Here is a 71,508-nt window from a genome sequence, read left to right as displayed (position 1 = left end):
TCCAACTCTATGGTCCTTAGGTCACATCACTGCCCTATCCCCATGTGTCTAGTATAAGTCATGCCACCTCCTGGCCAGGTGTAGGGGGGGAGAGAAGCAGGAGATGGGCTGAATCCCAAAGTACAGACCTCCTTTTTCCAGCTGGGACATTGGTCATGGAATTATTACAAACACTGGATTTTGCATTGCAATATTGCAGGATTTTAACAGCCACCCTACAACGGGTGCAGCTTTCAAATTGTAAGCTTGAATTATTCTTTTGAAAGTATTTACAACAGAACAAGCCCATTGAGATAAATCTGGATTTAAAATGAGGTCTTTTGAAAGTTTCCATTTAAATCTGAGGCATCCCATTAGCACTGCATGTCAAGATGACAGCACTGTGGCCGACTGCTGGGGGACAGGATTGTGCAACACAATCACAGGCTGTTTCTTTTCCATTTTGACTATGGAGCCACTTGCCTGTCAGCAGCCAATATATGGCTGTACATATGCTTCATTCACGACAGCTCAGAACGACTGGAAAACATCTGTAAAACTTATGTAAACCTCTCAACAGGTTTTAAATTCTAGCATTTAATACATTGTGAGCCCTATGTTGTTAATAAAACACTGCAACTCGTTTGCCGGTCTAAAGAACCAATGTGATTTAGAACTGATTTGTCCCATGTGAGTAATAAAATGAAAGCTGTTAAAATCCCATTGTTAATATTTAAGTGACTTCAGAGCAGGGGAATCATGTCAGACTGATGGAACCCTGGAAATCATTTAGCCACAGCTTTAGACTCAACTTTCCTGTTGATGTGCCCCAATGTGCTAGTTCAAGGATCAATTATTTTTCAGTGATGTTATATCAAACATTTCCTTTGGCAAACAAAGACTAACCTTGATCTGCATTTAGGCAGGAATAGCCAGATGCACAAATATAAGATGGGGCACATCTGGCTTGCCAGAAGTACATGTGAAAAGGATCTATGGGTCTTAGTAGACCACAAACTTAACATGAGTTGCAGCAGCAAAAAAGCTAATGCTATTCTAGGTTGCATCAACAGAAGGACTGCATAATGTCCAGATCAAGGACAGTAATAGTACTGATATATTTTGCCTTGGTCAGTCCACACCTAGAGTACTATGTTCAGTTCTGGGCACCACAATTTAAGAAGGACAAGCTGGAACGTGTGCGGAGGAGTGTGACCAAGATGATCAAGGGTCTGGAAATCAAGCCTTATGAGGAACAGTTGAGGAAGCTGGGTATGTTTAGCATGAAAAAGAGGAGACTGAAAGGAGATACAGTATGTTAGCCAATCCAGTATATAAACAGCTGCCATGGAAAATGGAGCAAGCTTGTTTTCTCCTGCTTCGGAGGGTAGGATCTGAACCAATGGCTTCAAGTTACAAGAAATGAGATTCTAACAAAACTTCAGGAAGAACTTTATGACAGTAAGAGCTGTTCAATAGTGGAGCACACTCCCTCAAAGGTGGTGGACTCTGCTTCCTTGGAGGCTGGACAAACATCCCTCTTCATGTCTAAACATGTCCACTCTAGGAATGTTGTATTTGACTGCTCTGTGTTTCACACCCCACAAGAAGATCCTTGAGAGCTCAGGGATCCATGACAAGTATTAGTCCTAGAAAACAAAAACCAACAGAACCCACTTGGCCAGCTTTCAAAATGCTTCATCAGACTGCATCCTTAGTTACAGGGTGTTGTTGTTGTTTAGTCTTTTAGTCGTGTCCGACTCTTCGTGACCCCATGGACCATAGCACGCCAGACACTCCTGTCTTCAACTGCCTCCCGCAGTTTGGTCAGACTCGTGTTCGTAGCTTCGAGAACACTGTCCAACCATCTCATCCTCTGTCGTCCCCTTCTCCTTGTGCCCTCCATCTTTCCCAACATCAGGGTCTTTTCCAGGGGGTCTTCTCATCTCATGAGGTGGCCAAAGTACCTCAGGGTACCTTCCCACAAAGAGTACCACTTCAATAGGAAGGCCAGCCTGACCCTAGCCATTGGCTTAGCTGCCAAGTATCCCGTTTTTTGCAGGAAACCCCCGGATTTTAATCCATTTCCAGCTGTTCTCCCAAATGGAGAAAAATCCCGGAAATCCCCCAGATTTCCTACCTGCCAGGGAGCTCCATTTTGGGTGCCGCTCTGCCCATGTGTGGGCACCGGAAATTGGGCAGAGCGGCACCAGAAGTCACTTCTATGCATGCCCAGTGGCCATCTTGGTGGTGGCTGCATGGTGGCGGGCATGCGTAGAAGCGACTTCCGGTGCCGCTCTGCCCGATTTCCGGTGCCCACACATGTGTGGAGCGGCCCCAGAAGTTGCTTCTACGCAACTTCCAGTGCCGCGCCGCTGCTGATCCCACATTTTTCAGTGGGAGATTGGCAGGTATGGCCATTTGCAAAGAAAGAGCAGCTCAAGATAGATTTCTTTCTTTCTTTCGAGATCAGAGAAGCAAGGCGTTTCCATTGTCAGTTGTCTTGTTACTGCAGAAGCAAGAAAAAGGTCCCCCTGGCCCCTAAAACCATTCAGAAGACCCAAACCAATTGGGAAATGCAATCCTAACAAGAACACCAGGAAAATATTATCAATCTGGCCCCAGCTGAATGCAGATGCCTTTTAACAACTCTCCTTTTTGTTCCGAGATTGTCAAAACCAATCTTCCCCGTCCGCCATTTTCTATCACTCTTTGAGTCTCATCCTTTTCTTTGCAAGCCTGGGGACCAGGGGCTGTGTCTGTTTGTGGCTTATGTACAGCACTGACATAACGCAGGCACTCTGGGAGAAAGAATTCACAATAATGTTATTAATATTCTTACAAGCAGATCATTCAAAGGCTTTCATTTCATTTTCAGCTCATCAGAGTGACACTGATGAGCATTCAGTGGTAAATGCATGAATCCAAATGACGTGCTCAGTATAACAGGCCAGGTCCTTTAAACAAGAGTGAGAGGGGAAGGACATTAAAAAACGCTGGCTCCAGCAGGTTAATTGGGACAAATGAGGTGAAATAATAAAGGCAAGGGCATGGAAGGACAACTATTTGGAAACATAATTCATGTACCAGCCATGGGGTAGAAATGGATAGAATATAAATGTATAAGTCATTGTGTCAGAAACAAAACTGATTAGAGTCCTTGCATGTTTTGATTTGTAATTTTCTGTATACAACATGGAATGACCCAGAAAGCAGCCATCTCAACCCTATTCAGGGGGATCACATTCAGTGCTTCCACTACACACTCGATTAGCAATAAGCATAGAACCTAAATACATACAGGTGTGTGAGTGAATGCATGGAGGCTCTCTACTGGGGTGGAAAACCTGCACTCCTTGAGATGGACTACAACTCCCACCATCCCTGAGCATCGACCCCATACTGGGTGGGGCTGGGGCTGATGGGAGTCGCAGTCCAACCGCATATGGAGGGCTACAGATCCTCCATTCTTGCTGTATTCTGTCATTAATCTGAATATGTATAGACTAGGAGTATGGCTCAGCAAACAAGCCTGGCCTTATGTTTCTGTAAATGGAACAAGAGTGGTCACTATCTGGGCCTTCACTTTACACAGCAAAATGTCTCAGACCCTGCATCTTAACTCAAACCCTGCATCTTAACTCCTGGCTCAGGAGTTCAGCTAATTTACAAGTCACATTAGACTGGGATTACAAGAAGAACTTTTATATGCCTGTTGTCTTTGTCCAAGCAGAGACATCACCTTGCCGACAAAGGTCCGTATAGTTAAAGCTATGGTTTTCCCAGGAGTGATGTATGGAAGTGAGAGCTGGACCATGAAGAAGGCTGATTGCCGAAGAATTGATGCTTTTGAATTGTGGTGCTGGAGGAGACTCTTGAGAGTCCCATGGACTGCAAGAAGATCAAACCTATCCATTCTGAAGGAAACCAGCCCCGAGTGCTCACTGGAAGTATAGATCCTGAAGCTGAGGCTCCAATACTTTGGCCACCTCATGAGAAGAGAAGACTCCCTGGAAAAGACCCTGATGTTGGGAAAGATTGAGGGCACAAGGAGAAGGGGATGACAGAGGACAAGATGGTTGGACAGAGTTCTCGAAGCTACAAACATGAGTCTGATCAAACTGTGGGAGGTAGTGGAAGACAGGAGTGCCTGGCATGCTCTGGTCCATGGGGTCACGAAGAGTGGGACACGACTAAACGACAGAAGAAGAAGAAGAAGAAGAAGAAGAAGAAGAAGAAGAAGAAGAAGAAGAAGAAGAAGAAGAAGAAGAAGAAGAAGAAGAAGAAGAAGAGGAAGAAGAAGAAGAACTGACATTTCCTCTGGGTTTTTTTTCTGTGTGTGTGTGTGAGAGAGAGATAGGTTGGGCTGAGACATTGACTGGCAGCAAGCTTCATGGCCAAGTTGGGATCTGACAGCTTCATCTCCCAAGTCCTAGTCCAACACTCTAACCACTACACTACACTAGTGATGTTGACATCCATCTGTTTCATGAGAAGTAAGTGATGCAAGTTTACTGAATAATACATGGTGCTAGCTCCTATGTAGCCTACAAATAAATAGGTAGCGGGGTCTATAGTCCAAGGCTTATCTAAGGCTGCAATCCTAAACTACACAAAATTAAATTTAAAATGTCAGAGGTGGGGGGGAGGGAGAGGGAGAGAGAGAAAACCAAGTTCCAGGAGATCCCTGACTTGGATGACTACAGCTGCAAGTCTTGACAAGGTGATTCTTAGGTTGCTCACAGTAGAATCAATGCTGGCTCTACTCAGTCCCACTGAGGTTAATAAACACAACTAACTCAGATTCATTACTTTAAATGGGTCTGCTTTGTGTAGAACTTAATTGGATTCAACCAACACAATGCATTTAAGGTTAAGGTTGAATCAACTCCTTTATAGGTCTGAAATATGAAGTTTCCTTTAAAAAAATCCAGAAACTTGAAAATGATCAGAAATAAATACTATAATGATTTAAACTACAGTGGAACCTCGGGTTGCGAACGTGATCCATGCAGGAGGCAACCTGCAGTACTGCATCTGGGCGTGATGTGATTCGGTGCTTCTGCGCATGCGCAAAGCGTGATTTAGCTCATCTGCGCGAGCGCCGAAACCATTCCAGTACTTCCGGGTTTGGCACGTCCGTAACCCGAAAACGCGCAACCTGCAGCGATCGCAACCCGAGGTATGACTGTACACTTAAAACGGAGTGAGATTAACAAAATGGAGCAATACCCGAATTCCATCCTATCAATTTGGATTTGTAATACTGTAATAACAGATTTGCTCAGTTACATGATTTCTCCCTTGCATATTTAAACTCTTTCAGCCTGTTGGAGTGCACACTGCAATCATAAACATATGCAAGGAACTAAGCCCCACTCAAAGCAGTGAAATTTAATTCCATGCCAGCATGCTTAGAATTAAACTGTTAATCTTAGCGAAGGACCAGAACCCATGAAAATTCCAAACAATTTTGCTTATGTGGGAACTGGAAGTTTCTATTTTTCCACTGTGGTTCTTGCCCAAGAGAGAACATGGATAGCAAATTCTAGAGGTCATTTACTGCTCTGTTTGCAAACCATTCCAGTAACAGCCTGGCTAGTCAGCTTTCTATTACTTCTCTTAAAAGCAAGATTGATCTATTATGCCACCAGTATCTACCATCCATCATGCTTTTATATTATTATATCAGAAAGGAATTGTTTGATTGAGTTGTACAAAGACGAAAGTTCCTCCTAGTCTCTAAATTCTAAAGTAGAGCTATTCTTAAATGTTATAGAAAGGGTTTTATTAGGAAGCAAGGAGCTAACTTTGTATCAACTGAAGCAATAATCCATTTATTCAACAGAATGTGATTTGCCATAAAGGAGATGGCCTATTTGGGGGCATAAGAGAGATCTTTTTTTATTTTGGAATGTTTCATTAAGTATTTAATGGAATTTTGTGTTGACATGGCTTTGCAATCATTGTCACTGCTGTGATTGTGTACGCCATTGTCATCATTCATTAGCAATACAACATGCAGCTTGACTTGATTCAGTGCCTTGTGTGCGATACTAAGTATAAAGTCTGTTAAAGTCTAATATATCAACAGTGAATTATCCTGAGTAGGGTGCCCTACTGAGTGATTGTTCTGATTTTTGTTAAGTGCTGTAAGTGCAGAACCAGAATAAAGCACAATGATTTTGATGAGACTGGGAACAAAAGGAATCTTTCTTGCCTTTCTTTGCTGAGGGAATGTCACAGAACACTCTCTCTCTCTCTCTCTCTCTCCCCCCAAAAAATTGGATTTTTTTTTTATCTCTTACATTAACGAAATATAAAAGATAAAATTAAAATAAAAGCCATTGCTACCAGCAGTTTGTTTTCTGGATGTGATTTCTCTGCGGCTTTGAACAGTCCCAGGGCTAGATGACATCAATCTCAATGAGGTCCTAATGAAATCCAGCTAGTCACAATGTGTTTTGATAGCCTTGACACTCTTCCCTCTCTCAGTTGCTGTATGAATTATTTGTTGTTTCTGAGCAAATCTTATGAGCATCCCTCTGTGAGACACACAGCTTCCCAGAGCTGGAAATATTTTGTGGGTCTCTTTCATCACAGAGTTATTCACATCTGACTCATAAGACACCAGGGAAAGCATTTTCTGATATCACAGAATTGTCTTGTGTTGCTTGCTCTGGAACTCTTAATGGCAAACAGATTCATTCAGGGTGTGCGTGCATTGCTACCTTAAGAGCACAGTGAAGTTGTTTTTTACAATCTATTTCACAGCCCGCCTGCCCGCCTCCCCTCCCCCGCCAGCTGGTTACATCAACATGGCTTCATTAGTGTCAGATTCATTTCTGTTTATGCACATGCCATGGGGCATTGACTGGGTGATGATATATTTGCAATGGTGTTCACACCTTGGCTAAAGACAAATTAGGAACAGTTTGCGGACTTCAGACGGTGTGAAGCTGGTTTGAGAAACACATCAAATGGTAGAATCTTATTAAAAAGCAGATGATACATATGCATTTTGGATAAGGTTGTGTAAACGTGGATTAAAGACCCAGCATTAGAGACACAGTGAGTGCAAACAGGACTGTGAACACATCCTCATAATCTGGAATAGTAAATTTGACCATTTATACTTGTAGCCAGTAAAAGGTAGTTGTGAAAGTACGTATCTCAATGATTTGTAGCAGCTTCCCCAGGGTTTCCACTTCCCTATTGTTTTAACAATAGCAACAATATAAAGGGTTTCTAGTACCACCCTGACAAGCCTTCTAAATTAAATTGATAAAATTAAGGAAGTTTGGGAGAAAACCAGTAATGGAGTTCTCTGTGAAAGAGCAATGGGCTTAGTTCTGGTACTGAGAACATATTATCTCAGAGGTGCCAGGTTCCACGCTGCCCTCCAAGTCCCCATAAGTCATTAATTTGCAACTACCGGTAGTTCTGGTTAGTTGACTTAGAGCTCTAGTAAAAAGGAAAATAGAACTCACATGCGTAAAGTATGAATTTTGAAGGATAGCTGTGTTTTGGTCTGCATATTGTTTCGAGATCAAGTTTGATGGATCCACCTTTAAACGTGAACTGAATCAGATTTCTCCTCCATCACTAGTTATTATTTGTGTTCTTTTACCAGTATTGGGAGCCATTGCCCACGCCTATGAATTGCTATGTGCATGTTTTAAAACCAACTTATTTTTTTGCTACTTGTTTGGTGTCTGCTGAGACATTAGCAGGAAGGTTTCAGAAAGTAAGTTATGGGCTGCATCCAATGCACAGTGGGAATTCCTCTCCTCCCCTGCCTCTCTTACCCGTGAAAGTTTCTGCCATTATAAATTTGTTGGAGTCTTTAAGGTGTCATGGGACTCTTTATTGCTTTTGCTGAAGCAAACCAACCCACCCACCCCTCCCTGGAAACTGTAGCAATTTGCAGTTTTCCTTGAGCTTTCTCAAAGACCTTAGTCATTCCCCTAAGGAGTTGAAGACTTATCTTCACTTGCAGTTCCTCAAAGCCATTTTGAAATGTGTCTGTGCTGCTGGGCTAACTCACTGACAATCTCTATGTGTATTTTAAAATCTCGTCCTAGAGTGACAATGAGTGAACAGCCCACAGGGCAAAATCAGCTTGTCTTTGAAATTTTCCATAAGCAAATTCAGGGGTGAGCATTCAGGCGGTAGTAGGCAGTAGCTGCAGATTGTCCATTTCTTAGCAATGAACCCCCTGAGAATTTCTTTTAGGTGAATTCTCTCAATTTCCCTATCATTTTCATCACTGGGGCTGTAGTCATATGGCTCCTTAGTTTACCTAGAAGTTAGCCTCATGGAACACAGTGACATAATAGAATCATAGTGTTGGAAGGGATCTGCCCATAACAAGGCAGGGAACCCTCAGCTACCTGATATGTGACCATCCTGCTTCTGATTAAAAACCTCTAACATAGGGCAGACCACCACTTTTTGAGGCAGTGTGTTCCATAATCAAGTACCTCATACTGTCAGGAAGTACTTCCTAAGTCTAAATCCTTTTCCTTGTAAATTGATTCAGATCCTAACCAATGGTCTGACATAGTACATAGTACATAAGGCAGGATTTGTGATATGCGCTTCAGTAACCGTTTTTCAGCACGCCTTCCTCTTTTTATTAGTTTCCTGCATCTACTACATATTTTGGAAAGCTGTTTAATATGCATTTGGACCCCTCAGAACAGATCGTAAGCAAATTTGTTTTGTTTTTGTAAGTCACTTTGGGTTCACCTTTCTGAAAAAAGCAACTAAATAAGTAAATAAACAGAATAATAATTTTGCATTCTGGTTCCTGAAATCAAGGAGCAAGGATTCATCTATTTCATGAAATCAAGGAGCAAGAATCTATGTTTGGGTACAGTACAACTGAACTCCATTTTGAATCAAGATGGTGGATCAAACCTTTCAAAACTACACTGATCTTTACCACTGATTCCAAAACGGCACTGATTTTTTGGTCTTAGAATTCCCAAACAACAGCAGGTACAAGGCTGCTAGTGTTTTATGCAATTTGTGCAAAATATTCAATTTATAATATATACATACCCATTTACTATTCATCTTTTTCTTGTTATCTATATTACATATCTAAGATAAATAATAGCTCCATAAAAGTAGAAATATAGAATTCAGCACTGTATATTTTGCAACATGAACCAAAACAGAATCAGTTCAAATGCTGAATGGGAACTAAACTTATATTGCCCTGAACATCCAAACTGCTAAACTCAAAGTGGAATTGAGCTACAATATTTAGCAATGTTATTCACTGGGGGGAAATCCATTAGAGCATTTTGCCACTTCTAATCTTTCATGACTGCAAACAAAGGAAATGAACTATCCCCAAAGTTTATTACCAGAAAACTCAACCAATTCCCTAGTAACATTCTATGTATGGTACAGGCTTTCAATAGAAGCAAAATCCTTTTCATCTGTCATGTTGAGTTGCTGTGAAAACCTAGTCCTGTAGTGCCACTTACAGGATAGTTCTAGTAACTGTGAACAAACCATTTGTGATATGCTGCCGTTCACTGCAACTATTTCTTTGTGAAACATTCAGTAAGCTAACTTGCAAGTTGTGACAGCTCATTGGATTTCATCCCAAATTAGTGTATTTAAGCAATCTTATTTCTTAAGGTGTTCAGGCAATCGCTGGGTTGGTTCTCCACGGCAAATGATTCTCATTGTAGATCCTTGTTTCTCCACTCTGTCCACTGATTTGGACAGCTCAGAATGAGCTGCTCCTTTTCTGTAAAGAACAAAGCCCTTCCTAAGGGTAGGTGCAGGCAAACAAGGTCTGTGGGTTTAGATTTGCTTTATTAATATTGCTGTTGGGTTAGACTTGTATGCACTCAATTACTATGTATGAAAACATGTGCATGGTCACATTACCCTCTTTAATGGGATACGCATACGGAGAAGAATCCTTGAACCTGTAGAACCCTCTGGTCCTGAAAGCAGCAGCAGCAGCAGCTGTAAATCCATCTCCCAGCTTTTGCCTCATCCCATGCTCCTAGTAAGCAAGGTGAACGTCCCTGTCCACTCTAACTTGTAGCAACACCTCACTTTTTATTGCCAGAAAAATAAACAAGGAAATTGCTGCTGTTTAATTATATTTATTTGATGTTTGAGATTGGAAAAAAACCTGTTGAACAGATTATATACTGGCTCTTGAGGTGGTTTAGAGGTGCAAAGGAATAGGCCAGTAGGGGACAGCATGGTGGAGTGCAGCCACTCACCTGACCTCCAGTCAGTTGTGTGGTTGCTGCTTACTGGGAGGTAACAGGGCAAGGAATCAGCGAGATTGGTGTGCAGCAAACAGTGGAGCCAATTTGGCACTCCAGTTAGGGTGTGTGTACCATGCCAATCTCCCCACCAACCTCACCCTCCTGGTAAGCAGCAGCGCCACAACTCACTGTCAGGTGGGCAGTGGCCTTTCACCATGCCACCCACTTCTGGACTCAGGGTACAACATTTCATATTTAGGATGTTTAATCTAGGCGGCTATGAGTGGCAGGGAGACCTACTGGGGCAATTAAGATGAGGTTCACGCAGGCAGCAAGGCAGTCTTAGTTAGCCCTTATTTAAACAAGGAGATGGAAGTAAGCAAATAATGGGAAAGGAGATTGCTCAGTCTATGGCTGATCGCGTGGGTGGCTATGTCAGAGACGGTGCGCTTCTGAGTACCAGTTGCTATGAATCACAGGTGAGGAGAATGGTGCCAGCTCTGCCTGTGGGCTTCCAATAGGCATCTGGTTGGTCTCTGTGAAATCAAGATGTTGTGCCTTTGGCCTGTGCCAGGTGGGCTCGTCTTATGTTCTTAATGGAGTTTTCTGATAGTTTATTTGAAATGCCAGGGCTTATATGCATGAGTCAGTCCATCTTGAAAAAATGGATGTTAGCTACGATGGCCAGGGAGGCTGTGCTTCTAAAGAGACAAACGGCAGGCCTGCATCACAGAGTTGTTATTCAGCGTCTCCTTACTCAGAAACCCCTGAAATGTGGCCTTTCACACACGTATCAAATCACAGGCCTGGACTGGTAAGTGAATGTGTTATGTGCCTTATACCGTAACACTTAAAAGCAAATTCCATTGCAATCGTCAGTGTAATTCCAGTAGACAGAGGGTGCTTAGGTCAGCAACACTGGTTTTCTGATTTACTATAAATTTGGCAGAGTTAAGCAGCATTTAAACCAAAACCTTCAAGCTCAGGTTTAGCTTTAACAGGGTCACCTTTTCAACTAGCTACAAAAGAGATGAGCTTATGCAAGACTGTGACATACTCATTTTTGTCCTGACTTTCCCTTCGTAGCTTTCATCGTGCTACAGTATCTCCAGGCTACTTAATGCTCTCAGCAAAGAAACCAATAATCCCAATGTTGCTAAGAAGCTATTCATTCCGTTGGCCTCACATAGGATTGTAAAAATCAGCTCAATAATTCTTATGTATCCCCTGTGAACAGAATGCACTCTGATTTATTTTTTTTAAGTGTAAAACGTTGCAAATGACTACAATTTTATACAGGTGTGTAAAATAATAATAATCGACGATTCATCAGATCTGGTGGAATCTTCGAGGTCATAATTTCGAAGGCTATTCTTCGTAATTACGCTTCCATCCTTAATTTTCCACCCACCCGCCTCCTTCCTTCTCTTGTACACAGCGAATGGGAACTTCGTGGCCCTTTGTCTTTGAAAGATGCCAAAAACAGCTTCCAGACGAAAACAGGAGCACTTCCCGATGGGAATTTAATCTGAAAACGGGCCGTGACGGAGACATCTCAAACACTGGCAACATATTTGTCAGTGCATAGCTCAGTTGGTTAGACGTTATCGAGCATGGCGCTGATAATGCCAGGGTTGTAGGTTCGATCCCCGTATGGAACAGCTGCATATTCCTGCATTGCAGGGGGTTGAGCTAGAATAATGATCCTAAGGGTCCCTTCCAACTCCACAATACCATGATTTGCTGCTGGAAGGGTACCGTAGGTCCGCGTTAAATAAGAAAAAGAAAGCATGTTGAAGCCCAAGCTGCCATGGAGACTCCTGGCGATCCCCCTACCCCACTCCAAACACCGGGCAGAGTGCTGCCCTCACATGTTTTTCTAAGAAGCCGGGCGCGGGGTGAGGGCTGATTCAGCTAAAATTCAGGTCGGGGGTGGGGCTTGCGGGGTCTATTCCGCCCCTCCTCCTCACATGCTGAGCACCGCGGAGGCGGGCAACGCAACGTTTAACCTGTTGGCTCTCCGTTGCAGCGCCAGGCCCGGGTGCCTGGAGCGAACGAAGGCAGCCCTCCGCCACGGCGCCGCCTCGTCGCCCTTCTCCTCCCCTGGCCCTGGCGCGCCCTCCTCTTCCTTTCCCTTCCTTCCCGAGGGGGCGGTCCGGACGCTGCTCGCCCCTCCCACCCCGGCTTGGCCCGCTCTGCAGGCGCCGCCGCCGCCGCTTTCTCGCTACCTCCTGAATTTCTTCCGGCGTGCTTTGGCGTGCCTATCGGACTGGAGCCGGCGCGGACGTGCGGGAGGCAGCCGTGGAGCGGGGCGCACAGCGGGCGCCGTGAGTAACACTGGGCAGCAACCAGAAGCACCTCTCTCTTCCCATCCCTGGCTGGTCGGGAGGTAGGCGCTCCTTCGACGGCGCTTCACCCAGTCAGCAGCCCCAAAGTGGGGGGTGACCCTCCCCGCTCTCCATCCCCCGGAGCGGGTGCAGGGAGGGAGGCCGGCTTTGCGCCCCGCAGCTGCTGCGTCTGCAAATTACTGAGAGCTACGCCTTCCTTTCTCCCCGGTGCACGTCTCTCGAGCGCGCTAGAGGCATCATCTTCCCCGAGGCTGCATCTGCCTACAACAGTAGCCTCTTCCCCAAAATACAATACATAGCCAAGGTCCCTTCGGCCTCCGAATAAAATATTTGAGTGCCCCCCCCCCCGTTGATGGGCATAGCCACTCAAATGGTACGCGTGCGCCGTGTCTTGTGATCGATGATGCGGGGCGGGGCTTACTTGGGGCCCCCAATATTTTATTCAAGTTGGCACCATTGATGCAATGTGGCATTACAATGCCCATTGTATCTAATCCATTTCAGCATTCCTGGCCTCCTGTATACCGTGTGCATCTGTTCAGTGGGCTCAGCGAATAGCCCAAAATGTCCATTTCGGTTATGTGTGCGTTCCCGGTAGATGGATCTAAAAGTATTGGTTTAGGTTTTTTTAAAAAAAGAATAAGAGAAAGAGGCGTTCGTTTGGGTACTGATCGCTTTCTCCCTTCTTCCAGCTGCCTGATTTTGCGTTAAATGGACCTCATAGATACTTGTAGACCGGGTTAAGGTGTGTGCGCTTTTACAATTAATAATCTCCCACGGCCACGTTGTTAGGAAGGGAAAAGACGCGGCCATTCGCCCCAGGAACCGCGTTTGCTGCAGTTGCATTAGGAAAGGAAAGGGTAAAGCCGTCGAGGAGGCTGTCCGTGCTCGGCTAAGAGAAATGTGTCACTGCGGAGAACAGGTTTTTGTGTGAAGTTGCTGCGCTGGCAGGGACTGCTGTGAACCGCGAACATCTGGAGGTGACTTCAGCGCGGAATGATGAAATCTCCCGCTAAGTTACACACCAAAGATGGCTGCTTTGCTGCTGTGGCTGCCTCGGCAGTGGGAATTATACGGGAGCTGTAGTTTTTGTTGCTAGGTTACGTGGGGACTTCTCCCACCCTCCAATAAATTGCATCTTGTAATATTGATGTTGCAGTCTGCAGACCCTCTTCCTGACTTCTGTCTTCCTTTGCTTCTTAGGCTCCCTCCTAGCGCACTGTGGGGAAGCGTATATTGCAGACAAAGCGGCTGGTGCAGATAAATGCAACCTGGTGCAGAGAAGTGCAAGCTGATTTTAAGTGAAAGTAACATTGGAGGGGCGGGATGTTTGCCTTCCTAGCTTGATGGATGTGTTGCACCACTCCTCCTTCCCAGCCATCAGCTGGGCTGCTGGTTTTCTCAGGCTGGGGCTGCAGGCAGGGCACAGTTTTGTCAAGTGAATCAAATGAAGTCTGACACCCACAGCCTTGAAAGTTCTGAATGGCACCTTCTTTAGAAATGCCAGGAGTTGATTTTCATTAGAAGCAGAGGAGGGGGAAACTAAAATCGCTCAGAGGAGGCAGGATCCTTGGTGGATTTGCTACCTGTCCCATTGCATGATGCTTGTTGTTCTTGAGCTATTCTGCGTAACCTTCCCAGTGTACCTGAACCCTCCTGCCGTCACAAGATGGCCAGAAAAGTACTTGGCACAAAGTGTGCATCACTTTAATTTTAGACTTGCTTGTTTCGTGTGGCTGTAGTACATTGCACTGATACCTTCAGGGTGGTTATTAATGCTTAGTAATTTGCTCTTTGGTTGGCATACTTGGAGTAGCTTTTTGCAGCAACTTGTTCAGGGGTGAGGACCCCCAGGGGGCCAAGTGCAGCCCTCCATGACTCTCTGACCACATCCCCCCCCCCACAGATTAATCCTAAGGCAATATGGCCCTCAGCAGTAAAATGTTCTTTTACTTTTGTCCATGTGACTGTCGTTAAACTGTGGATGGGGCTACCGGTAGGGAAGTGTTCTTATCAATTATATGAGGTGGGTGACATTACAGCTAAGTCTTGGCTGTGCTTAATGTATCCTTGCACCCCAAAAAAATGAATGAGCAAGACTTCTGGGCTGCAAGCCACAAGAGAACTCTCAAAAAAGAGATAAGCTTTATTATTCTTCTAAGAATCCTCCAAGAAAGCTCTTAAATACCTGTAACTGAGCTCATTTTGAATTGAACTAAGCAGAGGGACGCGGGTGGCGCTGTGGGTTAAACCACAGAGCCTAGGGTTTGCCAATCAGAAGGTCGGCGGCCTGAATCCCCACGACGGGGTGAGCTCCTGTTGCTCGGTCCCAGCTCCTGCCAACCTAGCAGTTCGAAAGGACATCAAAGTGCAAGTAGATAAATAGGTACAGCTACAGCAGGAAGGTAAATGGCGTTTCCGTGTGCTGCTCTGGTTCGCCAGAAGCGGCTTTGTCATGCTGGCCACATGACCTGGAAGCTGTACACCGGCTCCCTTGGCCAATAACGCGAGATGAGCACCACAACCCCAGAGTCGGTCACGACTGGACCTAATGGTCAGGGGTCCCTTTTCCTTTAAGCAGAGTGTGCCCATTGCTTTTTGGAATCCTGCTTCTGCCAATATAGATTGCTTTATGCAAATTACTAAATCCCCACCACTATATTTGTAATGTTTTTTGTTTGTATTCATCTGTCTCGAAAAACAATGGGCTGTGCCTGGGGTCAAACTGCTAGAGAATCACAGCATTTGCTATGGCTTTAGAGGCTGGTAACTGCTGCTATCCTTGTTGTTTTTGTTGCATTATGTAGGTAATCCTTACAATCTTGTAAGACAAGGATGGGGGACGGGGGCTGTGGTCCTCCAGGTGTTATTTGACTGCCCCTTCCATCATCCCTGACCATTGGGCATGCTGGCTGAGACTGTTGGAAGTTGGGAGTCCAGGAATTTATGGGCAGCCACAGGTTCTTCACCCCTTCTATGAGCATTTTGAAAAATGCAATTAACTACCTCAGTGCTATTGTTTGTTATCACCAGGTATCACCAGGTATTTGGTCTTTTCGGGTCAGAGGCAGCTCTTATGTCCTTCAGAATCTGAATGGACATTTCATAAGCAAAACTCATTCCAGGCAAGCAATAAACATATATACCCAAAACACACTAATCTGATTATAACACTCCAGTCTGAAAAATGCAGTTTAAACTAGAAGGATGTAAATCTTTTCAGCTCTAATCATGCAGTATATTGCTGTGGAAAAAGCCATTTCCATGTATGAGCTGTGTCTTGCAACCATATTATACAATAGAAAGTTTTTATTTTCAAAAGAGAACTAATTTTTGATTGCTACTGGAGCTTCATTGCAGGTACATTGTTGACCTTTAAACAAGGTCTAAAGTCTCCTTTTTTGCTGTTATATGTACTCTTTTGTACTAAAAGCATTTGGTTGAACTTCGTTCAAGACTTGCATTTCATTTTCAAAACTAGATTAGATTTTACACTTGTGTTACTGTTCTCCTACATTTTGTGTTGGTAAGACCTGTAACCTTTCAAACATTCAGGCTCAAGTTTAACCAACCAGTTTAACCCTGGCTACAACAACATGCTTACACTGCACTGTTTCCCAAAGACTTTGTGGTTCTGGAACAGCCATTGAAATCCTATATGCCCTACCTTTTCCAAATTCAATACACAGGTAGAGTTAATTCTAAGTCTGCCCCCGCCACTTAATGGATCCAAATGGTTTCCAGAGAGTGGTAGGGGATGCTTTATCCCATGTTGATGGCCTCTCAGCCGACTCCCTGGTGGCCCGCTGGAATGTGGAGTTAACCAGGGCCATTGACTGTTTGGCTCCGAAGCACCCTCTCCGATTGCATGGAGCCCGGACAGCCCCGTGGTTTTCCCTGGAGCTGAGGGCGATGAAACAGTCGCTGAGACGGCTAGAGTGCTGGTGGCGGAAACCTCATTCTAAATCTGACCGAACACAGGCTAGAGCTCAACTTCGAGCCTACCAAGTGGCAATAGCGACGGCGAAGAGGACCTTCTTCACCGTTTCTATCGCATCTGCAGAAAACAGCAGCAGGAGACTATTCCAGGTGGTTCGCAATCTATCCGAACCACCTTCGTCATCGGGGCCTGATAGGGACCCCAATATCTCCTGCAATGCTTTTGCGAAGTTTTTTGCAGATAAAGTCGCTCAGATTCGGAGGGAGGTAGACTCCACTGTGGGAGCAGGGCCGGGGCGGGAGAGTGCTAGAGACCTGTCTAGTCCAGTTGTGTGGTATCAATTCCAATCTGTTACCTCCAAGGATGTGGACAGGCTGCTTGGACGAGTGAAACCAACCACCTGACTCCTTGATCCTTGCCCGTCCTGGCTTATAAAAGCTAGCCGGGAAGGGCTGGGCGATGGGCTTCGCGGGTTGGTGAATGCTTCTCTCTGTGAGGGAGCCTTTCCAGACCCGCTGAAAGAGGCGGTTATTAAACCGCTTCTTAAAAAACCATCTTTAGATGCGGCCAATATGGCCAACTATCGCCCAGTCTCAAATCTTCCATTCTTGGGCAAGGTGATTGAGTGGGTGGTTGCTGAACAACTCCAGGCACGCCTGGAAGAAGCGGACCATTTGGATCCCTTCCAGTCGGGATTCAGGCCTCATCATGGGACTGAAACTGCCTTGGTCGCACTGGTTGATGATCTCCGGCGGGCTAGGGACAAAGGTGACAGCTGTTTCCTAGTTCTGCTGGATCTCTCAGCGGCTTTCGACACCATCGACCATAACATCCTTCTGGACCGCCTAGAGGGGTTGGGAGCTGGGGGCACTGTCATACAGTGGTTCCGCTCCTTCCTACTGGGCCGTGTTCAGAAAGTGGTGGTGGGGGATGAGTGTTCGGACCCCTGGGCTCTCACTTGTGGGGTGCCTCAGGGTTCTGTCCTCTCCCCCATGCTTTTTAACATCTACATGCAGCCGCTGGGAGAGATCATCAGGGGGTTTGGGCTGGGTGTTCATCAGTATGCGGACGATACCCAGCTCTACCTCTCTTTCAAATCAGAACCAGTGAAGGCAGTGAAGGTCTTGTGTGAGTGCCTGGAGGCGGTTGGAGGATGGATGGCGGCTAACAGATTGAGGTTGAATCCTGACAAGACAGAAGTACTGTTTGTGGGGGACAGGAGGCGGGCAGGTGTGGAGGACTTCCTGGTCCTGAATGGGGTAACTGTGCCCCTGAAGGACCAGGTGCGCAGCCTGGGAGTCATTCTGGACTCACAGCTGTCCATTGAGGCACAGGTCAATTCTGTGTCCAGGGCAGCTGTCTATCAGCTCCACCTGGTACGCAGGCTGAGACCCTACCTGCCTGCAGACTGTCTCGCCAGAGTGGTGCATGCTCTAGTTATCTCTCGCTTGGACTACTGCAATGCGCTCTACGTGGGGCTACCTTTGAAGGTGACCCGGAAACTACAACTAGTCCAGAATGCGGCAACTAGACTGGTGACTGGGAGCGGCCGCCGAGACCACATAACACCGGTCTTGAAAGATCTACATTGGCTTCCAGTACGTTTCCAAGCACAGTTCAAAGCGTTGGTGCTGACCTTTAAAGCCCTAAACGGCCTTGGTCCCGTATACTTGAAGGAGTGTCTCCACCCCCATCGTTCTGCCCGGACACTGAGGTCCAGCTCCGAGGGCCGTCTGGCGGTTCCCTCATTGCGAGAAGCCAAGTTGCAGGGAACCAGGCAGAGGGCCTTCTCGGTGGTGGCACCTGCCCTGTGGAACGCCCTCCCACCAGATGTCAAAAAGGAAAACAGCTACCAGATTTTTAGAAGACATCTGAAGGCAGCCCTGTTTAGGGAGGCTTTTAATGTTTAACAAATTAGTGTATTTTAATGTTTCTGTTGGAAGCCGCCCAGAGTGACTGGGGAAACCCGGCCAGATGGGTGGGGTAGAAATAATAAATTATTATTATTATTATTATTATTATTATTATTATTATTATTATTATATAAGGTTCTCTTTCAATCTTGGAGATTGCATCTGGAATTCAGAGAACCACAAAGCTGCTTCCACATGTGCACCAAGCCTGGTTATGAATAATCAGAAGGGTTCCCAAATATACCTGGGCTGTCTCACCACGATAAGAAGTACTGTATGTGAAGTAATACACATTGCTATCTAAAGAGAGCTAAGGTAGTTATTTACATCCAGAAACTTGCCTGATTGCACATTCTAGAGCAGGCATAGGCAAACTCAGCCCTCCAGATGTTTTGGGACTACAATTCCCATCATCTCTAGCTAACAGGATCAGTGTTCAGGGATGATGGGAATTGTAGTCCCAAAACATCTGGAGGACCAAGTTTTCCTATGCCTGCTCTAGAGCAGCATTCAGCGGAGCCTGAGTGGTTTTTGCTATCAGCAAAAAAATGCAATCCTGTGCACATGAGGAAGATTCCTAGGCATTCAAATCGTCTCTTTGGATCCCTACCTTTTGCAGTACATTGACCAGCACCAGTGATTCAAAGATGGGAAATGGTAGCTCACACTGTCTGCCAATTATGGCATAAGCAGTTGCGGTTTTAAAACAATAAGAAAGATAAGTTGGAGCCAAGTTCAGCAATGCAATTAAACTGTCCAGGGTACGGTAATTGGATTTTCTTTCTTGGAGTTGTTGGTTTGTTTTTTTTAACTGAGTGAACGTTGGCCAGTGGAGATCCTGTCCTATGATAAGGTTTCAGATTAGAAATTTCAGCAAGCCTTTCCGGTTCTAAGGAAATGTCCCCTAGAACCAGGAGATGATTAAAAGGTGTGTTTGTGGTTTGGCTTGTCCAAGAGAATCCAAGCTTGACTGATAATGCTGATGTGGGAGTAGGCAGGACAAGCTTCTGTGTCTTTCACGAATAAAACCATCAACAATTTTGCATTGAGACTAGCAAATTTTAACCCACAAGATAAACACCTTGGTTTTTGTTTTAGTATTGGATCAACTGGTAGGCATTGGGCCATCTCTAGCACCCACTGGCATTTTTGATGCAGTGCCCCCCCCCGATGATGGAATGGGAGCTCAGCATATTGTTGTTGCAAGTGATAGAAGAATAAATGGCACCTGCTTTCATTTTTCATATCCATGTGCACATGTATACACACAGGCACAGAAATTGTGTACAGTACAGTAGTATGCTGTACCTGCATCTTTAAGGCATGGGTGAGAAATAATGAGAAGTCTGTGAGATCTGTCTGTCAGATTAGTTTCTGACCCCATGGACAACATTTCCATAGTTATTTTGCTGCCTTCTGCTAACTGCATCTTTAAGATGACTAGGGGAAAGTAAAATCCAATACAGTCCTTAATGCATATATTTCAAATAACTTTGTAAGCAGATACACGCACGAAATCCTCAAGTGAGCTACAATAAACTTTTCTGTTGTTATGAATAGAAAATTAAATATGATGGGGAGCTTACAAACAGACAAGGGCATTCAACAAAAGCTTTGTGGGACATCTTGGCCTACTTTTAGCATGAGCTCATCCATGTTGTCACATGTTGCGAGCAGGGTTTTCTATTGAAAACTGCCGTCAAATATTCTGTTATTGGAGATTGAAGCACGAGTGCTATTTCAGCATTTGACTGTATCACTGGGCTGAGTTTTCTCTATCTCTTATTTTCAACAAGAGTTCAGAGATCTGTGGCAGAGAACCAGAAATCTAAAGGGATCCAGGTAAACTCAGGAAGCCAAGAACTGTGAAACTGAAAACTGCTTCTGTCTCCATTTCTTATTTAGTGTTCTTTAAAAAATGTCAGCCGATATACCATTCAACATCAATATCAAAGAGCCTCGCTGGGATCAAAGCACGTTTATTGGACGAGCGAGCCATTTCTTCACCGTCACTGATCCTAGGAATATTTTGTTGTCCAATGAGCAACTAGAAAAAGCAAGAAAAATTGTGCATGATTACAGGTAAAATGTTTGTTTGTTTGTTTTAAAAAAACACCCCCATTTTATCCCAAGGGCTCAAGGTAGTTGAGAATACTCAAGGCATAATGCAAAAAAGAGTCAAATAAAATAGCCACTTGCAGTAGAAAATGGTACCCAGGCCCCCACTCTCTTCAAAAAAGCAACTCTTGTAGTGTCTGGTCAAGAAGAGTCTCCAGCTTGAATCTCAGGAAGCCTTAATTGGGAAGGAAATCCCACAGTTGTGAAGCCAGCAAATACCTATGCCTACTTAGGACACCCTCTTGCAAACATGGTGTACAGATGGTATAATCAAAAGGGTGTTCTCTGCTGATATTAGGGAAAAAAATATGTACACAGTGTAAGAAGCAGCCTCTGTGATACGTGGATGTGGGTGTGTATTTATGCATTATAGCCAGCCCTTCCAGACATCCCTTCTATTGTGCATTCATTATATTTGTGCTCATGCTATCGAGGCTGTCATATGCAATCCCACTTTCACTCCTGTTTGTGCCTCAAAACATGTTGGGGTGGTGACAGTGCTTTGTTTCCAATCAGGGCATACCCTGTAACTGCCTGCTGAAATCCCATAACTTTCTATACAAAAAATGTTCTGGTTTATTTCTGCCTTGCCTCTGTTGTCCTATAAACCCCTCCAGAGAGCAATACGCTATTACTGTGTCAAGAATATGAGGCAGAACACCATAAAACACCAGTCCAGAGGCATCCAGCATCCTGAATTGTAACTGCTGATCAGAGCTGGCATGCACCGTGTTCCAGGTGTTAGCTTGGTTTTTAGTGTGCTTGTTACACACTAGTGTGCTTTAGTGTGGTCAGATCATAGAATGGTAGAGTTGGAAGGGACCCTGAGGGCCATCTAGTCCAGGCATAGGCAACCATGGCTCTCCAGATGTTTTGGAACTACAACTCCCATGATCCCTAGCTAACAGGAGCCAAGGTTGCCTATGCCTGATCTAGTCCAACCCATTGCAATGCAGGAATATGCAGCTGTTCCATACAGGGATCAAACCTGCAACTTTCTCATTATTAGCACCACACTCTAACCAACTGAGCTATCCAGGCAGTGTGCCAAGAGCTACAATATGTCGGGTGCTCCTAAACATGGTTACTTGAGAGGAAAAGGCCTTCTGCAATGAACATTTAGGAATGAGGAATTAAACTTTGTTGTCAGCAGTGAGGAAGAAAGAAGGATGGGGTGGAGAGTGAGGGGGTGATAAAATATTTTGGAGTAGAATGCTAGAAGTCAATTTTGCAAACAAGCAGTGACTTTTTTCTCCTTAGGGCCTTGCCCTTTGATGAACAACTGCATGAACAAAATTCAATGTGAGCCAGCTGCTTACACTGACCTAACTGCAGTACTCCTGTGACTATGCTGGCATGGGAAAGAGCAGTTACGATGATGGAAAGGGACACAGAGGTTCTTATGCTAAACTGCTACACTGTTCTGTGTGCAGAGAAGATACATGCCAATCTCTTGTGTGCACAATTCCTTAAGTTTTGGACCTACCTTAATGTCATATTTATAATTAAATATTCACATATATTTCCATCTGCCCCAAGACAAGGAATTGCACCCCCTGGATTAACAGAAGATGAACTATGGAGAGCGAAATATATCTACGATTCAGCCTTCCATCCAGATACTGGGGAAAAGATGGTTTTAATTGGCCGCATGTCTGCTCAGGTGCCCATGAACATGACCATTACTGGCTGCATGATGACCTTTTATAGGTAAGTAATGCATGAAAGTACATGAGTGAAATAAATATGCAACTGAGAAATCCAATTTGAAGGTCATAGTCCTCCTGGCACTGGTTGAAACAACTTTGTGTACTCTATAGGGTTTCAGTGCTGCTGCAGCCGAAGTGAGTGATATTGTATACATTAAATGTTTTTTTAAAAAAACAGTTAAAATTAACATTTTAAGTTTCCTCTGTTCCCTTATATTTTTCACACATTGGTTCGGTTATTTATTTCCCTTCAAAAGAAAACAAAGTGGAGAAAATTCAATCTGAGAACTCTTGAACTTCAGTATGCGAGATACTGATGGGAAGATAAAATATCAAATTTTCCTTTAACCATAAATATCGCTACCTTCTCACGTGAATTATAGTTATTGGCTTTTTTGTCAAGTCTTACAGGATAAAAACCACCTGATATTAAATTTGCATTTTATTGATCTTTGTGACTCTCCAAATCTGAGCTGGAAATGTTTGTCGAGTAACATAGCTCTGTACCTGGGAAAAGCGCTTAAAGTTTTACATTATTGTAACTGAACAGCTACATCTAATAGAATCTTAACTTATTTCAGTACTCAAACTGGAACAGATTCCTCAAGAAGACCTGTGCATTTCTACATTTCATGTAGGAAAGCTATCATTTTGTGAAGAAACTGTTCAAAAGACTGATTTGGCTGATCGTTTACAGAATAATCATTGAGGGAAGTGTGCTGAAGAATAATCAACCCAACAGCATTTGATTGTCTTAATCTCATCACTTTAAATAAAATTGATTGATTGTACTTTTTTGTTTTTAAGAACTACTCCAGCAGTGGTCTTCTGGCAGTGGATTAACCAGTCGTTCAATGCCATCGTAAATTACACCAACAGGAGTGGAGATGCTCCAATTACTGTCAGGTAAGGTATTTAAGCTATTCCAGGCAGAAAATTCAAAAACTACAATATCTGCTCTAGTTTAGACCTAAATTCAGTGCTATGATGTGAACGGCCTGAGAAAATGCTTTAATATTTTGCACATGTAATCTCTATGAGTTGAAGTTATGTTCTAATTAGTTGTCACAGTGGCCGGAGTGGACTACTTCAGAGTAACGACGCTACGCGGCTCTGCATTTTATTCTTTTATTGGTGCTGCGTATTTACAGTGCTCAAGTCATTGCTATTTACACGGAGCGATGTTGTCAGTCGGTTTCAGAACCTCCTAATGGCTTTTGGCGCGTCTTTCTCCAACACAAAAGCTTTGGCAGACCCATCCTCTTGCCCCTCCTCTTCCTGCGTAATTCTGGAGTTGGAGGGATGGGTCTCCCCCCCTTGCTTGCCCCTTCCTGTCCCACCTGGGACCCTGGCTCCTCTACCTTGCCTGAGCCTCGGACACGACTTCCTGCTTCCCCACTGGAATCGGAACTCTCCCTGCTTTCCCCTTTGCTCGGGGACGGGCTTGAACTCAGGAGGGGAGGGACTTCGCGATATCCCCTGTCCCTCACATCCACCCCCCTCCCAAGCTCTCCTTCACCCCTCCCCAGGCCCCCCCCATGTGTCGGTGACGACTGGAAGCCTAAGAACTCAGTGCTCTCCGAGCCCGTTGGTGTGAATACCTCCCCCCAGTCCTGCGAGCCCCCCCCTTCCGCCTGGGCGGACGGGAATCCCAAAAAGTCCGTGGCGTCAGAGCTGGTGGGGGTAAAAACGTTCTGCCAATCTGCTCCTACCTCTGACTGGGTGGATCTCGGTGACACCCATACCTCATCCTCTGGTTCCTCAAACTCCGCTTCCCAGCGCCATGGTGAGCTGCTCTCCCGTGCCTCCTCCTCCTCCCCCTCCCTTTCCATGTGCCAGGGCTTGGGTCTGTGGGGAAAGAGGGCGTGAAATTCTTCCACCAAGAATTCCTCCTGTATCTGAGTGGCTGGGACCCATTCATTCTGGGACGGTGGAGCATCCTCCCATGCCATGAGGTACTCCAGTCCCCCCACCCCCCACCTTGAATCCAGGATGGCCGTGGCCTCATTGAGTTGCTCCCTGCCTTCCCTCTCCCCCCCTCCCTCGGGGGTTTGTTCGCTGTCTCGGAGCCTGCTGCTTTCCCTGTACGGCGACAGCAGCGATCTATGAAACACTGGATGCACCCTCATGTCCTCTGGCAGTGCCAGCCTGTATGCCACCGGGTTTACCTGTTGCGTGACCGTGAAGGGGCCCAGCCTTTTGGGTGCCAGCTTTTTGCACCTCCCTCTGGTGGGAAGGCCCTCCGAGGACAACCACACCTTGTCCCCCACCCTGATGACCTCCCCTTGTCGCCTGTGGCGATCTGCCCCCTTTTTGTACGCTTCCTTGGCCCTCTCCAAGTGTTCTCTGAGCTGCTGGTGCACCGTCTCCAGTTCCTCTGCCCAATCCTCAGCCTGTGGGCCCTCCTCCTCCTCCTCCTCCCTCTCCCTCTCTGGGAAAGATCTGAGGTCGCGCCCGTAATTGGCCTTAAAGGGCGACACCCCTGTGGAGACGTGCACTGCATTGTTGTAGGCAAATTCTGCTAGTGGCAAGCGATCCACCCAGTCCGTTTGCCGCTGGCTGACGTAGCATCTCAGGTACTGCTGCAGAATGGCGTTGACCCTCTCCGCTTGTCCGTTGGTCTGCGGGTGTCTAGCCGTCGACAAGCTGACCTCCACCTGCAGGAGGTTCATGAGCCGCCGCCAGAACCTGGAAACAAATTGGCGGCCACGATCCGAAATAACCCTTAAAGGTAATCCATGCAGTCTGAAAATGTGATCAACAAACAGTTTGGCTGTCTCTTCTGCCGAGACTGCCCTGGCACACGGTATAAAGTGACACATTTTGGACATAAGGTCCACCACCACCAACACTGCAGTCTTACCCCTGGACGAAGGCAGATCTGTGATGAAGACCATGGACACCACTTCCCACTGCCTGTGTGGTGTGGCTAAGGGCTCCAGCAACCCTGGTGGCGCTGCTCTGACCACCTTCGCCCGCTGGCAGGTGGTACAGCCCCTTACATAGTCTCGAACATCTTCCCGCACCCCTGGCCACCAGAAGTGTCTCATGACTAGGTGAGTGGTCTTGTCCCTTCCAAAATGCCCCGCTGTAGGGTTGTCGTGCATCTGCTTGAGGACCGTACGTCGAAGCTGGGTGGTGGGTAGGTACAGCGCACCCTTGTAGAAAAGCAGCCCTCTGCGTTCTGCAAAGTCTTTTGCCTGCTCCCTCCCCCCTCTCAGTTCTCTGAAGATGCGGTTGGCAAATTCATCCGCTGCCGTCAGTGCTGTGAGTTCTGCCTCGCTCACCACAGCTGCTCCGCAGGACCATGCCGACGGGGGGAAAATGTGCCTTGGGGCTGGTGGCGCCTCCTCCTCCATGTACTCTGGCTTGCGGGAGAGGGCATCCGCCCTGACATTCTGCTCCCCCGGGATGTAGTGGATGGAGAAGTTGAAGTTCGAGAAGAACTCTGCCCACCGTATCTGCCGCTGGTTGAGCACCCTGGCAGTTCTCCAGAACTCCAGGTTCTTGTGGTCTGTGCACACCTGGATGGGGTGCTTCGCGCCCACCAGGAAGTGTCGCCAGTGCTGGAACGCAGCGTAGATCGCAAGAAGTTCCCTATCAAACACTGTGTAGTTGCGTTCAGGCTGTGTCAGCTTCCTGGAGAAGAAGGCACAGGGTCTCCACTCCCTGTTGGCGTCCAGTTGCAACAAAATTGCGCCCACAGCTTTTTCAGAAGCATCTGTCTCAATGCGTAGGGGCGCGTCCTGCACCACATGGAACAGGTTTTGGTCTGAGGCGAACACTCTCTTGAGGCTTTCGAACGCTGCTTGCGCCTCTGGTGTCCACTTGAACTTCTGCTTGCCTCTCAGGCAGTCCGTGATGGGAGCCGTAACGCGAGAGAAGTTCTTGATGAACTTCCTGTAGAAGTTAGCGAAGCCCAGTAGGCGTTGGGCATCTTTGCGAGTCCTGGGGCTGTGCCAGTCCAGGATGGCCTGCACCTTGTCCTTGTCCATCGCCAGCCCCTTGTCTGACAGCTTGTAGCCCAGGAAGTCCACCTCTTTGGTGTGAAACTTGCACTTCTCCAGCTTCACATACAGGTGGTTCTCCTTCAGGCGTTGCAACACCTCTCTGACATCTTTCACATGCTGCACTGGGTCATTCGAGTAGATAAGGATGTCATCTAGGAAGACCAAGCATTTCCTGAAGAGGAGGGACCCCAGGACGTGGTGCATGAAGGCCTGGAAGCATGCTGAGCCCCCTTGCAAACCGAAGGGCATCACCAGATATTCAAAAGAGCCCAGAGGCGTGAACATCGTGGTTTTCCATTCATCTCCTTCCCGGATCCTGATCAAGTTGTACGCCCCCCTTAGGTCCAGCTTGGTGAAAATCTTGCCCCTGCGTGCCGCTGTCAGGAGATCATCCACTCTGGGCATGGGGAAAGCCACGGGCTCTGTCACCGAATTCAGCCGTCTAAAGTCCACCACAAGACGGCGCTGTTGCGTGTCTTTCTTGTCCACCCAGAAGACCGGGCTGCCCCCTGCTGCCTTGCTTTCCCTTATGAACCCCCGCTTGAGGTTCTTGTCGATGAAAGCGCGCAGATCCTCCAGCTCCTGGTCTGACATGGCGTACAGCTTGGCTGGGGGTATCGTCGCCCCTGGCACCAGGTTGATCTGGCAGTCAAAAGGCCTGTGCGGGGGTAGGTGGTCGGACTCCGCTTCGCTGAAGACCTCCTGCAGGTCCCAGTACTGCTTGGGTATTGCCTCACCCCCTTTGATATGCATGGTGGCCACCGTGGCTATCGGAGGCCCCTCCCCTGGTTGGTGCTGCATGCAATGTTCCAGACAAAAGTCTGACCCAAACGTGATGCACCTCTGGTGCCAACTGATGGAGGGGTCGTGGCGCGCCAGCCAGCTCATGCCCAAGACGATGGGGGGGTCTGAGATGGTGGTGACGTTGAACGCCAGTGTCTCTGAGTGCCTTCCCACCGTCATTCTCATGGGGGGGGTTTGATGTGTGATGGCCCCTCCCAGCAGCTCCCTGCCGTCAATGGTTGCTACGTGCAGAGGAAAATCCAACTGCAAAAGCTGGATTTGGTGCTCTTCTGCAAAGCTTCTCGAGAAGAAGTTGGCGGACGCCCCACTGTCAATTAAGGCGAGGACCGTCAGGGGATAGCCATTTGGGAGCGTTAGCGTCACTTCTAGAACCACTCCTGCTCTGGGAGGGGTGGGCTGGCTCTGCACCTCTCTGTGCGGGTGGGCGGGCTGGGGCTGTTGTCTGCTGACTGTGCCTGGCTGCTGCCCCTTGTCTCCTGCAGCCAGGCTTTCCCGTTTCCCTGCTGTGGTGCTGCGTCAGTGGGGGAGGGCACCACCTTTCCCGCCTTTCCTTGCCACTCCCTGCGATGTGGGCAGTCTCTGACGAGATGCTGGGGTGAGTTGCAGAGAAAGCAATTCCCGCCCCTTCCCTCCTTGCGTCTTGGCGCCGCTGGGGTTTGAAAAGCCCGCGCGCGCGCGCTATCAATCTGCATGGGCTCCTGGTCCTGGCTGGCTCCAGGCGTGGCCTGAAAGGGTTGTTGAGGGAGTGGCTTCTCCTGCGACCGTGGGAACCAAGCCCGCTTTGCGCGCGTCGCTTGCTTGTCGTTCCACCGGGATTCCTGCCTCACCCCCACCGCCAGAGCTGCTTTGCTCAGCTGATCCATAGTACTGGGCTTTGGACCTCTCGAGAGTTCATCCTTCACCTCCTCGCTCAAACCCAAGTAAAACGCAGCTTGCATGGGAGGCGAATCCAAAACCCACCCCAGTCTGTGCACCAGCATGGTGAATTTCGCCCAATATGCGCGAACTGTCATATTTCCTTGGCGTAAATTATGCAGTTCCTCCTTAGTCTGGTCCAAATGACTATCGGACGAATACATCGTCCTCAAACCTTCTAGAAATTGTTGGACATTTTTCATGCAAGGATTCTTGGTTGCGATTAATGGTCTTAGCCACTCCCTGGCTGCTCCGGTGAGATGTTCCACAATAAACGCTACTCTGTGCTCATCATCGGGGAACTCATTCTGGTGCAGCTCAAGAGCATACACGATCTCAGTCTCAAAGCCCTGAAACTCCTTCGGGTCTCCATTGAACTTGCTTACAAGGGTCCCTGCTCTCCTTCCTGGCAGCACTTGGACTTGGGGAGCCCCTCCCGCCTTGTTTTTCTCTGCATCCAGCTTGTTTTGGAGGTCTACCGCCACCGCCCTTAAATGCTGCTCTTTTTCCTGGAGCTCTCTCACCTGTTCCGCAAGTTGTAGCCGGTCGTCCTGGACCTTCTTAGTCTCCTCTTTAGCTGCCTTCAATTCTCCCTGCGCCTGCAGCGACAGCTGTTGCAGTTCTAGCTGGGCTTGCTCAGCGATCTGCCGCCACTTCTCCGCCTCGGACACGCTCATCCCGGCAACTCCGAAGTAGCCCAAAAATGATTAGGAGGTTGCTGTCACAGTGGCCGGAGTGGACTACTTCAGAGTAACGACGCTACGCGGCTCTGCATTTTATTCTTTTATTGGTGCTGCGTATTTACAGTGCTCAAGTCATTGCTATTTACACGGAGCGATGTTGTCAGTCGGTTTCAGAACCTCCTAATGGCTTTTGGCGCGTCTTTCTCCAACACAAAAGCTTTGGCAGACCCATCCTCTTGCCCCTCCTCTTCCTGCGTAATTCTGGAGTTGGAGGGATGGGTCTCCCCCCCTTGCTTGCCCCTTCCTGTCCCACCTGGGACCCTGGCTCCTCTACCTTGCCTGAGCCTCGGACACGACTTCCTGCTTCCCCACTGGAATCGGAACTCTCCCTGCTTTCCCCTTTGCTCGGGGACGGGCTTGAACTCAGGAGGGGAGGGACTTCGCGATATCCCCTGTCCCTCACATCCGTGTAATGTGATATGCAGGCAGCGTTATCTTTGATGAAAGCCAATACACCTCACAAGACTGATGGAGTGACCAATCAGTAAAGCAGGGGTAGCTAACTTGTTTTGCTGCCCCCCCCCCGAAAAGAAGCCTGGTTCACCCTTGGCCAACCTCTCATGGACCACGTACCAACAGTGTGTGTGACCAGCCCACATTCTCACATGCGCGCACACAGGACACACACAGTCCAACATGTTCAAAAGCACACACTCTCCCCTACTCATCTTATCTGTGATCACTGGAGAGGGTGTGGTTATCTCCCTCTCTGCACTCCTAAAACGATCAGTCTGATGACTGGGGAGGAGACTGCTTGCATCTCCCTCACAGTGATGGGCTATGCCCATCCCAGCACTGGGTCTATGTTAGCGCTTTCCCCCAATTTTAATAGCAGCCTTCAAATTGACGGGGCCTTGCCCAACCAGAAATAAATGGTTAGCCCCCCCAAACCGTGGGAGCTAGTTGTCCCTGCCCTAAATCATCTTCCCTAAAGCTTGGGATGAGTATGGTAATTGGTTGTGGAGCCAGCAGCAAGGTTTAGTTTTTGAGCCGCAGCCAGGCCCTGCATATTTGAAACAGCCCTGTATTTCTGCCCTGTTCTGAGGAATGCATGCCCAAGGCAAGAGAGGACCCCTGGTTCTTCTGAATGGCTGCCAGCAGCTGTAATAATAATAATGGATCCCAGATTGCCTAGTTTGGATTATTATTAAATTTGCGATGTGGTTTTTCATAGACTGGCTTGACGTGACGACATGTAAGCACAAGGTAAACTCTAATGGGGAAATCGAAGTGATGCTAATTTAATAACATTAATATGTAACATGCATATAGAGAGCATTCCAAGCACTTCGCGTACACCACCTCAGTAATATATGTGAGACATCACTAGATGCATGACTGCCTAGTTACTTCTCTCTGGCACTAAAAACAAGTTATTTGCATGTAGATAATCACCCAAGGTCATATCTGCATAATTTGAATGACTAAATTAGGCTACTAATGCATTCTAGACATCGACTATGGATTGCAGCTGGTGTGGGATCAGAGCATTTCAAAAGGGGCATGTGTGCTTCACCTCTATAGTCCATGAAGTTTTCTGGTTCTGGTGGGGTCTTTTAAATGTCTCGAGAATTATTCATCTGGTCGAGCACATCTGGGAAACGTTGAGGTAGAAGACCAAAAGATGTTGCCCAGATGTGACAAGAGTAGAGTGAATGTGGTGTTCTTGAATGTAGGAGCAGAACTGCCAGTAGGATACAGGTGGTCACAGTACAGCCACTCAGTGCTGCTTGACATCCTAAGCTTGCACACTCGGGGTTGTGTGTGTGTGAGAGAGAGAGAGAGACAGACAGACAGACAGATATACCATAATTACATGCTAGGAAGTCTTTGCACAGGCACCCCCAAACTTCGCCCCTCCAAATGTTTTGGGCTACAATTCCCATCTTCCCCAACCACTGGTCCTGTTAGCTAGGGATCATGGGAGTTGTAGGCCAAAACATCTGGAGGGCCGCAGTTTGGGGATGCCTGTCTTTGCATCAGAGCTGAGGAACATGAAGCCCTCTACATGTTGTTAGACTGCGGTTTCCTTTGTCTCTGATCCTTGGCCATGCTGGCTGGAGCTGGTGGGAGTCCGACAATATCCAGGGGCCCTGAGGTCCCCCCCCCGCTCTTTATCCTTCCAGCTGCTTTTGGTATAACCAGTTTCTGACTAGTATCCAAGTGTAAAGGCACACAGCGAAGCAACTTTTTTGAAGCTCTGGGTCTGATCACTACCTGGTTGGGAGAGCATTTGAGAGCCTTGTGTAGGTGGTGCTGAGCTGGATATAAATGTAAGAAATGAAGTGAATTACTTCCCAATATATTCTGAGGTGATCTATCTACCTCTGGTGAAGATGGCTCAAGGTTTCTCAGTCTCCTTGACAGTTTATGATGGCATTAGACCCGAGTGGGGGGGGAGACCCTGTTTGGGGGCTGAGATGATGAACATTGTTAGACTTTTGTTAAGGGTCAAGCCAGGACCCATTGTATCTTTTCTCCTTCATGAAAAGGACAGTCTATCCATGCTCTTGCACCACCACCCCCTGCTCTCTGATAAATGGACTGGCATAGCTCACCATATAGTATAGTTGGCAGAGGAAATAGCTGCAAAAAGAAAGCCATGGCTCATTCTGCAGAGGAAGAGTCTACAAGTATATCTGAAGCCCCAACCCACTAGATATTCTATCATGCTTCCAAATAGTGAACTGTCAAACATATGAGGCAGCTTTATATTGTCAGCCCATTAGCCTGTCTGGCATATGGCATGACTGACAGTGCGTCTCCGAGTGAGATCTTTTAAGCGGAATATACCAAGGAATGAGATTAGGATGTGTTGCACACAAAAACCACATGCTCTACCACTCAGCTATAATATCTCAGCCTTCAGTCTAAGCACGATGCTTCCCCTGAGTCCTTCATCAGAGTTCAGGTGTACACCACCCAACTTTCATTTCAGTAGCCAAGAACATAGAAGTCCTGCTGGATCGGGTCAGAGGCCCATCTAGTCCAGCATCCTGTTCTCACAGTGGCTAACCAGATGCCTATGGGAAGCCAGAAGCTGGAACCTGAGCGCAATAGTGATACCCAGTAACAGGCATTCTGAGGCATACCACCTCCCAACTGTGGATATAGAACATATAGATCACTTAGGAGCCAGCCACTTAAATGGGAAAGGGAAAGTTTGTAACCCCACTAGATGCCCCGACATTATATTCCGGTGCGGTTTTGTCTTTCAGCCAGAAAAACATGTTACATTACCATGCCAGTTGCGCTTACATAATTGGAACATGTGCGGTGTAACATATACAGCCATTGTGCACACACAAACGTTCTTATTTTTGTTTTAGCCAGCTGGGAACAGCCTATGTTTCTGCCACCACAGGTGCTGTTGCAACCGCTCTAGGACTTAATGCACTAACAAAGGTATTTAATCATTTCCTCCTTTTTGCTTTGAGAAAGAGTTTTGATTGTTGTGGAAACTTTTAGTTAATGATTTCCATACGCATGAAGAGTAACAAGGGTTTTCTGGCACCTTAAACGCAAATGCATTTATTGTGACATGACCTTGCATATTCAGGAGCCCACTTAATCTTTTCATCCGGGAGTTTATCAGTCTCTTGTGAATGAATCCTGTTTGCTTCAGTTCAGTACTGATTCATTTCTATAGCTTTGAATATGTCAGCACACAGAAATTAGATGTCAGGGAGAAGTGTTCTAGCCTAGCATTTCCCCTACCATTTTCTGGAACCTCCAGCTTTCTTTGTACAACAACATTTTTATATGGAAGAGTATTCAGTTATGTGAGTTCAGGCTTGGATTTACCACCTCAATGAAAATATAGTCTCAGTTTCTAGGGCAAGGTCTCTTGCAACTGATATTCAGATAAGGTGCTGTTTCTGATTCCTGCATGAAATCCACGTTAGATTTCTTTATAAATAGTTCATACTGCTTGTATAATAAAAAATCTAAGCAGTTTACATAGAAACAATGAAACAACATTAACTAATACAAATATTACATTTTCCTAAAATCTAGATAAAAGCAAAATGTGATTGTATATCACAAATAAAAACTGAGTGATGTGCAGAACAAAACAGAAATAAAGCTTTGGAATACATTTTAAAGAGGTGTTTAAAGGTCATTTTTATCTCCAACCCCAAAGCATTTAACGTGTGCATATCTTCACTGTCCATTTCGTGCATCTGATGAAGTAGGATCTTGCCTGGAAAAGCTTCTGCTGCAATAAATCTTCAAGAAACCATGAGACACCATGCTGAGTTTGCTGACATACTCTAAGATGGCTACACTTCAAAAAGCTGTCTCAGAATGATTGCAACTATTTTTCAAAGAGAAAGATAGAGGGGTTTAAAAATAATAATGATCATATAGCTTCCCTAAATGGCATTTCACCAAAAACTTAGCCTGATTTCTGGGAATGATTATAACTCAATATTTCTGTTCTAAAATATTTTAATGTCACTGTAATACAGTTGAGAAGCCACTCTCATTTTTTAAAGGTACAAGCTGTACCAGTGTTCTCAAAAGATTCTAGCTTCAGGCACATATATTCTCTGATGTGTTTGCATAGATTCTTAAGATCAGCTTTTCACAAAACAGTACTTAAGATGATATTTTAGAGTGGCTGAGGATTGGTGGGGTTTGTCCATCTTCAGGTAACTCTTATTTCTTTTTTCACAGCATGTCTCACCTCTTATAGGACGTTTTGTTCCTTTTGCTGCTGTAGCTGCTGCTAACTGCATTAATATCCCATTAATGAGGCAAAGGTAAGATAAAAATCTAGCATGTGCCACAGAGCACCTGTTGGCTTTAGTAGGGATGTTGCAAAATTTGTTCCAAGCCAGAGTCTGAAAAGAAATTCAGAGGCTCATTAAAGCCCATTTCAAAGCTGGCACAAGCTTTAAATGGTCCTGAATTCTTCTCCAGCTTTGGCTGAAATTGGATGTGCCCGCTGCAGAGTCCAGCCTGCAGAGCAAGCCACTTTCAGGAAGCCACACCCACGCACCCCACACCTGATGTCGTGACAGCAGGTGTGGAGCAGGTAAGGGCATGACTTCAAAGGAGCAATCAAGAGCTTAAAACTCCCAAGTTGTTCCTTGAATCCAGGATGGTCACTCACACTTTGGCCAGGCAGGGGTGGGGGAGATAGAGATCTGGCCCACCAGCCAGCAAAGATCCCCCACCCTGTGCTAAACCAACCCATGGCTTAGCTTTCAGTGGTACAACAGGAGGAGGACTGGGAGAGGAGCACAGTGGCCACAATCCAATCTCTAGCATTTGCACTTAGCCTTGGCATTTCTTGAGCATCATGTGCAAACCAGCTCTTATGAATGTAATGAAAAACAAAGTAGGGCTCTTGTTGAAGTTTACAAATGATTAACAAATGTTCTGGAACATGACTTTAGGAACATAAACAATTTGAGCATATAGTGCCCTTAAAGAATAACCTTTCACAATTGTTCAGCTTTTTTCTTTTCTTTTCTTTTAAACCCAACAGGGAACTAAAGTATGGTATTCCCATTACAGACGAAAATGGAAACCGATTGGGTGAATCGTCCAAAGCTGCCCAACAGGCCATTGTGCAGGTGGTTATCTCAAGGATCCTTATGGCTGCTCCTGGCATGGGTTAGTTCACCTTCAGCTAAGCATAAGTAGTGAATGAAATCATGCTCTTCTAAGAACTTTGGCTTCAGTACATTAGATTTGAAGAGCTAACGGCTCACACATAAAAGATCTTGTAGAGAAACATGGCAGAGTTTTATTTAATTTTACAATGTATCTCCAATGCACTATTGATATTGTAGCCATTGCTCTAGCTGACCATCCAATATTCTTTAATATCTTTTTTTAATTAATTGTATCTCTTGTGAAATTTCATGTGCACATTCTCCATCATCTATTTATAACCCTTTTTCATCTCCATTCATTGCTAATTTATTTATGCATATTAATAGAGTGCCTCAGGAAAGCTATACATTACCAGTAAACTCATTGGAGCATACCTGTTATTTGAAACTGCTCTGTATACATAGTTTGCCAAAGTTTAAGCATTCCATTCTTTGTTTTTCTAGCCATTCCCCCATTCATAATGAATTCTTTGGAAAAGAAGGCATTTTTAAAGGTAAGCCTAAGCTCCTGAAGATATATTAATTTTCTTCTTACAGACAGTACAATTAAGAGATCCGTTTTAATGAAATAGCCGTTCACAGAGCAATAAAAAGAAAAAGAGAAGAAAATTGGCTGTTATTCCCTGTCCTGCTCTGGGGAACATTTTTGTTTGTGAATAAAACAGGTGTGTGTGTGTGTGTAAGCTCTTCATTCAGTTGTGTAAATTAGATCCACACCATTGCTTTCATAAATTGTAACAAGGAGGTACATGTTGATTAAAGCGTGTGTGCTAAAAAGTCAGGGTTATTTTCAGATGTATGACATCTCCTGCAAGGACCTAATTCGAAGCTGATGTACATGAAATATGCTGTCACGTGGAAGCTGCTTTAAGTTTAAATTGATCCATATGGCAATGGCTGTCATGGGGAAATTGAGTAGTGCATGGCAGCTCCCTACATAGTCAGATGACTTTTTCCATCCTGCTGCAAATTTGCTTATTTGGGGCAGAGTGAGAGGTTTGTGGTGGCCTGGAGTCACCTGCCTGAAATACAGTATGCCTCTGACTACTGCTTGCTGGGAACCGAAGGTGGGCAGATGCTCCTGCGCTCATGTCCAGCTTGCAGGCTTTCCAGGGGCATCTGGTTGACCACTGTGAGAGAACAGGATGCTGGACTAGATGGGCCATTGGCCTGATTCAGCAGGGGTTTTCTTAGATTTTTGTGCATATAAGTGACTTGAAGTGGCAACAGGGAGCAATCGTTAAAGTGACCTCCATGCTCCTTATGCTCTTGCTGATGGACTAAACATCAATAATATTACCAGCACCACACATTGTTGCCGACGTTTGCAATTCCATGAGAAGCAGCTCCTTTCATATAAGAAGAAGAAGAAGAAGAAGAAGAAGAAGAAGAGTTTGGATTTGATATCCCGCTTTATCACTACCCGAAGGAGTCTCAAAGCGGCTAACATTCTCCTTTCCCTCCCCCCCCCACAACAAACACTCTGTGAGGTGAGTGGGGCTGAGAGACTTGAGAGAAGTGTGACTAGCCCAAGGTCACCCAGCAGCTGCATGTGGAGCAGCGGAGACGCGAACCCGGTTCCCCAGATTACGAGTCTACCGCTTTTAACCACTACACCACACTGACTCTCATTCTGTATGTCATACATTCTATATGTTGGGGAATTCAGTGTCATTGTAAGATTTTAATCTCACCTAGGGCAAGCACAGAGTTTCTGCTGACAGGGTTCGTGAGTGAATCCCTCCCATAATTTTTTTCTTGCAACATTGAAGTAAGAATAATTTTCTAGGGACATAGTTCATTAAATATCAGTTCTGCTATATAGGCCATCATTATCCCCACTGAGAGATAGCTACTTGCCTGACGTTACCTAGTGACTTAGTAAGAGTTAGATCCAAGTCTCCTAGATAGATATGAAGTGTTAGCTGAAATAGGTTATGTGGAATTCAATGCTTCATGTTTGAAGAGTCAGTCACTCAGTTCAATTTATTTGCTAAAATCCACTGGACTTCACAAATGTATTGAGGTATATTCTAGCACACATGGTCCCCAGCATATTGGGTGCTGCGTTGCACAAGGAAATGTTGTCTATTCCTCTGGGCTGCTAAAGCAAACATAATGTGTAAGTGTATTTATCCCCATCCATCAGCAAATAAGAAATATTCTCTGTAGAATTCCAGTGGGGGACTTGAATATGTTGGAAGGAGCAGGGATGTTTGCTTAAGCATATTACACATTTTGGAGCTAACACTGTTTGCATTTGACTGTGAAGAGCATTTCTGTTGGTTCAGTGATATTTCTTGCAACAGCTAATGAAAAGAGAATGCCGTATGTCAAGCAAAGTCTCCATTGGTGTGTATGTAGTTTAATCAACACGAAGATGTTGTAATTTTTTCAGATCAGCACATCTGAAAGAGCCCTTCAGTGACTGTTCAGTGTTCTTTGACACCATCACGATTCCCTTTATGTTTTCCTGCTCCTCCCCGCCCCCTCCCTCTGCCTCTTGGACTGTGAGCTCAGGTGAATCATTGCTCTACAGCTAGTTAATTATAAGACTTGCTATTGATCAGGCCTGGATCCATTGAGCAATGAACTGCACTTCTGTTTTTTTTTATAAAAAAAAGCAGCTTCGGCATGTCAGCTTAAAGTTCATTACTACTCTGACACCATCTACAACCTGCTTTATTAATGCATAGAGGCTTTAGCATTTCCCCACCATTCCAGATAATAGCTCTTGCTCACTCAGCCTAAGAAAAAGAAATCTTTAAAGGCTCAGACAAAGAGAAGGAGAAGAGGGATCGTGTGAAGGTCTTCATTTCTTTGAATCCTGCCACAGAAACACTGCCTTCCTTTCTAATAATAATAATAATAATAGTAATTTATTATTTATACCCCATCCATCTGGCTGAGTTTCCCCAGCCACTCTGGTCAGCTCCCAACAGAATATTAAAAAGACAAGGAAACTTCAAACATTAAAAACTTCTCTAAACAGGGCTGCCTTCAGGTGTCTTCTAAAAGTCAGGTAGTTGTTTATCTGGGAGGGTGTTCCACAGGGCGGGCGCCACTACCAAAAAGGCCCTCTGCCTGGTTCCCTGCAACCTCACATCTCGCAGTGAGGGAACCGCCAGAAGGCCTTCGGAGCTGGACGATGGGGGTGGAGACACTCCTTCAGGTATACTGGGCCGAGGCCATTTAGAGCTTTAAAGGTCAGCACAATCCCTTGAATTGTGCTTGGAAACGTACAGGGAGCAGTGGCGGAGCTTCATGCTGCGGCTCCGGGGGGGCGGAGAGCAGGCAGGGGCAGGGCAGGTGCGCGTCCTGGGTGTGCCGCCCGCAGGGGCATGGCGCGTGCCCTGGGGGCATGGCGCCCAGCGGGGCGGGGGGCAGCTGTGATTGTTACATGTTTCTAGCTCCAGGTGGCTGTCCTCCTAGCTGTTCTTCACTACATAATGCCTCAAATATAGCCGTAATGAACCTTGCTGAGTCATGGAAATGGGTGAAGCTTTCCAAATGTGACTCCCCAAATAAAAGCAGACAGTTCCCCTGAGAGCAGTGGTGAATATGGCGCATGAGGAGTTGGGTGCAGCATAGCAGAAAGAAATGACAGGAGCCCCAAACATGGCAGGCATTTTAAGCACTGGAAGTTTGAGGAAAAGATGGTGATTTTAATTTGAGCAGCAGCCTGGCAGCACTTGCTTTTGTCCTCAGCTGGGGAACAGAGGAAGGAACAAGCAGAAAAGCCATTTCATGCTGACTTTATCTCATTAAAGGTAGTAATAGGAGGTGGGGTCATATTTCAGCGGCAGAGTGTCTGTTTTCAGGAAGAATGTCCCAGGTTCAATCTCCAGCAAACTCAGGTAGGGCTGGAAGACTGGAAGAGACTCCTGTCTGGAGCCCAGGAAAGCCACTACCAATCAGCATAGGGCATAGGCAATATGATCCAACTTGCTAAAAGGCAGGTGCCAATGTTCCTGGTTAGACCTGAGTCTTAAGACAGAGTAATTTTGGCCCCCATTTACAGATGCTCCAGTTCTCACAGTTGTGGGAGGCTAAGTGCTACAAGCTCACCAGGCTTGAGTTAAGGTTTCCAGCTAGTACCGTATAAGCCGACCCCGTGTATCTGAGAAATACATTTAAACATCCATGTGTCTGTTGAGGATTAGTGGCTCTTCTTGTTCCCGCATAGAGCAATGTTTTTGTGCACCTGCTCTATCTGAAAACGGTAGCTGACTTGACTTGTGCAATAAGCCCCAATGCAAATGCTTAGAAAAGGAGACTGCCTGCTGTTGTTTCTCATAATTCTGTGTAACAACAACCTTGAAACAAACTTTAGATTGCCCTTGTGTCCAAGACACTCCTTCACAAAACTCTTCATCATACAAAAAAATGAACTATTGCCGAACAACAGCTTTGAGAAATACAGTGTCATCTTGCATTCAGTGTTAGAACATCTCCAATGCAGAGTTCTCCTGTCCTCTGCCCTTTTGTTATGATTCCATTGGGTGGCATCTACTGGTGTTTGGTTGATCATAAACTGTGGTGCAATAAGAAGTAAATAGGAGTCCTTTGGCTGGCTGGAGTTCTGCCATCTGCTCAGTTTCCAGAGAGATGTAAGTGCTGCATCATTACATGCCGCACCATCCTTGAAGTTTAAAGCTACCATTTGTTCCTTGGCTACCTGAGTCACAGGCAGCTACTTTGTGGCTTTGGATTCCTGCAGCACAGATAAAGCCCCAGTAACTTTAGTTGTCCACATCCGTGAGTGTGATACGTTTAGGCATTGTTAAAGGTCCTTGTATATGTCTAATCTGATGAATATAGTCACTCCTATCCTAATGGCTTGTTCATCTACATTAGTTACCTAGGAGTAAGTCCCAGTGAACATAGTGGGTCTTAGGTAAAGGTAAAGGGACCCCTGATCATTAGGTCCAGTCGTGACCGACTCTGGGGTTGCAGCACTCATCTCGCATTATTGACCAAGGGAGCCGGCGTACAGCTTCCAGGTTATGTGGCCAGCATGACAAAGCCACTTCTGGCGAACCAGAGCAGCACACGGAAATGCCATTTACCTTCCTGACAGAGTGGTACCTATTTATCTACTTGCACTTTGACGTGCTTTCAAACTGCTGGGAGCTGGGACCGAGCAACAGCAGCTCACCCTGTCGCGGGGATTTGAACCGCCGACTTTCTGATCAGCAAGCCCTAGGCTCTGTGGTTTAACCTACAGCGCCACCTGCTGTTGGTCTTACTTGAGTAAATATGCACAGAATATTTTCCCTGCCTCTTTACCTCATATCTAAAGGACAAAATCTATAGTTCCACATTTGCTGCTTATTTCCAACTATTTAACACTTCATTCTGATCCTTAATACAACAGCAGTTTATGGAATGCTTTTTACTTGAAAATCGTAATTGCACACACCCACTCTAATTCTAACCAATTAACTATTTTACTTTTCATCTTCATCCTGTTTATGATACCATATATGAAAGGGAATGATTGCTTTTAGTAAGAGAAGCAAATCCAATCTAGAGGAAGCTTGCTGTGGTTGGCTTTCATTAGCATTTCCTTTCTGGTAGAAGTCTTAACACAGCATCTTTATAATATCCCTTAAATGATTAATTGTTGCAAGATTAGTTTTGCTTGATGATGTGACAATAAACTGTGCATATGATTTGTATACTGTAGAACAGGCATCCCCAAACTGCGGACCTCCAGATGTTTTTGCCTACAACTCCCATGATCCCTAGCTAACAGGACCAGTGGTCGGGGAAGATGGGAATTGTAGTCCAAAACATCTGGAGGGCAGAAGTTTGGGGATGCCTGCTGTAGAACAATGCATTGGTTTTTTTTAGATGTTATAATAATTCCCAAAGATCCATAGCTGTTCTTTACTGACACAGGAACAATAGTTGATGATGGGGAAAGGGGAGGCTTGTCTATCAGTTTTTATGAAGTTTTAAAAAGTTTTTTTTTTCCAAAGTGAGGGTAGGGTTGTATGACTCTTGCTTATAGAGAAATACCCCAGGATGCAACCCCTGCCCCAGTTTCTCTTAAAGTGGCACCTGCACCAAATTTCTTTTTAAAAGAATTGCAGCATTAAAATATACATTGGAATTCATCCCTTTGTATTACCCTGTTTCTCATATTTTAAGACATACCCATAAAATAAGCCATAGCAGGATTTTTAAGCATTCAAGGAATATAAGCCATACCCCGAAAATAAGACATAGTGATAGGCACAGCAGCAATACCGGCCATGGCAGGAGGAGGAGGAGGAAAAATATAAGACATCCCCTGAAAATAAGCCATAGTGTGTTTTTTTGAGGAAAAAATAAATATAAGACATGTCTTATAATATGAGAAACATGGGTATTTAACAAATGCAACATGGGAATCACGTGTTGTAGAAAGTCCTAACATTGCTCACGTTGCCTCAGTGATTTCCCAGTACTTCCTGATGTGTGTATTTTTACTACAACTATATAACAATACCTCTAAAGCACCCACCCCAGGATTTTAATGGATAACAGAAATGAACATTTTCATAACTTGAAGGCCCAAGCCTTTTCCCTATAGCCATGGCAGTGCTTTCAGTGGAATTTTACAAAAGTAATTCATCTAATTGCAGGAAAGGATTGTTTTCATCCCCTTAAACCCTCTGTGTGCCTGATATTATAATACTGCCCTACTTTTAGAAATCTGCCCTGCTGCTAAGAACACATGAGCAAATCAGCAAAGTCAGGGTGTGCGGGTTGGGAATGTTTGCAGACCCCACAGTAGTTAGGTGTGTGTTCAAGCATGCCTTCTCCATTTTGCATTTGAAAAGCTTTGGACCCAAGAACTTGAATAGTACATATGTGGTGAGAGGAAATATCTCATTTCATCATGAAACATTTCTTTTAAAACACAGAGGTTTCCGTGGATGAGTGCCCCCATTCAAGTGGGTTTAGTTGGCTTCTGGTGAGTAAAAATACATTTTAAAAAATGAATTCATGGGGATATGGTTGTGGTTATCGTAACAATGTTTCCTTCTGTGGCAGATGTTGGTTTTGAACCCTAAATGGGGAATTGCACATTGCCCTTCGTGTGTGCAGTGTGGCTGTGTATCTTGTGTTTTCTTTGATTCCAGCAATGGTGGGGAGGGGCAATTGCTATTGAGATCACAACATGTGGAAAGAATAGGATGATCCTTTCCCTCTCCGCCTATGACCCCCCATCCAAAAACAACTCACCTGGTTCAGCTGTAATCAATTAAAGGAAAGCTTTAATGGTCACAGAGGCATCTGATTGGTGTGACCAAATGCTGGACGAGATGGGCCTTTGATTTGCATGCCTGCATGCATAATGTGTAGTTTTGACTTTGGCACAGTGATGCCATCAAAGCCTCTCTTTAAGACTAAGGCAAATAACGTGGAGAAAGTGCTATGATAACCTTTTACTAAAGCAGCTACTGGGGGAGCAATGCAAAGAAAAGCGGACCTTGAGCCTCTGGAATAGGCTGACTTCGTCTTTAACAACAAGGTTTAAGGCATCGTCTTCTCCAGAGGCTCAAATGAGAGCATAGGGCTGTCTCCTGCCTTTCCTTTAAAGTCCCCAATATGGTGGGAGTTGGAAAAGGCTTTGTGAGTCTTCTCCTCCCTTTAAACCTCCAAGTTTGGAACTCAAACTGGGTAGGGAGGAGACTCACAGAACCCTTTACAAGTCTCCATTTAGTTCCTTTTCAAGCCTCCCATATCAGAACAGTGTTCATTACTTTAGCCCATGAAATCTTTTGCTGCAACATCTGTGCTTTGAATATTGATGTCCAGAGTTAGGATTTTAAGGGGCATTGAAACTTATCTGCACATTTTAAAGAGGACAGTTCGTACTTTGAGGACAGTTACCCCAAATAACCCAACTTAATGTTTGTCTTTTCCAGTTTGGTGTTCGCAACGCCTCTGTGCTGTGCATTATTTCCACAAAAAAGGTAATGCGTATTTTAAAAAATAATAATACTTTGGTCTATGGTGAGAGGTAAGATTATGCTGAGCCACATTGCAAAAAATTTAGAAAACAGAGAGTCATCCTCATTTCTATGGATATGAGCAGAGAGACATTCCAGAAGTCAGAACATACCCCCCACTTTTTTTTAAGACTGGAAGTAAGAAATTCTCAGAATGACCCGATTCTTAGGATAGGTTCCCAGCCCAAAGTCCGCTCTTGCCTAGCTCTGAGGAAGCAGGTTAGGTAGCCCTTCTGGTGTAATCCTGCCTGGCATAACAAGATTAGATCTTTCTCACGTTATTTTTCCTCTCCTTCACCCCATTCAATTGTAGTTACTAACAGTGCTATTTTTCTAGAAAAGGCAGTGCCAGAACTCACCATGAACACCTCCCTTGTTCTCTTATAATGACAATGGCGCCCACCTGGAACTGAGTTCCGGTTGGGGGGGAAAGCCCTGATTCTGTCTTGAAACACTTTCTCATCCATGACTATGTAAGGAAGGTGATGCTGCTGTTTCCCAGCCAATGAGAAACCACTCTGATGCCTCTTCAACTCCTTTTACTTAGGAGTGGGACTTTCAGCAGAGGGTTACCTTGTTCCTCTGTGGATTGGTGGTCTCAAACTCTCCCCTGGTTACTGCCGTACCGGCTTAGAATAAAATACTGCCAATAATAATAATAATAATAATAATAATAATAATAATAATAATAATAATTTATTGTTTATACCCCGCCCATCTGGCTGGGTTTCCCCAGCCACTCTGGGCGGCTTACAACAGAAAAATGAAATAAAATAAAATAATTATTAAACATCAATAAACAGGGCTGCCTTCAGATGTCTTCTAAAAATCTGGTAGCTGTTTTTCTCTTTGACATCTGATGGGAGGGCGTTCCACAGGCCCTCTGCCTGGTTCCCTGCAACTTGGCTTCTCGCAACGAGGGAACCGCCAGAAGGCCCTCGGTACTGGACCTCAGTGTCCGGGCAGAACGATGGGGGTGGAGACGCTCATTCAGGTATACTGAACCGAGGCCATTTAGGGCTTTAAAGGTCAGCACCAACACTTTGAACTGTGCTTGGAAACGTACTGGGAGCCAATGTAGATCTTTCAAGACTGGTGTTATGTGGTCTCGGCGGCCGCTCCCAGTCACCAGTCTAGTTGCCGCATTCTGGATTAGTTGTAGTTTCCGGGTCACCTTCAAAGGTAGCCCCACGTAGAGCGCATTGCAGTAGTCCAAGCGAGAGATAACTACGTAGAGCGCATTGCAGTAGTCCAAGCGGGAGATAACCAGAGCATGCACCACTCTGGCGAGACAGTCTGCAGGCAGGTAGGGTCTCAGCCTGCGTACCAGATGTAGCTGATAGACAGCTGCCCTGGACATAGAATGGATCTGCGCCTCCATGGACAGCTGTGAGTCCAGAATGACTCCCAGGCTGCGCACCTGGTCCTTCAGGGGCACAGTTACCCCATTCAGGACCAGGGAGTCCTCCACACCTGCCCACCTCCTGTCCCCCACAAACAGTACTAACTGTCCACAAACAGTTAAATCAACAGCACAGACCTCCAACACAGTTCTGTTCTTTAGAGAAACGGATCAAAGACAATGCAACAACAGACAACCTTAACTAAAGGACTAAGTGCGTGGAACACCGCCACCTAGTGGTTGGTGGTGTTGCTTATATAATTATCACCCCCTCTTCACCACCCAGAGGAAGCCCAGGAGAGGAAGCACAGCAGTCTTCCTGCCTTCTTTCTCATGACCACAGGCATTTTATTGGTTGTTTTCTATAGCTACCCATGGGGTTATGCTCTAGTCATTCAGCCAGATTACTAATGGACTGCTGTGAGGAAGGATGTCATAGATTCTCTTAAGAGCTTCTTCACATTGAAGTGCTTTATCCTGCAAGCCAGTCTAGGATCATGGGGGGGGGGGAACCTTACAGAGGCACCTGGAACATCCTCCTGTTGAAGATGAACAGCTTTGGTGTTCCCTGTTGCAACACTGTGGTCCTTCGTGCCACCTTCTATAAGGGATATGTTTGCTTCTGCATTGAGCTCTAAAGGAAGCTACATAAAGTTTGACTCCCATTTGCTGGCATCAGTAAATATAAACTTCATTTCATGGATTGATCAATGTTCTTTCGTGGAACCAGAAATCCCCCTGCTTCTTCTCTTCTGGCACATGAATGCTGATTTATTTCAAAGCAGTGTGATTGTTAACATTTTTTCCCCTCTTGGCTTCGAAAAGGCCTATGAGTTGCATATAGCCAAAGCGGTTCCAAGCTTAGCTTGAGGGGGGTCAGAATTTATCACGCTTAGCTGGGTATTCTCTAGTGTTGACATGTTAAAGAGTTCTGTGACACAGTTTTTGATTTTAACTGCATGCCTTTGTTTTCACACATGCTAAACTGTTTTTTTATTATTAAGAGTGAATGCAATTAAAATGTTAGCAATCAGTTTTAAAGACCTGTTGGTGATACACGAACTGTTAGGCCAAGTTTAATTTATAAGTGAAAGCTTAATGGTTCATGTAAAGTGCATTTTCCTGGCTGACACATTAACATAAAAACCTCACAAGCCAAGCAAAAACTTGAAAATCTTCTTCTGTGGCTCATAATGTCAAACAGGGACTATTTGAAGTGCAAGAAAATACTTTTAGAATTGATAATGAAGTCAACCTTAGTACAAAATCATATTTGATATAAATTCCAACTTTTTAAAAATAAATAAATAAATAATTATCATAAAGCTTCACCGCTTCCATGTATAAAACTTGATCATTGGTTGTATGTGACGTCTCTTCTATTTTTCTTTTGCTCAGTTCCATGTCTGTAACTCGTCTGGAGCCAGAATTACAAGCCAAGATCCAAAAGAGCAGCCCTGAATTGGAGCGTGTGTATTTTAACAAAGGGTTATAATTTGTAGAAGACAAAATATCCCTCAGTGACAATTAGGTGAACTTATTTTAAATTGTGAGAAAGCCTTGGTGAAGACAACTCGGTCCTAGTGTATTATTTCAATTTTACACTTTTCTTTTCTTTTAACACTGAGGTTATTTAAGCATTGCAATATAATTTTCCTAATTATGGTTTCAAATTGCTGTCGATGCCATTACTTCATTGTCCACTTTGTTTTTCTGCTGCCAATATTTAAAACAGTTCCCATTAACTACTCTCAAGAAGCTAAAGATGAGATTCCTTTGGAAAATGTTGCAGGCAGAAGGGGATCACAGGATGCTATTTTATATTTGCTGCCTTTCTCAATTTTGCCCTGCAGTAGGGTTGCCATACGTCTGGGAATTCTCCATCAGATTCGTTTCCTCAAAGGCCCAGAGTGTGAATGTGTGGTTTGCATTTGATACTGGGTTCCTAAGTTGCCTTATCTCAGTTATGTAACAAGTATTTAGGGATGGGTGGGGGAAGAGTGATGGGTGGGAAAACTTGAATGATGTAGAGCAGGCACCCCCAAACTGCGGCCCTCCAGATGTTTTGGCCTACAACTCCCATGATCCCTAGCTAAGAGGACCAGTGGTCAGGGATGATGGGAATTGTAGTCCAAAACATCTGGAGGGCCGAAGTTTGGGGATGCCTGATGTAGAGCAAAGGAAAGATATCTTCCCCTATCACTTCTGAAATCACTTAACTAATACAGTCAAAGGAAACTGGTAATCACAGAAAACATAGCATCTTACAGTGTGCAAAGTTCCCACAGATGGGGCAAACTCACCAAATTGCTACACATTGCCTTGGAGCCTATCCAAGTGTTGTGCAGGGTGCATGGTACAATCCTCTCATTAGGGGTTGCATTTTAAATGTGTCCCATGTTAAAACGTGTGCATATAAAGTTAGTATACTGTACTATGCTAACTCTCTGTGTGCAGAAAAAAACACCCTGTTCAATGTGTGAATTCACTGTTAGTCATGGTCCCTGACATACTGCAGTGTTGGGCAGGATCCTATAGGAATTCTCTAATGGCTGCCAAACTTAATTTGTGCTGCTTAATTAGTGGCTGTTGCCAAATTATTGGGGAGAAGGGAAATCAAGAGACTAGGTTTCTACATTACATTCATGAGTTTCGTTTGCCTTAACTGACATGTTCCCCCCAGAGATGGGGGTATATTCATTCTCTTTTTCCTAGCCTTATTTTTTTCATATCTGACAATCACATTCTTGATACAATATTTTAAGTCCAGTCACATGAAAACACTATGCTGCTAAAAACAATGGCAAGAGTGCCCCATTTTCCACCCCAAATGAGTTGTGTCACTTTATAATATTGGTGGTTGTTGGTCAACTGTTTTAAGAAGCACAGGCATTGTTTATGACACTTTTAACCCACTGCTTATTGATTATGTTTTGCAACCCTTATTTATACAGTGATCCTGTGAGGGGTAGGCTGCTATTATTTCTGGAAACCAGGGCAGACCAAACCTTTCTCCCCACCCCCCAAAAGCCACCTGGCAAGACTATGTCTGAGTTAAGATTTAAACCCAGGTTCTAATACTCTGTTCACCAATCATCAACATTTCACTGTAATTTCAGTATGCCTGACATACCTACTTCATTGCTATGGTAACCTTTTCATGTATGGTAAACCACTTTTAATGTCACAGTGAAGCCCCCTTTGTACTGGTATCAATAGATCTACCTCTGTACTCAACAAAATTGTTAGCCAGCATAGACCCTGGCCTTTGTCCATGTTCAAAATAATACCCAACAGTGAGTGTTGTCCTACCAATGTGGTAGTAACTTTATATGATAGCTATTGTCTAGATGTGTTAGACACAACATAGAATTGAAACATGCCATACAGCAGAGTCTTGTTTAGCTGCAGGTGACGTTCATCTTCGAACTGAAAGAGGAGGAGATCTAATGCTTGATCTGAACATTTTGCTTTGAAAGACCCACCAACAGTGAGATTTGCAGAGTAAAGTCTGTGGTTTTCAAGCTGTTTTCCGGGAAGGCCTCTGGGGTTGCTTGGAAGCTTATCATGTTTTTCTCAGTGATAGGATCAATATCAGGAGACAAGCTTTGCTGAAAGGCAGCTTAGCAAGCACTACCTGCCTTCCCTACAGCAAGGAGGAGAGCATCTGATATATTGTAAATTTCACTCTCAGCTCGTATGGGACAATGATGAGAAGGTCAACAGGCCTGGCTGAAGCCCCAGATGAACCAAGCTGACTGTGTACTCTATACCAGTGTTTCCCCAACTTGGGTCTCCAGCTGTTTTTGGACTACAGCTCCCATCATCTCTAGCTAGCAAGACCAGTGGTCAGGGATGGTGGGAATTGTAGTCCAAAAGCAGCTGGAGACCCAAGTTGGGGAACCACTGCTCTAGAACAAGGGTGGCTAATGCTTGGTTCTCCAGATGTTGCTGGACTGCAGTTACCATCATCCTTGACCATTGGTGCTGCTGGCTGGGGCTGGTGGGAGTTGGAGATCAGCAACACATGCAGGGCTGCAGGTTACTCAGCCATGCTCTCAATTTTTTTAAATTATATTGGGAAATTCCTTCAGCAGAGCTATTGCATGTGGAAATGAGCACCTGAATGCAGAGAGATTGGAACACTGGGGAAAGTGTGATTTAGGTATTGTTTTTAAATAACCTTTTTGCCTCAATTTCTTTCAGTACCGCCAAATACCTCATGCTGCTTTCTTAGACCTTGCATTTTCCCCATTGTTGACACACATCAGCACTAGTTTGGAAAATGATAGTGTGACAAATCATTTGCCTTTAAACAGGAGTGATGTGACAGGCGACAGATTGCTCCTGTGACCAGGTGGCCACAGTGAACTGCATTTGCACCCATTTCAAAGCAGTTAGGGACAAGGGACAATTCTGGTGTACAATCAAAGGATAGTACTGTCCAGTTGCAACTTTGACTTGTGCAATTGTGCTACTCTAGACACAATCTTTTAAAAATTATCTAGCAGCCTGGTTGTATCACATCTACTCAAAAGTAAGTCCCACTGAGATAACTAGGGATTTGCCATCCAGTAAAGAGGCTTCAGACTTTTGACTTTGACCTGGTTTTCCTGGTGAATTCTGAAAAAATAATGGCAACAAATAATTCTGTGGGAGAGAAATGAAATGTGCACTTCAGTTAAACAGCATTCTTGAATGAATTGCAAGCTAAGGCTGCAAGCTCAGCCACAGAGGTCATAGAAAAGAACAATTTTTGGTCCCCTTTTTATAGTGCTTGAATTTTAAAACAAAAATCTGAAACTTTCCAGTAGCTCTTCTCTTTAGTTTTTTGATCCATTTTGTGTAACCTCCATGTTTTTGGGGAAACTGGGTATTCACGAGTGGCGTACATGGAATAACATTCTGCAGCACAAAGAGTTGTATCCAGTTAAATCACTGCATGTGAGGAACACACTCTGTGAGGGCAACAGAATCTTCCCTCCCTGTTTTCTCACATGCACACCCTAAATCTCCAGACTACATTGGGGGGTGCAGGAGACACCTGGGGGAGGGGGGAGTTATGTTGTGCCAACAGAAGTCATTCTGTGCTCATAATGATTTAGTTGGATACAACCCAAATAGTTTTATTGATTGATTTAACTAGGATAAAGGAGGATTCTTTTGCCCCATGGAAGTACATGCATATATGCATATTCACACAAATGTATTATGCAGTGTATTTTTTTTAATTAAACAGGCTTAATAACTGTGGCATGTTTCTTGGTGGTATTAAGCAGAACAAAATAGTATTAAGATCAGCCAATTTACACTGATCTTGGAAAAATAGATTTTTTTAAAAATAATTCCAATAAAGTGCAATAAAGTTGTATGCCTAGGAAAACTGCCAAGTTATATTTCTACATTTGGGAAATGATTCTGGATTACATTGTGACCGAAGAACATTTTTAATGTTAGTATTAACGCAATGTCTTGCCAGTGTTGATGGAATTTATTGTACTATTTTAAAAGTATGCTGGTTGAAATATTAAAAGCAGTGACTGGCATGAATGGTGGTGGTCTCTGTTTGGAACAAACTTTAGGAGGACAATGTTTATGCTCACAGGGATATTCTTGTGTATGGGTAAGCAACATAGGCTACTTTACATTAGATGGTTTTCTCCAACTAGATACAAACTACAGTAAGTGTAAAAAAAAAAAGTGTATTCCACGCATGAGAATGAATTGCAGTTTCCCCGTTAATGCTTTCAGCAGAAAAAAGATCAAACCTCTGCTTGTGTAAAAGTTTTAAGAGGACAAGAGGCAATTTATATGATAAGCAAGTACAATAACATCTATTTTCCCATCTGTACTCCTCCTTAATTTGAGGTGGGGATTCGTTTTGATTCCAGACTCCTGGCCCAGTTTTCAAAATTCCAATCTCTTCTACAGGCGCTTCAAAAGTGGGGTGTTCTGTGTTCCAGAACGTTGTTGCTTTTAGGTGGGATTCAGTCACATACCGGCAAATCCGAGTGGTGCAGTTCCAGTTGACTGGGAGGTCTTGCACAAGAAGCCAGCTTCCCCAAAGGATCAGGCTTTTTTCCAATAAGAAAAGTAATAGGAAGATGCACTGTAAAATATGGGATAGCATTTCCTTGACACAACTTCATCTAACCTCCCCACAAACAAATCAGGATGAATGCTCAGTAAACAAGTCATTGGGGCATATGTCTCTCTCCCACCCCAGCACATTCCACTGAATGCCAGAAACACATTATTTTACCTAAAACAAAGCAAATGAAGATAATGGGCCAGGGTGCAACTCATCTGTTTGCCAACATCAGCTTAGAGCAGAGGAATCTCTAGCCTTGACAATCACTTTCTCTATGCTGTGGGAGGAGGAGGACTACAAAACATGAAGCCACTCTGCACGTTCTTCTTATTAAACCAACTTTCAAATCCACGTTTCCTCCCATTGAGGGGTGAGAAGGGGAGAATCAATTTCTTCTGCTCACAAGTCAGAGTGGAAATGAATGCAGTCTCTGAGAAGAGGAGGAACTAGGGCAGGAAGAAAAGTGTCATGGTGTGATAATTCATGAATAAGTGCAGCACTTCTGCTTCCTACAGGCAAGCTATGGGAGGTGGAGAAGCAGGGGAGGGGATAAAAAAACAAGAGCGGGGTCACTTTTTCTGCTTACCGTATTTTTTATTTGTGCAGACGCATTGTAAGTCACAAATCTTTGGTGAAATTTACTATTTCCGGATTGTTGCCCTGTGGAATATAGTACAGTGGAACCTCAGTTTATGAACACCTCGGTTTACGAATTTTTGGTTTACAAACGCCGCGGACCCATCTGGAACGGATTAATTCACTTTCCATTACTTTCAATGGGAAAGTTTGCTTCAGTTTATGAATGCTTCAGTTTATGAACAGACTTCCGGAACCAATTGCACCCATGCTTCAGGTTAAGTACGCTTCAGGTTGAGAACTCAGCGGACCCGTCTGGAACGGATTAATCCACTTTCCATTACTTTCAATGGGAAAGTTCGCTTCAGTTTATGAACGCTTCAGTTTAAGTACTCCGCGGACTGTCTGGAACAGATTAATCCACTTTCCATTACTTTCAATGGGAAAGTTCGCTTCAGTTTATGAACAGACTTCCAGAACCAATTGTGTTCATAAACCGAGGTACAGTACCACTGTACATTTAAGGCATGGTGCTGTTCTTCAGGAAGGGCACTAGGTGGCAGCACTTCCCCTTTCCGGTTTTCTGTTACAAAGAAATATCGTAACACTCCAAGTGTTCATCACTGCTCTCTTTGGAGGACCAAATCTTGTGCTCACCCAAAATGTGAATCCAAGGTGCTTGATGGAAGGAAGAATGGGTACTGCAGACCCACCCCCACAAGGTAGTATAAAACTTACACATGGATGCAAACTTAATTCATATAATTTTATCCCCTGCATTTTGAGAGGATGCAATTGTGCAAAACAGACCTCTGCATGATGTACCGTATATGTGTGTATATATATGCATGGTAACTGCATCACGTTCCTTCCTTCCTTCCTTTTTCCATACACACAAATCATGCTGAAGTGGCATACAACGAAGAAATCAGGAATACATTTTAAACAATAAAACATAAAAAACTCTTGCATAACAATATAGCGAAACAATAACATGGTAACAACTTCTTACTAATATTGCAAAACAGTAGCAAATATTACAGCATACAAACAACCACATTTCAATGCTGTAACGTTAACTAGATCACTTGCTCACCATACCGTGAGGGGGGGTTGCTTTTTTCTTCCTTAAAAAGTACATACAGCTGAAAGAGGAAGTTGAGAGATTAATACATTTCCCACTTATTCTTTCAGCTTTTCAAGACTTAGTTTAATTCTACTAGATCTTAATGTCTATGCAGCTTTCTTGGAAAACTCAGCTATAGGTGTGAAACTTTCTATCTGTCTTTTGGGGGGGTGGCTGACCTAGGGGAGGCAGACAGCAGTGACCAGAGAAGAGGGTGCCCACAGTACTTGCTCAAAAATCAAAATGTACCATACATGGAAGGTTGAGGAAGCAGGGAGCTTAGAAAATCATTTTCTTCTGAAGGAAAAAAATGATGAAGACGAAGAGGAAGATTTAGAGCCCACTTTACTGTACCTTAAGGAAACCTTGGTTCAGCAAAAACAGGTATGCATGTACTACAGGCTCATGCTACTTAGCCCCTTTGAACAATGGTAAACCTGAGCCTGAAGACATTTTTTCAGCATCATCTGGTCTTCTATGAGTACAGAATTATACAAAATGCAGGTGATCATTGGGGGGTAGATTAGATTCTCATGCAGAGATTCTCATTGGGCTCAGGGCTCCCAAAACCAGCTCTTGCCTTAAACTGTTTCCATGCAAGCAACTGCCCTTCCTGTGTGCCAGGCCTGCAGTGGGCATACAGAGAAAGACTCCTCCTATATGGCATAGAAACTCCATAACAAAGACAATAACAGACTTGGGTCATTACCATATTAAACTGTGCATGCTGACCAAAAAATTAGAAGCTTTCCCCCAAAAGTCATTTTCAGTTTTCTCTCCCATTAGTTTGATTTTCTATTTCTTTATAGTTTCCAAAATTACAACAGCCATTTCCTCAAAGGGCAATTTTCTTAATTTAATAGCATTACAGAAACATCTCTGACAATGCATTAAAAAGTGCAGTGATTCACAAGGCCGTGTTTGATGTTCACCAGATGAAACGACCCGCTTGACAACGTATGCAATCCAGCAGTTCTGCAATTGCATGACTTTATTGAGGTGCTATTCTGAATAATAAGAATAAGAAATAAGGGTGCCACCTATGAAAAAGATGTTCTACTAGGGGCAGCTCAAACTGCTTGCATTGCCCACAAATGCAGGCTAACAGCCACTACCAAAATGCCTTGCCAACCCCCCTCCCTTCACACCTGGCCAAGCTCTCTCCCTTCACACCTTGCCCCCCCCCCGCCAAAAAAACCCTTCCTTTACACCACCCCAACCCAGGGCCAGGTTTAGATTTGATGAGACCCCTAAGCTACTGAAGGTAATGAGGCCCTTTATATGTCCAGCTGTCCTTTGTCAACAACAAATTGTCACTGTTTTTGTGTTGAATATATGCTATATGGTAATTTATGGACCCGATAGGCATCTAAAGCCATTTGCTGTATGTAGGTTTTGTTTTATTTGTTTTTTATCTTATATTTTGGAAATGTACATCCAGTTGTTTTTTTCTTTAAGTTTTTTTTGGGGCCCCCAAGAGAGTGGCGCCCTAAGCTACAGCTTGTTTAGCTTATACTGTACAATGGTACCTCAGTTTATGAACAGCGCTGTTTACAAACTTTTCGGTTTATGAACTCCACAAAACCGGAAGTAGTGTTCCAGTTTGCAAACTTTACCTCAGTCTACGAATGGAAGCCGAATGGTGGAAGGGCACTGGTGGCAGGAGGCCTCATTAGGGAAAGCGTGCCTCGGTTTAAGAACGGATTTGGTTTAAGAATGGACTTCGGGAACGGATTAAGTTGGTAAACCAAGGTACCACTGTATGAAAATCTGGCACTTCCCCAACCCCACTTTCTCCCCTTCATCCCCACCACTCTCTCTCTTTACACTGGGGAGACGGACACTTAGCATCGTTCGCCCTCTACTGTTGGGGAGCAGGGAGGAGAGAAATAAGTTTTTCTTTCTTTCTGCTCTTGGTTTCCTTGCGTCCCCACCCCCCAGGAGCAATGGCAACAGAAAAAGCACAGGAAGGCACAGGAAGGCTTGCAAAGGCCACCCCACATGATCCTCTCCACCCCACCTGCCTGCCTCCATCAGTCTCCCCTTCCCTCCTGCTTGCTCTCCTGCCCTCTTGGCCAGAGCACAGCCCAGAGAAGCTGCAGAGGGGCAGGGCATGCATATCAGTCGTAGCTATCATGTTCTACTGCTGCTTTCAAGCAGTAACTGTTATGTGAAGTGTGCAGCAACAGCAGAGTAGGATGCTTGTTGGGCGCATGCTGGCTGTTCATGGCTGTTCCTCTGCAGCTTGCCTTTACCTCTGCTAGTTCACTTGCCTACCTGTTCCACCTGCCGGCTAATCTGTCATCACTTTGCTGTTTGCATGGCCATGTGAACTGCAGTGTGGTGACATTCTTACAATTTTACTAAATAATAATAATTATCATTATTTGTACCCTGCCCATCTGACTGGGTTGCCCCAGCCACTCTGGGCGTCTTCCGGCATATATAAAAACATAGTAAAACTGTAAGGGGGAGAGATTACAGAGAACCTCCCCCTCTCATCAGGAGCAGTTCGTCCCCAAGCAGCCATGAAAGCGCGGGGTCTGAAGGGAGGGGCTAGTCAGGAAGCGGAGAGAGAGAGAGAGCCAGGTCTCCGGCAGCATGGGAGAGCCCCTGCTCCACAGGCGGGAAGAGAGAGAGACGGAAAGGGGGGAGAGGGAAAAGACGGAGCGCAGACCCTTTCCCCCGGCACCGGAATTAAGGAGGAGGAGAAAGGGGAGAGATTCGCTGTCCCGCGGCTGTTATGTTGGTCAAAGTCGCGAAAAGGGGCAGTGCCGGATTCTGAGACAGAATGAGCGGACATGAAACTGAGAGCTCACTACACTGTAAATAACGTGCACCAATAAAGACTTTTTTAAAGACAAGTATGTGGAAAGTCGTTACTCAAGAGTAGCCATAACAACCTCTGACAAAAACATTAAACCTTAACAGCTTCCCTATACAGGGGGCTGCCTTCAAATGTTTCCTAAATGTTATATAAATGTTATATATATTTTTAATATAGCTCCGCAGCCTGTTCTCTTACCGGATGAAGGACAGGTTCAAAATTCTATGCCATTTTTGCAAGCGTAAGGAGAATAAAATACCTTCCTGATGTTTTTGTGCATCTAAAACACAGGGAAGTAAGGAGTCCACCTAAATTCTGGTTAGGGTGTAGTAGTAGGTGAGTTAAATGAAATCCCATAATGAAAACAGGAGAACAGCTTAGAGGATCAATAATATTTTTTTAAAAAAAAACATAGCTGATATTTATCACTATAATAGCTTCAATGAAAGGGAATACATAAACCTAAATGAGTATGTGTAGCATTATTTTTATTAGCCTATTTTGTTTAATAAAATGCCTTTTAAAGCTGTGTTGGCTTTTTTGGTAGCCTGAAAATCACATGACCCTGAAGTTTCCTTTATCATTGATTCTATATGTGCCCAACAAAAGCTCAGGCTTGTAAATGCCTATGGGTTTATATTTAAAGGCTAAGTCACATTGCCTTGCAAACTTGGGGAGTGGGTTATTTGTTTTATCCTAGAGACAAAAAATGTCATTGATAAGGCAGCCCCAGCCCTTAGGCTTATACAGTGGTACCTCGGTTTATGAACACAATTGGTTCCGGAAGTCTGTTCATAAACCGAAGCGTTCATAAACTGAAGCGAACTTTCCCATTGAAAGTAATGGAAAGTGGATTAATCCGTTCCAGACGGTCCGCGGAGTACTTAAACTGAAGCGTTCATAAACTGAAGCGAACTTTCCCATTGAAAGTAATGGAAAATGAATTAATCCGTTCCAGATGGGTCCGCGGTGTTCATAAACCGAAAATTCATAAACCGAGGTGTTCATAAACCGAGGTTCCACTGTAATTTAAGAGACATGACATAAAAGGAAAAGGGATTGGAACAGAAAGGGGGGGGAGCAAATTCAGACATGATTCCTTAGTTACAGAGTTCTTGCAATGACCAGCTGGAATGGAAAGGAAGGAGGAGCCCAAAAAGGCTAGGATACTTTGGTGTTCATGGAAGATGCTTGTAAAGCAGGCATATCCAAACTTCGGCCCTCCAGATGTTTTGGACTACAATTCCCATCATCCCTGACCACTGGTCCTCTTAGCTAGGGATCATGGGAGTTGTAGGCCAAAACATCTGGAGGGCCGCAATTTGGGGATGCCTATTGTAAAGGTTTTGGTGCTTTTCAATAATGTTTTAAAATACTCCTTATTGTTAAATTATAATTCAGGGCATGGAAAGGCTCTGTCATATTCCAAATGGGAGATAGTGCTGAAATTCATTCAATTAGCTGAAGGTACCTAATTATGTGTTCTTTAATTTCCACGCTATTTTAAAATGTAGGGGTTCATGTTAGTCCTACATATTCCAAATATATACCATAATAGGCAGGCAATTCAGAACATGGGGAGCTGATTTCCTCTGAGTCAAATGCTACACTGAAGCATTGAAACAGGAGCATTAAAATAAAAAGAGAGCCACACTTACTAATTAAAAGTCGCTTAAAATAAGGTCTCCAACATCAAAAGGCAGCAAAGTAGGTCTATATGTGCCTCCTAGAGAGGGAATTTGTCAAATATGGGGCCACAGCTAAAAAGACCCAACAGTCTAATATATATATATTGAAGGCAGGTGTCACTTCTTTGGGGAAAAACCTAGTGCATGAACCAGCCCTGAGAAAATATCCAGACCCAAGAAATAGCAGTTGCTAGATGAGACAAGATGGGGGAAATCCATAGTTAAATGGTAGAGCTTCTGCCTTGAAAGGAGAAGACCCCACGTTCAAGCTCTAGTGCAGGTATAGGCAAACTCGGTCCTCCAGATGTTTTGGGATTACAATTCCCACCATCCCTGACCACTGGTCCTGCTAGCTAAGGATCATGGGAGTTGTAGTCCCAAAACATCTGGAGGGTTGAGTTTGCCTATGCCAGCTCTAATGTCTCCAGATAGGGCCAGGGGCATAGCTGCCAAGTTATCCCTTTTTTAAAGGGAAATTCCCTTATGCTGAATAGGCTTCCTCGTGAGAAAAGGGAAAACTTGGCAGCTATGGCCAGGGGAGACTGCTGTCTGAAACCCTGGAGAGCAGCTGTCAGTCCGAGCAGACAAATACCAGACCAATGGTTTGATTTCCAGTTTTCTGACATTCCAGTGTTCTGGTCTTGCCATTCGCTGCTCTTGCCGATTTTGCTGGCTCCTTCTTGACATGGCAATTAGATACACAGGGGGACGATAGTATTATGAAAAGCCTTCCTGTTGTCCCCCTGCTGCCAGTGTGGGCTGTGTGCCAATATTACTGATTTTAGCTTTGCCTTGAAGGTTGGGGCAGGGGGCTTCAGGAGAAGAATTTGGGGGGCAAGTTTTAATTTGGTCATTTTGGTCTTCAAATTCCTTACCAACACCAAGCAGCACCGAGGGCGTTCTGATGCGGACGGTCAAGGCTACGGCGGTGGCAGCATAGGAAAGCACATGAGAGAGAGAGAGAGAGAGAGAGAGAGAGAGAGAGAGAGAGAGAGAGAGAGAGAGAGAGAGAGAGAGAAATTAATTAGGCACCTCTAACCAGCCACTTTTTCAGCTTTCCAAAGCCTCTGAGCTCTTGAATTATTCATTGCAAGTGTATACTTCAGATAAAAACAATTTGGCTTTGCACTTCCTATACAGTGCTGTCTTGCCCATTGTATAATTTCATGCAGGGAAATATTTTGTGGTGAACAAAGTTGTCCAAGAGATACCAAAATAAAACTGAGGCATAAACATACAACTTGCCCAGAACCAAAATAAATATTTTAAAGGGCTGGTATATTAAAGGCTGGTATACTATTAGGAATGGGTGTTGTTTTCTCCTTCAAGTAGCTGAGAGAAACCAGTAGACCAGGGGTCAGCAAACTTTTTCAGCAGGGGGCCGGTCCACTGTCCCTCAGACTTTGTGGGGGACCGGACTATATTTTGAAAAAAAATATGAATGAATTCCTATGCCCCACATATAACCCAGAGATGCATTTTAAATTAAAGGACACATTCTATTCATGTAAAAACACCAGGCAGGCCCCACAAATAACCCAGAGATGCATTTTAAATAAAAGATCACATTCTACTCATGTAAAAACACGCTGATTCCCGGACCGTCCGTGGGCCGGATTTAGAAGGCGATTGGGCCACACCCGGCCCCTGGGCCTTAGTTTGGGAACCCCTGCAGTAGACCTTTCAGATGTCACATTGTATTCCTGTGTAGGAAGCAAGTGTTTCATTTTAGCAACAGCGTCTAATTTTTTGAAAGGCACAGAATTCTTGTACCATTGTGGTGAGTTTCCTTGATCTTAGGAACAGGCAAGGAAGGGGAAGTGGCGAGCAAATTTTCCCAGGACTTGGTTTTACTAAAATTACAAATAAGATGACATGAGAATTATAGAAGTCTAAAATGCAAGTCACTAGTAAGCTAGATCAAAAGCTTAGTTGCGCTTCGAGCCCCCCCCCCCCAGCCCTTCCCCTGAAAATAACTTCACACTGACACATAATTTTAGTTTAAGTTATTGGGCAAAATTTAGGCCACAACTTTATTGATTACAGCAAAGTGAGCGGTATTGGTTAGGCATTGGCAACAGACTGTAACTGACTCCTGCCTCTCTGGCTGGAAGTCTGAAAGGGTAAACACCAAATGAGGGAGCAACATTGATACAGACCAACCAAAGCTCACCCCGGGGTTCCTGTGGTGTCCTGGCATGGCCCTAGCCCCCCCAAGCGGACTTCAGACAAGATCCAGGACCCCCAGATTCCTTTACCGGAATACCCTTATTCATGGAGGGGCAGGTGATGCCCGCACCTCTCCTCCCACACACTTCAATAAGCCAATGGCTAACCGCCTAAACTTACAGAGTTGTGACGATTGCTAAGGGGGTAGGCAAAAACCAAGTGGCAACAGCCAATCTGCCACATGGAAAAAAATTCCTACCCAGCCCCTGCTTCAAAGCAGGCGACCCAATCCAAAGCGAGGTCAAAGCAGCACCGCCTAAAAATAGGTAGGGAGGGAGGGTGTTCAGCAGGGCGAAGCACGTGCCCCCTATGGTACGCTGCCACTTTTTATATGCCCCAGGAATCACGCCAACCACCCTGATTGGCCCAAACAGCCTGGCGCGATCCTTGGGCCTAACGGTTAAGGCTTGGGCCACGCCCGGCAACAACTCTCCTAGCGGGGGTGCCTTAGGGGCCCGCACACAACCAGGACCCTCATTAAGGACGACCCCATAAGTCATTTAACTACAATTACAAACACACACACACAATTATAAGCATGCTTTGTTTTTGGTTATCATATGGTTGTAGAAAATGAATCCATTAAACCTGACCTCTTGGTGTTGGATTTTTTTTGGTGACTCAGTCATAAAACATACATTTTACTTTCATTGAATAAATCATTGGCAGGTTTCACAGAAGTTTAAACAGTGCCAGTTTTCTTTTTCCTAACAACTGTGCATTGTATTAACACAAAACCACAAATTCCAAGTGCACTTCTACAGCTTGGAAACAAAGCAAGTCACAAAACGATGCATACGTTTCCTCCATGATTTTTCTTTAGGCTACATGGTAAACAAATTGGGTGAAGGGTGGGCAGAATAGAAAGAAAAAAAAGTTCATTAGAGCCTGCTTCTCATAAGCGACTTGGGGGAGGAGGTACCAGACATTCAAATGAGGCTTTGTAGATGCTGGGCAGGTTTCAGGTTGCGCCAAGGCATCCTGGGAAGGAAAAAACACATAATGGCTGATATGCCCCCATCCATCTGTACAGTATAACAAACAGCTGTTACCCAGGTCTGCCTCCTTCCTTAGGTGAAACACACAGGTTCCTTGGTATGCAGTAAAGAGGAATAAAGATATTGCCCACTGGAGGGACACTATTGCACTGCAGCACATCAAATGTAGGACATACATACAAAAAAAACCCCACAACCACCCAGTGTGGAACATTTTAATGTTTTGCTGGAAGCCACCCAGAGTGGCTGGGGAAATAATAATAAATTTATTATTTTATTATTATTCGTATGAAAAGGTACAGAAAATCTAGTAGGAAACTATGGCCTGTGCACAGATTGCAAAGGAAGCACCATCACAGCCCCCAAAACCACATAAAAGACTCTCTCTCTCTCTCTCTCTCTCTCTCTCCCTAGCCTATGATACTCCTTCCTTGGATGTTGTGGCACCCAGCCAGGTGAGGTAGGAAAAGGACAATTCCTTCCTCCTGGAAGCACCATCACTGAGTTGTCATTATGGCAACATGGTTCATTCTTTAAGATGCTGATGAATGGCCAGCTATGGTCATTATTTTACAAAGAGACAGGTTTGACTGTTTTAGCAGATTATTCTGCTAGTTTCACGGAACTGGAAGGCTTCCCCAGATATCCTCCACCTCAACTCCCCAATACTATAACATTATAAATGCACCATAAACGCACTATTATTGCATCAAGGACATGTTGCAGAAAACATCTGCAATAAAACACCGGCATGCAGCGGCCCCAAGACATCGTGAAGCATGTATACAACATACACAAGTTTCTAAATGTGTACCATAGATGCACTGGATTGCTTCTGCATAATATGTCAAGTGGCTTTGACACAATTGTTTCTGTGCTGGTTGAAAACTTCTTCACTTTTTCTGCAAGAGCTGCATTCTCAGAACACAATCATGCTCTGCAACAAAGCAGCAATTGGCACTATTGCCTGTCATCTGATGAACAGGTAAACATTCAGATAAATGGCAAAGGCTATTTACATAGATCACATAGATGTGACCAGGCTGTGACTCTGAGGAACACTCTTTGTTAGGATGGCCACTGGGCCATAAATGCAAGGCAAGCTGTTTCTGTCATTTTAAGAACCAACAAGCCATGCAGACTCCATGCATTATTTCAATCCAATAGCAGAAAGTAATGCTCACATACCTTTGTTCTTTTGTGCGAGCAGAGGCAGTATCTTCTAAGTCAGGGGTCAGCAAATTTTTTCAGCAGGGGGCTGGTCCACTGTCCCTCAGACCTTGTGGGGGGCCGGACTATATTTTGAAAAAAATAATGAATGAATTCCTGTGCCCCACAAATAACACAGAGATGCATTTTAAATAAAATGACACATTCTACTCATGTAAAAACATGCTGATTCCCAGACCGTCCATGGGCCAGATTTAGAAGGTGATTGGGCCGGATCAGGCCCCCGGGCCTTAGGTTCTTCTGGACAATCACATCAGGGTCAGGTCCATAGCTGCCAAGTTTTCCCTTTTCTCGCGAGGAAGCCTATTCAGCATAAAAGAAAATCCCTTTAAAAAAGGGATAACTTGGCAGCTATGGTCAGGTCATGATATCTTTGGTGAAGAAAGTGCAGATATAGGCCCACAGTTTACATCTAAAAATAAGACCCCAGTCACGTTTAGTACAGATTGCCATGTTTAACATATCCATAATATCCAATAACTCTTATCCTGACATGTTAGCCTTCCATGGGCAGAGAGACTTTGCCACACACAAGCATCCTGGAGTGGCAAAGTCATGAAAAGCTTGCATATTTTTTCCTCCTCTCTTTTTTCTCAATGAGCAAATTAGCCTTCAAGGGATCCGGGTTAAAATTCCAGTTTGGTCAGGGATGCAGCTGGTTATTAATGCTCCACCACTATAATATCAAATGAAGCAGCAGACCAGCCCATGCCAGCCTTTCTGTCCCCAACTCAAGGGACTGAAAGCAAATTAACTCAGGGGAAATATTAGACCATTTCATTTCTGCCATCAGCAAGAGTTGAAGCGCCCCCCCCCCCAATGACATGCTAACACTGACCTTTGCAATGAGGCGGCGCAATGCCTGTCTCTTGAATAGGAATTTCTACAGGCATACTCTGTGCAAAGTCGTTCAAGTGGCAGAATGCAACCACCCGTGGAATTCTTCCTTGTCGTTTTAATAAGACATGCAGCGATCCCGAGCTTTCAGGTACTGGGGTCTCTCAGGTCAATACATCTTCCTAGAGAGTACGACCTTCTCAACAATACTGGTGTCACAGATGGGGTGTTGGCTACTCCCGAGTAAGCACTCCACACATCCTCTGGATTTTCATAGTTTTATTGTGCATGCTATATACAGTGGTGAGATGTCTCAAATCATGTCTGCTCTGCATGGGGCAGAAGCCCACAATGGCGTCTCGTGGGCTCTGACCCCCCTTTTAAGCCTGGGCATCCAAACGCCCCTCCTCCTTGCTCTATGGGTCCTCCGTGGTCCCAAACCAGGCTCCTGAGGTGCCGTTCTCCCTCCTCCCTCCTTTCCAGCCCCTGCTGAAGCTAGCTCCGCCCCTGCTTCCCTGCTACCAACCTGGAGCTGAGCCACCAGGACTCTGCAGAGCCCTGGACCCGTCTTAACCCTTCCTGTTCCTGATTTGAACTCCCAGACTTGCTGCTGCTCTCCCATCTGGTGGAAGTAAGCAGAGTGGGCTGCTCTCTGCAAGCCCTCTCTCTTACATCCACCCCCCCTCCAGGCTCCCCCCCCTTCCTGAGGCCTGGTTTGCCTGGTCTGATGTCTGTAAAGAGGGCTGGAAGCCTGACAGGTCTTCCTCCTCTGTAGTGTGTGTAAAATCCTGTTCCCCGTCGGTGCTGGGTGGCTGGTCCGTGTAGTTCCTTCCGTTGTCATCCTCCTCCTCCCTCTGGAAAATTGCTTCCGATTCCCGGAGGGCTCCTTGGGTCTGCGTCTCCCCTGCTCCCCACCTGGGATCGCCCTCCCCCTCTGTGTTCCCTGTGCTACTGACGTGTGGTGGTTTGGGTCTGTGGGAGAAAGGAGCGTGCAGTTCCAGTGTGCGGTCCTCCCCTTGCATGGTGTGCGTGGTTGCCTCCGCGTTTTGGGAAGCAGGAGTGCCCTGCCTGGCCATCAGACATTTTAACCCCCCCTCCCCCCACCGGGAGCCCGGGCTCGCTGTGGCACTGTAGACCTCCTCCTCTTCCTTTCTTTCTGGAACCTCTTGGCTGCCTTCTCCCTCCACCCTTCTGTCTAGTGTCTTTTGTGTGATTTCCTCCCCCTCCCTCCTGTCAGCGTCTTGTGTTGGATGTGTGTCACGTCCTCTGAACCTTGGGCTTTCCCTAAAGTGTGAGAGCAAAGACCTGTGACCCACGGGATGGACCTTTCTCGCTGTAGGTGCTTCCCCCCTGAAGGTGACAGGGTTGATCTGTGTCAGAACCTTGAAGGGCCCCAGCCTTCTGGGTGCCAGCTTCTTCCCCCTTCCCCCCATGGGAAGGCCTTCTGACCACAGCCAGACCCTGTCCCCTCCGTGGAAGACCTTCTCCAGTCCCCTGTGATGGTCTGCCCCCTCCTTGTAAGCCTCATTGCCCCTTGCCACATCTCCATCCAGTTGTTGGTGTACTGTCTCCCTCCTCTCACCCCATGCCTCAATAGGTGGTCCCCCAATCTCCCCCTCCCCCTGCTCTGGGAAGGCTCTGGGGTTTCGCCCAAGACTGGCCTTACTGGGTGTGAGCCTCGTGAAGACATGTACTGCATGCCCCTCCGTGGGGTTGTCATGATATTGCCTGAGAATCTTCCTTCTGAGGGAGTCCTGGGGCATATACCGGGCATCATTGCTAAAGAGTAACCCCTCTTTCTCTGCAAGCCCTTCCCCTGCCCCCTTTTTCTCCCTCAAGTCCCTCCGTATGTTCTGGGTCAAAGTGTCCTCTTTGGTGAGTTGGCTCAGTTTCTCTTCCTGCATCCCCGCCTCTGCGTCGTTCCATCCGCCTGGGGAGCTGATGTGGTGCGATCCTGAGGATTCTCCTTCTTTCCTGCAGTGCTCCTTGCCGTCTGCATCTCCAAAGGTGAGATCTCCCCGGCGCTGGCTGCCCACAGGGTCATTGTCCATTAAGTCCAAAGCTAGCACTTCTGCGTGCTTGTTCACTGTCATCTTCCGAGAGGGGGTCTGTTGCGTGACCTCACCCTCCTGCAATTCCCGGCCGCCTACGGTCAAGACGCTCATGGGCAGCTCCCTTGGGAAAATGGGAATCTGATCCTGCTTAGCCAAGTGCACCGATAGGAAATCGTCGCTGCTGCCCCTGCGGAGAAGCCCGACTGTCTCCTGGGTCTGGCCTCTTGGCAGCTGCAGACTCACTTCCATCTCTTTGTCGTGCTGTGGGGTGTTACAGGAGGGCTCAGTTGTTGGTGCTCTGCCTGGCCCCTCCCCTCCTGATCTGGCATCCAAGCTTGTGTCTGTGCCTGCCTGCTCTCGCCATTCCTTCCTCTGGGGGCAGTGTTCCACCCAGTGGCTGGGTGCATTGTAAAGGCATCTCCCGCCTTTCTCTTTCCTCTGTTTTCCCGCGTCAGCGTTTAAAAGTACCCGCGCGCGGGCTTTGTCCCTCTGCATCACATCTGGCTGGAGGGGGCTGTGCTGTGCTGCAGCTGCCTCCCCGGGACTGTATGGGAACTTGTGGCCGCTGCCTTTCCCCTCCGTCTGTCCCCTCTGCCCGGACTCGCCTCTCCGCCTCCTGCACTTCCACGCCACCATGCCTCTCAGTCTTAGAGCCAGCTTGTGCTGAGGGTCGCCCTACGAAGTGCTGGCCCGTCCCGAGTGTCCTCTCTGCTTGTCCAGCCTCCGCTCCCCCGGCTTGGCTGTGTTCAGAGCTGCTCGGTTCACTAAGCTTGGCTTCCCCTGTGCCCGGGTGCCTACCTGGTGCTTGAGCCGTTCCATAGTTGCAGGGTGCTGGCAACTCATGCCAATCCTCCCTCGGCATCTCTCTCTTCTGCTTTAGATGCTGCCAACTTCATGCCGGCTGCTCCATTTGCAGCCCTCTTCCCTCGGGGTAGCCATCAAAAGATTGTGGGCTTGCTGTCACAGATGGGGTGTTGGCTACTCCCGAGTAAGCACTCCACACATCCTCTGGATTTTCATAGTTTTATTGTGCATGCTATATACAGTGGTGAGATGTCTCAAATCATGTCTGCTCTGCATGGGGCAGAAGCCCACAATGGCGTCTCGTGGGCTCTGACCCCCCTTTTAAGCCTGGGCATCCAAACGCCCCTCCTCCTTGCTCTATGGGTCCTCCGTGGTCCCAAACCAGGCTCCTGAGGTGCCGTTCTCCCTCCTCCCTCCTTTCCAGCCCCTGCTGAAGCTAGCTCCTCCCCTGCTTCCCTGCTACCAACCTGGAGCTGAGCCACCAGGACTCTGCAGAGCCCTGGACCCGTCTTAACCCTTCCTGTTCCTGATTTGAACTCCCAGACTTGCTGCTGCTCTCCCATCTGGTGGAAGTAAGCAGAGTGGGCTGCTCTCTGCAAGCCCTCTCTCTTACAACTGGCCTACAGGGAAGATCAGTAAATCATTGGCAAACTCTTGTGGGAAAGTGGCAAATCAAGATGTGGACTTAAATAAATGAGCGCAGTATTTCATTACTGTCTTTCCAGGAGAAGAGTGATGAACTTCAGTCTGTAAAACAAAGTGACACAACTAATAACGTGTTGCCAAGTGGTGTGCTGCTGTTCAAGATACCAGCCACTCAATTCCATTTCCTCCACTCTCTAGTTCTCCATTCTCCCCATCCCAAAAGCCAAGACCGTCAGCATTCTGTAGTCAATGAGCACACTCAATCCTCATCAGACTACTTTGCTAAATAACCCAGCAGTCCCTGATTACTGCAAACTTTACCAATACACATCCCTCTAAAGCAGTGCTTGGGTCTCCATCTGTATTCAAACTACAATTCCCATAATCCCTGACCACTGGTTTCACTAGCTATGGATGATGGGAGTTGTAGTCCAAAAACAGCTAGAGACTCAAGCTTGAGAAACACTGTTCTAAAGCAAGTCTGGAGAATGAATGTATGGCCTTCCAACTCCTATCAACCACACCCAGCATGGCCAATGGTCAGGGATGATGGGATCTATAGTCCAATGGCACCCCTACCCTACTCTAAGGACTACTTCAAACAAGTTTGTTCTTGCCATTTTCAGCAATTGTACCCAATTAGAGTAATACATATCTTGTGAAATCATATATTAGTGGGAGTATGTTTGTGCACACACTCACAATCACACACACGATGGCTTTAAAAGAAGTAGACAAATTCATGCAGGATAAGGTTGTCAATGCCTACTAGCCACAATGGTTATGTTTTTCCTCCACTGTTGGAACCAGCATGCCTTCAGATACCAGAATATACCATGAAACTATCCCAATATGGAAGAGAACAGCATAAATTCAGTCAAATAAGTAAGTGATTCCTACAAAAGAAAACAAAAGCACCTGAACTGTCGAAAGCCAGGGACTTCAGCTAGAGAAACACCTCTGTGGGGAGGGAGTTTCATAATTTTGGGGCTGCCACAGAGAACGCTCTCTCCTGGGCTGCCATTCTCCCTATACCTGAGGCTCTATAATATTAAGGTCCACACTATGGAGGTATGTATAGGCCAGGCATCCCCAGACTTTGGCCCTCCAGATGTTTTGGACTACAACCCCCATCATCCCTGACCACTGGTCCTGTTAGCTAGGGATCATGGGAGTTGTAGGCCAAAACATCTGGAGGGCCGCAGTTTGGGGATGCCTGGTATAGGCTGTGCTAGCAGCCCCATGGCCATAATGTGGTATAAAGTTGTTTGCTTTGGGGTTGTTGTTTTTTAATTAGATATAGTTATAAGCAATGTGGATTCTTAACAATGCATTGGTAATTTAGACTCTGAAAACTACTCCAAATATTTTAGCAATTCATGCATCATTCATTAGGGATATGGTTAGTTATTTTGATGCCATTTGTTTTTACTGTTGTTACCTGCCTTGGGCACCATGTGGAAAAACAGAATGGAGTGCTCAATCATACCGTAAATGAAAGAGGCCACAGAAAGGACACCCATGCTATAACTGCTGTGCTATCCAGACCAGAGCTGAATATATATTTCAGATTTATAGTCTGCATCGAGGGAGGGCAGTTTGTAGTCTTAAGCTACCAGCAATAAGCTTAGAGATTTCACAGTCAGCCTTTTTCTCACACCCACATTTACATATTGTTTATCTCACATTTAAAGCAGCAAGCAGAGTCAGGCGGGTTGCCATCTCTTAACAAGTCCTTAAAGATCCATAATTATTATGTCCTTCAGTTTGACTTTCCCAGAGTAGAATTTAACCCCTATTTATCATTGAGATGGTGGGAGCTGCTTATCTAATATAAGGACTCTCTCTCTCTCTCTCTCTCTGTGTGTGTGTGTGTCGAGGGAATTTCCTGTTAATAGGAATGTGGATTGTATTCAAAGCCCTGCTCTGACCTCCTTGGGTGAGAAATTTACCCTCTTCCCCCCTCCACCAATAATAGTACCCTCTGAAGTGATTTGCTTGCCTGTCAAAAGCAGCTTTTCGTTGCTAAAGATACTGAATCTCTCTCCTTTTCCCTCGCTCCCCCCCCATCTCCTTGCTTCCCTTCCATCTTTCATGGCCGTTGCCATGGCGCCCAGGGAGAGCAAAGCACCGCAGCAGGGGAGGGGGGAAGGAGGCGGTCCATGCTGCAATTTCCAGGCTCTCTCCTCAGTGAGCTCATCAACCTCCTCCTCCAAGGAGGGAGGTGGCTGAGGCTCTGTCTATTGCTGGTGGGTGGGTGGTTTCCATCCTCAGCATCACCAATCAAGGGGGGGGGGGAGAGAGAGGGAGAGAGCGAGAGCAGTTGCTGATGTTGTGCTCTGAAGCAACCTCAGTAGAAGGGAAAATGGATCCAGCTTGCACATCCCTCGCCTTTCAACACCTTCCCTTGGTTTCAGCATGGTGAGCATAAGCAATAGAGAAGCATCGGCTTCATCGCTGCTTTCGTTAATCATCTCTAAATCCGATGGCAATCGATATTTGAGGTGTGCTGTTTTCCGTATGAGCATCCTAACCATGTAACAATGACTTTCATCTGAGCCTCTGGAAAGGGTGGAGGAGGAAGGTTGGGAGGGGTGTTGTGGGAGAGAGGGAAAAGGAAGATGGAGAGGGATGAAGGCTGATTAGGCGCCGTCTTAGGAAATGCGGCTCAAAGATTAATTGCAACTGCCTTCTTGCCCGTAGATTTAGCAAAGAAAGATGCTTTTGTTTGTCCTTTTCCGTTGAAATGCGGGGTGCCCTGTGGGTGTCTATCAGCTTGAAAATGCAGTTGTTATTTCTGGGGTGTTTTAATTCCTCCTTGTAATTGCCCAAATATTGGGCTGGGCCTCAGCCAGCTGCAGTAAAGCCAGAAGCAGGCAATGTCGGATGCTGTCAATGGCTGATTGATGGATAGTGTTGACTGCTAGAGGTGTGCATGTATCATTTGGAGGCATTGCTGAAAGGTTCAGGTCGGTCGGATGCAGTTGGTCTGCAAGTGTGTGTGTGTGTGTGTGTGTGTGTGTGTGCATATATGCCACACATACCTGGCTCTCTTTGTAGGTTTCTACCTACAACACATGTGCTGTTTTCCTTGCCAGTGTTTGATTGACAAGGTCTTCCACTCAGGCTGGTCTGAGCTATCTATGGCCTCGGTTTCATTTCAGCCACTCAGGACACTATATCCTTCATTTGGTGTGCTGTATGGCGGCCTCCCTTGGTCACTGCCCTCATGTCCTACTTGGGGGCTTCCAATAAAGATCTAGTTGTCCACAGAAGACTGAACTAGGCAGGCCTTAGATCTGATCCAGAAGCATTGCTCTTATTACATTTTTTTAATGACAATAAGATAAATATTTATCAAATTTTAACTGAATTGATTTTTGGAGAGTGGGGGAAGAATAGTGGCAACCCATACTGAACAAACCTCCATTTTGATACTTCAGAACCTGAAAAACCAAATCACCATTTCTCCACACTTCCATCTCCATTCAGTCTTCCTGGATGTATGTTTCATCTTCTTGAATTAAAGAAAGTAAGCTTTTGTTATGAGAATCACTGGTTTAACCCTGTAATGATTATTTTGGTCATAGTTTTTTTTAAATGTATTTGTATACATTTAAATACTATACACATTGTATACTATTGTATACATTCAGGGTGGAACAGTCGTGATATATGTTCCAGGTTGATTTACCGGATATTTTTATTCTTACAACAGTAATGAATCCACATAGCAGTGACTTAAAAAGGCAGATTCAAAGCATTACTTTACACTTCGTAGATTTGATGTACTGTATGGGCTACTGTAGTTCCTGACAAAGCATGGCACCAGGTAAGTCAACACTGGTTGTGAACCTCCAGTTCATAGCAAGCAAGCAGTATGTGCTCTCTGTATCCATGGCAAATTGTAGGGTTTGCTGAGGTGATCACTGATCCTGAGGTTTAAAAGACACCTCGATTCATCTTTATTTGGGACAACTGCTTAAGTAATTTGAGGCTACAAGTGAGTTTTTAGAAAATGAGAAAATCACAGTCCACATCGCTATTTTTTCCTCAGAAGAAATAACAACCCCATAGTCAATATGTTTGGTCTGAGTAGGAGAGGGTTCAGTAAAAGAACCCGAGTTATTTGAGATGATCATTTCTTAAATCTTATGTTTCTTTTGCACCAATGTGGCGGCAAATGTGGTAGAGGACGCAGAATGACAGTTCTTGCTCACTGGGCTAACTGGGCTGACAATGAAAAGACGTTTTCAGCCAATTTACCATACAATACATGCATACTTCTTTTTCATTCATAGCACACCATCTCTCTAGCTCCCCTCAAGATACTGCATCTCCCACAAATGCATTGCCCTTTTTAGGAGGACACTTAAGAATGGGAAGTATGAATGAAACAGACAGGGGTTTGAAAACATGCCATACTCAATGGAGAATCAGAATCTACTGCTGTTTGGCTATAGCTGATGAAAAACCTCTCTTTTTTTGTCAGACTACTTTTAACAGAATTCTGACCTGGGGTTGTTACAGACCATAGGGACCCAACGATAAATCAAAAATTAAATTTAACCATACTTAGTTGAATATGCTGAACAGGAAAAGAACACATGAACAGGGCAGGTTTGGTATTATACAAAAAATAAAAATACTAAATCGATCAAATAAATTTATTTAACCTTGTCACTTCTACTTTCATTCCTTATTTATTATCTTTGTGGGTGGGAACAAAAGCCTTCTCCACTGTGGGAAGACCATTTGAGTCATAGTCCCTATACATATCATCTCCTTTGATGAGGAATCACTAAATTTTATCACTTGTAAAGAACTAGTCTTCTCCCAGCTGCTGTGTACTGTACAGTATACTGCTACTACGTAGGTCTGTTGTGTGTGAAATGATTCAATGCATGTAACTAGTAACTATTGTTTGTGGCAACAAGTCATGGAAGAGCTGTGCAGCAAAGTGTGCTTTCTGCCACTGTGGATGAGCAGAATATTTGGCAAGAGGGCCTGGTTATGTCTTTGGAGAGGCAGAAGGATGGGATGAAAGAAACTTTGTCCCAAAACGTTTAGCAGTCAGAATATCTTTAGGCCAGGGGGCCGGATGCGGCCCAATCGCCTTCTAATTCCAGCCCGCGGACGGTCTGGGAATCAGCATGTTTTTACATGAGTAGAATGTGTCCTTTTATTTAAAATGCATCTCTGGGTTATTTGTGGGGCATAGGATTTCGTTCATTCCCCCCCCCAAAAAAAATATAGTCTGGCCCCCCACAAGGTCTGAGGGACAGTGGACCAGCCCCCTGCTGAAAAAGTTTGCTGACCCCTGCTCTAGGCAAAGTCCCCCCCCCCGCCTGCCCCACTTTCCTAGATCCCCAGATGGAGGTGTTAATACAAAAAGGAGATGGCAGGAAATGACTGGAGGGGTGGGGATAATAGGATAGCCTTGCTGTCTTGTGCAGGTAACCATATTACTGTTCACCATATTATTATTATTATTTTAGAAAAGGAGAGAGTTTTTGGATCTGTTCACCCTTATCAACCCACCCGCTCTTTGAGATAAGCAAGGATGTCTATGTACTGTTCTTCACAGAGGGCAGCCTCTGTTTGAAGAGCTCCCTGGGGACTATTTGAAGGAATCCCCTATTTGGAGGGCTGTCCAGTCTGAATTCCATTCAAAGAACACCAAGGAGGAAGAGCAAGGGCCTAGGAATTGCCCATCAGTGGACTGCAGACTTAGCAGTCATATCAGACATGTGATCAGTCACACACTATCAAGCCAGGGTTTCCCAAACTTTGGTCTCCAGCTGCTGTTAGACTACAACTCCCACCATCCCTAGCTAGCAGGACCAGTGATGGAAATTGTAACCCCAAAACATATGGAGACACAAGTTTAGGAAACTCTGTTTCAACCTGATGAGATGCATTGCATTTATTTTTTAATTTCAGTAATACTTTCTAAAGTTTTCAACTGCACATTTGCACATGAAAAATTTATGCAAATCAGGCTCACCTCTTGCCTTTTTCTGGTGACATGCTAAGATCAGCTTAGAAGATCAAGCTTCCCTGCAGGCCTGCTGGTGAGATGAATTCGGTTGGCTGCCCCATTGCCCCAAGGTCAATGCCCCTGTACTTGTACCCCAGCTGAGATGCATAGGAGCCCAGCAATATAGGCCTTCAGATGAACTATAAAGATCAGTTTGCTGAGAACTCCTTGCTGCTTAAGAAGGGAACATTGTGCTACTTTCATCTGATGCTGAAAGAGTGTCAACTGTTTTAGCTTATGCTATTGGGATTCTATTCATTCCACTATTTTATTTTTAGTTATTTATCCTATTGTTGTTCTATAACGATTTATAGATAATTTTGGGTGCTTATTGAATACTCTGCACTCCAACTGTTGGAAGATGCCTAGTGAGGACTTGACCCTAAAAGGCAGTCTAAATATTCATTAAATAAATAAATACGCTCTGGAAAAACAGTGAATGGATTTCCTTTAAAGATTCTAGAACAACCTTCCGTAACTTGGCTCCCTACAGATATTTTGAGCTACAGCTCTCCTCATTCCCAGCTAGCACATCCACTTAGTCCAAACAGAACATTCCTGGAATTCCAGAAGCCATCCTGGCTTCTGATTATACCCCTGTA

The 71,508-nt window shown here is 45.3% G+C and overlaps 2 protein-coding genes across 4 annotated transcripts; one reads left to right on the top strand and one right to left on the bottom strand.

The window, feature by feature from the left end:
- The first annotated feature begins 12,395 nt into the window (after positions 1-12,395).
- SFXN1 (sideroflexin 1) lies at positions 12,396-49,307 on the top strand. Of its 3 annotated transcripts, none has more exons than XM_035105317.2 (11): positions 12,396-12,553; positions 20,333-20,509; positions 22,085-22,255; positions 23,062-23,160; positions 32,056-32,131; positions 33,407-33,492; positions 34,224-34,351; positions 34,798-34,847; positions 41,268-41,317; positions 42,276-42,323; positions 45,160-49,307. In XM_035105317.2, the coding sequence occupies exons 2-11, from the start codon at positions 20,346-20,348 to the stop codon at positions 45,254-45,256; spliced, it is 969 nt and encodes a 322-aa protein (XP_034961208.1). In that variant the 5' UTR covers positions 12,396-12,553; positions 20,333-20,345; the 3' UTR covers positions 45,257-49,307. The 3 variants fall into 3 exon arrangements, with proteins under 3 accessions (XP_034961208.1, XP_034961207.1, XP_060127683.1); XM_035105316.2 differs by having other exon boundaries at positions 12,403-12,615; XM_060271700.1 differs by lacking the exon at positions 12,396-12,553 and adding an exon at positions 12,648-13,319.
- An 11,177-nt stretch (positions 49,308-60,484) lies between these two features.
- Positions 60,485-64,831, bottom strand: LOC132591732 (uncharacterized). The gene is made up of 2 exons (XM_060271699.1): positions 61,365-64,831; positions 60,485-60,591 (listed from the first exon to the last, which is right to left on the bottom strand). Exon 1 carries the CDS (start codon positions 64,051-64,053, stop codon positions 62,032-62,034), a length of 2,022 nt encoding a protein of 673 aa, XP_060127682.1. The 5' UTR covers positions 64,054-64,831; the 3' UTR covers positions 60,485-60,591; positions 61,365-62,031.
- Between the last annotated feature and the right edge of the window lie 6,677 nt (positions 64,832-71,508).

Source organism: Zootoca vivipara, chromosome 2 (genome assembly GCF_963506605.1).
Source record: "Zootoca vivipara chromosome 2, rZooViv1.1, whole genome shotgun sequence".
In the NCBI taxonomy this organism is placed as follows: Eukaryota; Metazoa; Chordata; class Lepidosauria; order Squamata; family Lacertidae; genus Zootoca; species Zootoca vivipara.
Note: the sequence above shows the minus strand (reverse complement) of the source record. Positions and strands in the feature narration are given on the sequence as shown.

What these genes read in the sequence shown, in the direction of transcription:
- LOC132591732 (XM_060271699.1), bottom strand. Translation starts at nt 64,053, where the DNA reads ATGGTGGCGTGGAAGTGCAGGAGGCGGAGAGGCGAGTCCGGGCAGAGG.
- SFXN1 (XM_035105317.2), top strand. Translation starts at nt 20,346, where the DNA reads ATGTCAGCCGATATACCATTCAACATCAATATCAAAGAGCCTCGCTGG. An exon ending in AAAATTGTGCATGATTACAG is followed by an intron (nt 20,510 to 22,084) that starts GTAAAATGTTTG and finishes ATCTGCCCCAAG; the next exon opens with ACAAGGAATTGCACCCCCTG. An exon ending in GTGGGTTTAGTTGGCTTCTG is followed by an intron (nt 41,318 to 42,275) that starts GTGAGTAAAAAT and finishes TGTCTTTTCCAG; the next exon opens with TTTGGTGTTCGCAACGCCTC.